General features: G+C 44.9%; 1 protein-coding gene across 1 annotated transcript; it reads left to right on the plus strand.

Moving 5' to 3' along the window:
- The first annotated feature begins 225 nt into the window (after nt 1-225).
- On the plus strand, nt 226-27,235 carry C6H17orf67 (chromosome 6 C17orf67 homolog). The gene is made up of 4 exons (XM_040438060.1): nt 226-279; nt 19,574-19,674; nt 24,804-24,951; nt 27,049-27,235. The coding sequence occupies exons 1-3, from the start codon at nt 246-248 to the stop codon at nt 24,918-24,920; spliced, it is 252 nt and encodes an 83-aa protein (XP_040293994.1). The 5' UTR covers nt 226-245; the 3' UTR covers nt 24,921-24,951; nt 27,049-27,235.
- Nucleotides 27,236-72,089: the final 44,854 nt, after the last annotated feature.

The raw sequence follows: 72,089 nt of genomic DNA on the forward strand, positions 1-72,089 counted from the left end.
TGCTTCTGGGACTGACTGGGAACTTACACGTACTGAACAAATTCCTGGAATCTTTGCATATATATCCCAAACTCCGGCAGACCAGAGAAAGGCTCCAGCCAGGAAGGAGGGGGGGGGGGGGGGGGGGGGGGGGGATTTTAGCTGACGTTGAGTCTTTAAAAGGTCCAATTCTTCATAAGTTGTATTCATTTAGAAGTCTGTGTCCTCCAGAGCGAAGAACCAAAATGAAGCTTTTTATTGTCCTGATGGCCTTGGTGGTACTTCTGGCCGTTTTCACAGGTAAGCAGATTCTGAGAAAGAAGATCTACACAGGTACAGGTATTTATTTTACTTCTATGTTTGTAGGTTGAGTAGAGATGAGTGAATCAGTTCTACACAAATCAAATTCATTACGAACTTCCCCAAAAATTAGAATTTCGGCATTTCCAAACCTTTTTGATTCGTCCTGCACGAATCCTTCGAAATGACAACCACCTTTTTACAGATCAGAAAACAGAGAAGGCATCTGCCACCAAAAAGGGATCTTTTTGGACCATTTTTTAGTTAAAACAAAATCTCACAGTGCAGCATGTTATTATGCAGGTTGGTTGCCACCACCGGCTACCATATGTTTACCCACAGCCAGATATGTCGCTGTCACTCTGACATTACTAAGGCTGTCTTGGCGTTAAATAGCTTGAAAGAGGTTGGATGCAGTCCCTGGAGACCACAGAGTCTCATCTCCTGGAGGAGCAGTGGTGCTAGGGAGGCGTCATGCCACTTTGTCTCAGAGTTTTCCTAGCCCTTCTACATCTTTGTTTTTAGCTATCAGCGAAGGTCACAGTAGTCAGACCCATCAGCCATTGGCAGCATATCCTCTTTTATGCTTGCATTCTACATTGTAATACATGAGACCATCAAATTATATGTGACATGAACATGTATTGCATTGACCAAGAAAGTCTGAGGTTCTCACCTAAAAGGGTATGTACACTTTTGAGTGTTTTTTTTTCTTGCTCCTTTTGTCTTCTCAGCCTCCATGTGTTCTCCTACATTGCAGGTTGCTTGGTCCCATCCAGTGGGAATTCTATCAGATGAGCTCTCTGATGAGCAGTCTATAGCCCCTCTCCTGAACAGACATCTTTACAGCCAAATAAATTCTAACCAAAAGAGATGTCAGCTGTATGAACATTCGGTAGAGCAGAGAAAGGAGCTACGGACTGAACTATCCAAGAACTTGTCTGACAGATTTTACACTGAGCAGCCTGCAATGTATGGGAATACATGCAGGCTGCAGAAGACAAATTTTTTTGTAAAAAAAAAGTTGCAAATATGTTTTTATGACATAGTACAGACTACACAATAATAAAAATGCCCCAAAGGTGGCCATAGCCTTTACATTTTGAATAATGTTTTCTGGGAAAGCGAGCACTAAAAGACAGCTTGATGCCTCCCTGTACTAAAATGACCCTTCTTTCCCTGTTGCACCCTCATACAAATTCATAGCATCTCCCACAGTCCGAACAGATTGAAAATTCTGTTCATGTCACACAAAATCTAATTTCTCAGGAGGGGAGCGCTCTTCTGAAGGAAGACTTTTGTCCATTCATTTCTTAAGTCAACATACTGTAGAAACAAACCTTCCCCTGTTGCATCCTGATTTTGGATTTTTCGAAACTCTGAGAAGGGCCAATACTTTTTAGGGTTAAAACTTGATGGATGTTCAACTGGACTTTATGGAATTTGCAGATTTTTTATAGACGGTTTTGGTAGTGAACGATGCATGCATTATTCATTGATTTACACAAATTACCTTGTATTGTTATTCTATTACACTGCAATATATTGAAAATGTTATTTTTAAAGGCTATGGACACCTTCAGGGTAATTTTTTTAATGACTGCATTTAGCTCATTTGGGGCTAAGAATAATTTTTTTCAGTTGGGCTTTATTAAAAAATTTCAGCAGTTTTCGTGATACATGGGGTGAAAAATCATTTTATTTGCAGACTGTTGCTACTTTCAACCATTTCCATAAATGTTCATCGATACGTTATGTACCCCAAAATTGGACCATTGAACAGTACAAATCCTGGGTTCCTTCAACTGACTCATGTGACTATTGCTAAGAATATGCTAAAAATATGGCTTAAATGAGCGTTTATGAGGTCAGGACATCAGATATAAGACTTCACACGAGTCGTCAGCGGACAGAACTCAGGATGAGTTGTACTGTTCAATGGCCAAATTTTGGGGTACATATCGTATCGATGAACTTTTATGGAAATGGAGAATTCTGAACAATTCTGGCATTTTTTTTGCATTACACATTTTCAGCGTAAATAACTTGTTACCTTTAGTTTATGGGTTAGTGTGATGATGGCGGCACCAAATAGGTGTAGGTTTTTATGTTCTATTTCTTTTATACAATAAAAGCACTCCTCATGCAGAGAGCTATAACTTTATTTTTCCATTTATGGAGCTTTGTGAGGACTTGTTTTTGTGAGATGAGTTGAAGTTTTCATTGGTATGATTTTGGGGTACATATGACTTTTCATAGCTTTTTTCTGTTGTATGGATTGTGGGCTAAGCGCAAAAAGAAATTCTGGCAATTTAAAATTTCTTTTTTACAGCTTTCACCACATATTATCTTAGGCCTTCTTCACACAGTAACGGCTTATGCATACAACCGTTGTTTTGAGGTCGCAAAACAAGGAAACTGGTCGTGTGCATTCTGCATTTTGCGGAACGGAACGGCCGGCCTATAATAGAACAGTCCTATCCTTGTCAGTAATGTGGACAATAGGAAATGTTTTTTTTTTTTTTTGCGGAATGGACATGCGGACATATGGACACAGAATGCGCACAGAGTCATTTCCGTTTTTTTTGCAACCGCGTTCCACATACGAGCCACAAAAAAAAAAAACGGAACGGACACGGGTGAAAAAAATACATTCGTGTGCATGAGCCCTTAGTGTTTTGGTAAGTCATTTCCATCAGTGATCATGAACCAACACCAGGAGTGGAGTCTACACAGACATAAGGTATAATGGAAAGATTTGTACTTGTACCGATTTTGATTAACAATAACAAATCGTTGACCAAACACTGACTGTGTAAATAAGACTTAATAGTTTTTTTTATTTACTTTTATTAATATATATATTTTTTTTACTATTATTTCCACTAGGACTTGAGCATACACCACACTGATCATGCTTTAATACACTGAAATACTTAGCTATTAGGCTTCTGTAGATGGAAGGCTCAAAGGCCATCATTAGGCCCCAAGTTTACACTACAATCCATCTGCACTTCATGATCATGTTATGAAGGTCAATAGGAGTGACAGTACAACTGTCAAACCCCTTAGATGCTTTGGTCACTATTTACTGTGGCATCTAAGAGGTTAATGATCACTATTCCCACTTGCTCTCTACCTGCCAATCTGTCAGTAATTGTAGTGGATAGTGAGAAGGGGAGTCTGGCACCGCAAACCACACAGTGGGCAGCTCCACTGCCTTTTCATGTCCTGATGGAGAGTGGCACATTCATTCATATATGAAATGATCATCCACAATAAAGTCATGCAGGCTCGGGGCTCCTTTAGAAGCGTCCACAGGCTAGTGTTTGCTTCACACGTGCCTTGCAGGGTGTGATCTGCAGCCTCTCACTCAACAGACACACCCTGCCTCATGCTGCTGACTTTTAAACGCAATCGTGGATATGGGCCACGTATAAACCCCAGAGTGGATCGTGGGGAGTAAGCACCCACCAAGCTCTTTGCTTACTCCCAGTAAAAGCCAGGCGCGGATTAGCTGATACCAGATATACTAGGTAACAACAGTGTCCACTATCTATATTAGTGGACACTCTAGCTTCTGGCTTCCACTCGACCAAGGCCGGGTACCTTGGTGGCACGTCTCAGGTGCACCACAGCAAACAACAATATGTATCTCCTAATAGGTTTCCTGCCCATTCTGGGAGATGCAAACCTTTCTTCATATATGAGGCCTGTCACTGTCTCATAGAGGGGGCAGAAGGGTTGGTGTGATCATGTGGCACATTCAGAATCATGGGCAGTCTGTAAACGGAGAAAGGGTCATAAGACTAATAACCCAAAAAAGAAAAAATGCAACAGCACTCTGCAAACTAAATAAAGTACAATAATGCTATAGAAATAGAATATATTGTGGGGCCAATGCTAAGCTTATTTTATAAATTTGAGATTCCTGGCAAATACATTTTGTACAAAATTATTTGGGCCCGTCTGCCACACGTCAAGGTGATCTCTGTAAGACGGGAACCCAACATTCATGCTGAGCCCACTCTATACCTCTCCTGGTGCCAGTCAGCTTCCAATGAATGCAATGAGAGTCCACTCTATATCTCTCCTGGTGCCAAAAGGCTTCCAGTGAGTGCAGGGAGAGCAGGCTACAGCTTTATACTTACACTAATTAAAATCAGCCTATGGGGCAGACAGGCTGGTCAGGGGTGCAAGACTAAATGGAGTCAGCCACAACTCCAGTACAAACTGCAAAGAAAAAGGTGGTTAGTCAGCACATCCGAATGCGCAGGTGCGCGCTGCCATGGCTAGAAACACAAAGCAAAAAACACAATGCAACAGCACTCTCCAAACCAAATAAAGTACAATAATGCCATTGTAATAGAAAATGTTCAGGGGCTCATGCTACGCTTATTTTGTAAATTTGAGATTCTTGGCAAACACATTTTGTACAAAATGATTTGGGCCCATCTGCCACACGTCAAGGCGATCTCTGTAAGACGGGAACCTAACACTAAAAATGGTACGAAGCAGAGTGGAACCAGCATGCATGTGGAACCTGAACTCCCTGAATTTTATGGTGGCCGTTATGGCACATAACAGGTAGCATTTAGTGTTAGGTTCCCGTCTTACAAAGATCGCCTTGACGTGTGGCAGACGGGCCCAAATAATTTTATACAAAATGTATTTGCCAAGAATCTCAAATTTACAAAATAAGCTTAGCATTATCCCCAGAACATTTTCTATTACTATGGCATTATTGTACTTTATTTGGTTTGCAGAGTGCTTTTGCATTGTGTTTTTTTCTTTGTTTTTCTAGCCATGGCAGCGCGCACCTGCGCATTCGGATGTGATGACTAACCCCCTTTTTCTTTGTAATAACCCAATCTCCCTGGCTGCCCAATGTGCCACTGATGAAAAATATCACCTAGTACTCCCCACCTGGCTACAATGTACAGCAGGTGGTATAGCTAGAGGCCGCCTCACATACATCTTTTGATCATCACTTGACCTGGCCACACTATTTGAATCTCTCCCTACCCCGTTATATGTGCTTTTACACCATTGATATTTAATAAAGACTTCTTTGTTTGTTGTTTTAGCATTATCCCTAGGCAGTGATTAGTTAGTTATTTGAAAACGCAGAATACCCTATTTTTGGTCCGTGAGTTAACTATACAGATACATTTTATTGAATAACTCATTGGCGATACAACATTTTTAATTACATGGAATTACAAAAGTGTTCAGATCCAGGTGCTGGTTTGAAAACTGTAGAATATTTTTCGTGGAAAAACCCTTTGAAGTTTGTTGTAGAAATTCGCTTGCGTCAGACGCACATATCCAAGCTGCGCTAAAAGTGCGCCAAACACAAAGAATTTCCCCCGTGCTTAAAAGCACGTGTATCAAGCTCTTTTGTGTAAGGAAAGGTAACACTTATCCAGAGTCAGACAAGGTGATTCTTCGTAGAGTTTCTGTTCAGCACTCCCCTGCCCAGTCTCTTTTCTTTATTCTATAGCCACAAAAGGGGTAACAATAGAAGGGGCAGGCCCGTCACCCGACTACTTCCTTCATGTACAGTAACAAACATACAGGAAGTGATGATATACAGGAAGATGAGAAACCACCATCACTTCTTCAATACATATGAAATAACATAGCCAGCTAACAAAACACATGTATACAATAATCTCCCATTACCACTGGAGTGAACTTTATCCAGCCTTCCTCAGTGATCAATGCCCAATAAAGTTCACTATGATTCTCAGGCGTGCTTATTTACAGGACAAAGTCATTATCTCCAGCGGCTGATCAGGCGCACTAGAGACAACAAACGCACGTTCCTTTCATATATTGTTCTCTTAACAAATGCATTCATGCCAAGCCAATAAATCTGCGCCTTGCGCGGGGGCCCTAGCCGGTGTCCATACATTCGCCAAGAAAACACTGCTCCGCCACACATCAGTCTCCCCCGGCCCACAGCCCAGCACATAGCACATGGACCATTCACCAATGGAGACCTCTGCGCCCGGCGGCTGCGTCTCCACATCCACAGGAAGATATCCACTCCAATGGTTTACCCTGACACTGAGAGACATGATGACAATATATAATATATTAAAAACACATCCTAATAAAATTTCCACAACATGTTGCAGACATCTAGGGTATATACAGTCAGGTCCATAAATATTGGGACATCGACACAATTCTAACATTTTTGGCTCTATACACCACCACAATGGATTTGAAATGAAACTAACAAGATGTGCTTTACCTGCAGACTGTCAGCTTTAATTTGAGGGTATTTACATCCAAATCAGGTGAACGGTGTAAGAATTACAACAGTTTGCATATGTGCCTCCCACTTGTAAAGGGACCAAAAGTAATGGGACAGAATAATAATCATAAATCAAACTTTCGCTTTTTAATACTTGGTTGCAAATCCTTTGCAGTCAATTACAGCCTGAAGTCTGGAACGCATAGACATCACCAGACGTTGGGTTTCATCCCTGGTGATGCTCTGCCAGGTCTCTACTGAAACTGTCTTCAGTTCCTGCTTGTTCTTGGGGCATTTTCCCTTCAGTTTTGTCTTCAGCAAGTGAAATGCATGCTCAATCGGATTCAGGTCAGGTGATTGACTTGGCCATTGCATAACATTCCACTTCTTTCCCTTAAAAAACTCTTAGGTTGCTTTTGCAGTATGCTTTAGGTCATTGTCCATCTGCACTGTGAAGCGCCGTCCAATGAGTTCTGAAGCATTTGGCTGAATATGAGCAGATAATATTGCCAGAAACACTTCAGATTTCATCCTGCTGCTTTTGTCAGCAGTCACATCATCAATAAATACATGAGAACCAGTTCCATTGGCAGCCATACATGCCCACGCCATGACACTACCACCACCATGCTTCACTGATGAGGTGGTATGCTTAGGATCATGAGCAGTTCCTTTCCTTCTCCATACACTTCTCTTCCCATCACTCTGTAAAGTGGATCTTGGTCTCATTTGTCCATAGGATGTTGTTCCAGAACTGTGAAGCTTTTTTAGATGTCGTTTGGCAAACTCTAATCTGGCCTTCCTGTTTTTGAGGCTCACCAATGGTTTACATCTTGTGGTGAACCCTCTGTATTCACTCTGGTGAAGTCTTCTCTTGATTGTTGACTTTGACACACATACACCTACCTCCTGGAGAGTGTTTTTGATCTGGCCAACTGTTGTGAAGGGTGTTTTCTTCACCAGGGAAATAATTCTTTGGTCATTCACCACAGTTGTTTTTCGTGGTCTTCCGGGTATTTCGTTGTTGCTGAGCTCACCGGTGCGTTCCTTCTTTTTTTAAGAATGTTCCAAACAGTTGTTTTGGCCACGCCTAATGTTTTTGGTATCTCTCTGATGGGTTTGTTTTGTTTTTTCAGCCTAATGATTGCTTGCTTCACTCATAGTGACAGCTCTTTGGATCTCATCTTGAGAGTTGACAGCAACAGATTCCAAATGCAAATAGCACACTTGAAATGACCTCTGAACCTTTTATTTGCTCATTGTAATTGGGGTTAATAAGGGAATAACACACACCTGGCCATGGAACAGCTGAGAAGCCAATTGTCCCATTACATTTGGTTCCTTAAAAAGTGGGAGGCACATATGCAAACTGTTGTCATTTCTACACCGTTCACCTGATTTGGATGTAAATACCCTCAATTAAAGCTGACAGTCTGCAGTTAAAGCACATCTTGTTTGTTTCAGTTTAAATCCATTGTGGTGGTGTATAGAGCCAAAAATTTTAGAATTGTGTTGATGTCCCAATATTTATGGACCTGACTGTATTCAATGAGGCTGGTAGAATGTGTCTGCCCCTAGCCTAAACTGTTTCCAGCACCTTCATTGGTGATGTGCTACTAGCCCAGAAACATAACCTCGCCAATAAGGTTTCCACCACTTTCACTTATGGTGGGCAGCACTTTAATTATTCCACTCTTCAACACTGAAATTGCATCACCAAGAAAGGCAAGCTATAAGATTATCCAAATCAAGGTAGTAGCAGGTGTCGCTAAGATCTGCAAATGCTCACATTTTCAAGCACCTAGCTCCAATCTGTGACATGTGGGAGGGGCATAAAAGCCAGATTGAAAGTAAAGTTTTTTAGCCACATGAAACCTTAAAAATCTGATCAAGTCGTGCAAGATGATTGGGCGATGCCTCCTGCTTGTCGATGTGGCAGTTATCGCCACTTGTCACAAACTGAGAGGGACAGAGTCCTTGAACTGAGAGCCCTTGGTTTATCACTTTGGCAGATTTCTCTGCGCCTAGGCCGAGCTGTCAGCACTATTTAACGTTGCGCGTCTTGGTGGTTGAGAGAACAACGACAAACTGGAATGACAACAAGAGGTGCACAGAGGAGAACCTCTGCACGACAGATCATCTGATTAAATAAATGGCGCATTGTGATCCGTTCTGTGCTGTAAATTAAGTTGGATGTTACATCCCAAGCCTAGGGCGGCAAACAGTATCTATACAAAACATCAGGAGACTACATGACATTGGGCTATGAATTAGACATCCAGCTACAGGTGTTCCACTGACCTCACTTCACCACTCTCAAAGTATTTCTGGACTTGGGGCTCATACTCAATAAATAAATGGAGATGTTTTGAAAAATTTGTTTCCATTTTTTTATCACTAGCATATTAATGTGTATCTATCCTGTGATTTCCATAATTCCACAACTTTTTTTCCTTGCTGTTGTAATTTCAGTGTTGAGTTTATAATTACTATCTTTCCTTATTACTATATATTTAAAGGGTTGTCTGAGTATTTAAAGGGGTTTTCCTGGAGTTTTATACTGATGACCTATCCTCTGGATAGGTCATCAGTATCTGATCGGTGGGGGTCCAACACCCGGGACCCCTGATGATCAGCTGCAGTAGTGAAGCGGCATTCTCTCAGCAAACCAAACACAGCGCCATATATTGTCCTAGGGAAAGCTGTGAGAAGGCCTTGACGCTACGCACTGCTGCCTTCTCAAACAGCTGATTGGCCGAGGTCCTGGGTGTTGGACCCCCACTGATCATGTACTGATTATCCAGAGGATAGGTCATCAGCATAACACAAGAAAAACCCTTTAATACTGATCCCGTTCATTGGTCACATGGCGTAGGTTCAGCTCAGTACTCTTCAAGTGAATGGGGCTGAGCTGCAATATCAAGTACAACCAGTAGCCAGTGGATGACGCTATGCTTGATAAACTGCAAGTAGGGCTGCAGCTATCGATTATTTTAGTAATCAAGTATTCTACCAATTAATCCAACGATTAATCAAGTACTGTAATAAGAAAAAAACTAATTAAAAGAATGTTTTTCTTTATTAAACTCATCAGCTCCCCCATGCCATCAGACCTCTGTGCGATCAGTCCTCAGCGCCATCAGCCCCCTTCATGCCATCAGTCCCCCCCAGTGCCATCAGCCCCAGCACCATTGAAATCAAATACTTACTAGTGATGAGCGGCATAGGCAATATTCGTTTTTGTGAATTTTTTGCATAATATTCGCAATAAATTCACAAATTCTAGAATTCGTGATCTCCAGTCATTATTTTTGCGATTGCGTAAATCGGCACTAATGATGCGCATAATTTTTGTGCAATACCTGCAACTTCACATTTTATCAGGTCTGAGTAGATATTACTGATTGGTGCACTAAGTATTGTTGTGACATCACAGCACTATGTCTATAGCATATATGTACACTAATCCCTATCACAGTAATTCCTATCACACTACCTAACACCCTGCATTGGAAGCTACACTATATCACTATCTAACCTCCACTGACTTTCTCCCACTAACTATCTGTATTATATATATCAGCTAACTATCTAAGGCTACTTTCACACTAGCGTTCGGGGCTCCGCTTGTGAGTTCCGTTTGAAGGCTCTCACAAGCGGCCCCGAACGGATCCGTCCAGCCCTAATGCATTCTGAGTGGATGTGGATCCGCTCAGAATGCATCAGTCTGGCACCGTTTGTCCTCCGCTCCGCTCATCAGGCGGACACCCGAACGCAGCTTGCAGCGTTCGGGTGTCCGTCTGGCTGTGCGGAGGCAAACGGATCCGTCCAGACTTACAATGTAAGTCAATGGGGACGGATCCGTTTGAAGTTGACACAATATGGCTCAGATTTCAAACAGTTCCGTCCCCCATTGACTTTCAATGTAAAGTCAAAACGGATCCGTTTGCATTATCATGAACAAAAAAAAATTTTTTTTATTTTTTTGTTCATGGTAATGCAAACGGATCTGTTCTGAACGGATCCCATCGTTTGCATTATAGGTGCGGATCCGTCTGTGCAGATACCAGACGGATCCGCACCTAAACGCAGGTGTGAAAGTAGCCTAATGTAATTGGATAAGGAATAGGATCCAGATGAAAGCACAGAGCACAGCAATGTCACTGCTCTCTCTCTCAGAACTGCAAAAAACTGGCTGCTGGGGAGGTTCTTATACAGGTCCTTTTCAAAAAATTAGCATATTGTGATAAAGTTCATTATTTTCTGTAATGTACTGATAAACATTAGACTTTCATATATTTTAGATTCATTACACACAACTGAAGTAGTTCAAGCATTTTCTTGTTCTAATATTGATGATTTTGGCATACAGCTCATGAAAACCCAAAATTCCTATCTCAAAAAATTAGCATATCATGAAAAGGTTCTCTAAACGAGCTATTGACCTAATCATCTGAATCAACTAATTAACTCTAAACACCTGCAAAAGATTCCTGAGGCTTTTAAAAACTCCCAGCCTGGTTCATTACTCAAAACCGCAATCATGGGTACGACTGCCGACCTGACTGCTGTCCAGAAGGCCATCATTGACACCCTCAAGCAAGAGGGTAAGACACAGAAAGAAATTTCTGAACGAATAGGCTTTCCCAGAGTGCTGTATCAAGGCACCTCAGTGGGAAGTCTGTGGGAAGGAAAAAGTGTGGCAGAAAACGCTGCACAACGAGAAGAGGTGACCGGACCCTGAGGAAGATTGTGGAGAAGGACCGATTCCAGACCTTGGGGGACCTGCGGAAGCAGTGGACTGAGTTTGGAGTAGAAACATCCAGAGCCACCGTGTACAGGCGTGTGCAGGAAATGGGCTACAGGTGCCGCATTCCCCAGGTCAAGCCACTTTTGAACCAGAAACAGCGGCAGAAGCGCCTGACCTGGGCTACAGAGAAGCAGCACTGGACTGTTGCTCGTCATTCGGAAATCAAGGTGCCAGAGTCTGGAGGAAGACTGGGGAGAGGGAAATGCCAAAATGCCTGAAGTCCAGTGTCAAGTACCCACAGTCAGTGATGGTCTGGGGTGCCATGTCAGCTGCTGGTGTTGGTCCACTGTGTTTTATCAAGGGCAGGGTCAATGCAGCTAGCTATCAGGAGATTTTGGAGCACTTCATGCTTCCATCTGCTGAAAAGCTTTATGGAGATGAAGATTTCATTTTTCAGCACGACCTGGCACCTGCTCACAGTGCCAAAACCACTGGTAAATGGTTTACTGACCATGGTATTACTGTGCTCAATTGGCCTGCCAACTCTCGTGACCTGAACCCCATAGAGAATCTGTGGGATATTGGGAAGAGAAAGTTGAGAGACGCAAGACCCAACACTCTGTATGAGCTTAAGGCCACTATCGAAGCATCCTGGGCCTCCATAACACCTCAGCAGTGCCACAGGCTGATTGCCTCCATGCCACGCCGCATTGAAGCAGTCATTTCTGCAAAAGGATTCCCGACCAAGTATTGAGTGCATAACTGAACTTAATTATTTGAAGGTTGACTTTTTTTGTATTAAAAACACTTTTCTTTTATTGGTCGGATGAAATATGCTAATTTTTGGAGATAGGAATTTTGGGTTTTCATGAGCTGTATGCCAAAATCATCCATATTAAAACAAGAAAAGGCTTGAACTACTTCAGTTGTGTGTAATGAATCTAAAATATATGAAAGTCTAATGTTTATCAGTACATTACAGAAAATAATGAACTTTATCACAATATGCTAATTTTTTGAAAAGGACCTGTATAGCAGTGATGGCGAACCTTTTACAGACAGAGTGCCCAAACTGTAACCCAAAACCCACTTATTTATCACAAAGTGCCAACACGGCAATTTACCCTGAATACTACAGTCCAATATAGTATATCTTCCATGTACTTTATCATGTAGCTGTAATAGCCTGCCTACATTCAGTGCGCTGCCTGTGCCGCTCATAGTGCACCCTGTGCTTATGAATGGCAGGAGAAGTCTAAGGCATATTGGTACACCATAGACTTTTCCCAGGGTGTGGGTGCCCACAGAAAGGGCTCTGAGTGCCGCCTCTGGGACCCATGCCATAGGTTCGCCACCACTGTTATATAGTAAGGGGTAGGCAACTTTCTTATTGGTTGCTAGGGATGTTGCTAAGCTCTGACAAGCTCTGACAAAGATATTGCAGCCTTCTCATTGGCCCACAAGCAAGAAGGGAGGTTACTGATGAAAAGAAATCTAGAATATTCGCGATTACGAATATATAGCACTGTATTCTACATCTTCGCGAATTCTCAAAGTGCCAATATTCGGATTAAAAATTAGCGATTAGAATATTCGCGACCAACACTAATACTTACCTTTCCAGCGTCAGGTCATAGTGCGCGCTTACATGCACTATATCCTGACGATGTGTGTACGTTAGGAGCACAGTGCAGCGAGGTGCCGGCTGGCAGGAGACCACGGAGTAGGCTCACGCTCACGCTCCCTGGTCACATGGTACAAACGAATTCTCGATGCAAAAAATTTGAATCAAGGCTTTTTTTTGTGTTGAGTTACTCGATTGATTTGAGTAATCGTTTCAGCCCTAGCTTTAAGAAGACCATGGTACTCTGGTGAGCCTCTTTAAACAGCTGATTGGCGGAGGTGTTTGGTGTCATCACTATGAAACCCTCAGAAGACCCCTTTAACTCAATAAGAGTCAATTTTTGTATACCAGATTACCCCTTTAAGTGCTTTATGCTAGAAGCAATTGTTTCGCTAGTACTAGACACCAGGGGCATAAGCCTCAGAATTATGGGCTGGTGCCTCAGTTCCCTGGCCATCACCACTGTCAACTGTATCTATGTCTTTAGGACATAGATATAGTCCAATCCTATGGTGGATCACTCTGCTATCGGTGGCTTGGTCCAAGTAGGCACTGTGATGCCACCTCATTGTCACGTGCTGCACTTGGGTCCCATTCCACTGGCCTATAGCCGACAAGATGCCAGAGCAGGACGCCAACACAAGCTGGAGAAGTTGTTTTGTACCTAAATTGTCTTGGGCAGGACCAGTGGTGTACCGCGAATATAGGCAGACCACGCCGTTGCTATGGGGCCCGCAGCACAGGGGGGCCCGGGGCGCAGGGTAGGCCCCGCCCCCTCTGTTTATTTTAGCCAGTACTAGTAGTACACTACACACACTGTGGCGCAGGCACAGCGGGCTCGCGGCACTTGCCTTTGACTTTGATCGGTGGCACCCCCCTCCCCCCGCGCGTCTTGTATTAACCTGCCTCACTGCATTCTCCCAGCCAGACTGCGGGCGTGTTCTCTTTTCACACTGGCCAATCAGCACAAGTCAGCAGCACAAAGAGGCAGCTGCTGATTGGCCAGTGTTTGCAGGCAGCAGGAGCGGGCGCCGCTTAAACCCATTCATTCTCTGACCTGAGCGAGTGAAGTAGGCTGCGCACCCTGCACCGAGCCTAGCCCCAGACTGAAGGTCTGCCTGCCTGCCTGCCTGCCCGCCCGACTGCTCCTGACCGGACACGGAGTCCCGGACGGTGGTAACCGTCTATTGATTGGCTGGTGTGCCGTGGTTGGTTTGTTGTGTATGGGAATAGGAAGGGATAGATTAATGCAGCATTGCCTGCAGGGCCGATCCTACACGGGGTGCAGTGGGTGCCCCGCACCCCAGCGCTGTCACCCGAAAGGCGCCGAGCGCAGGGCCGGACTGGCCTGCCGGGATAGCGGGAAATTTCCCGGTGGGCCGGCAAGCCTGAGTGCCGCAAGGCCGCGGCCCTGGTGACAAGTGGGGGCGGCCGCGGCCGGCGGCAGGGCAGAGCAGGAGATGAGCGCCTCCATTGCGGAAGCGCTCATCTCCATAGTCATCTGTATTGCCGTCCTCAGGACGGCAATACAGATGCCTGTGCTGCGGCAGAGGAGGGAGAGGTGTGTCCCCTCCTGTTCCTCTGATAGGCTGCCGGCTTAGTGCTGGCAGCCTATCAGAGGCCGGTGCAGGCGGCGCGATGACGTCATCGCGTCGCCTGAGCCGTATAGCGAGGGACACAGACGGAAGAGGCGGCCTGCATCGCATCGCATTGCTGGAGGTAAGTATAAGTGTATTATTTTTTTTTATTTTTTTATATAGGTACAATACTGGGCTGGCACATGATAAGGGGGGCTACTGGGCTGGCACATAAGGGGGGCTACTGGGCTGGCACATAAGGGGGGACTACTGGGCTGGGCTGGCACATGATAAGGGGGGCTACTGGGCTGGCACATAAGGGGGACTACTGGGCTGGGCTGGCACATGATAAGGGGGGCTACTGGGCTGGCACATGATAAGGGGGGACTACTGGGCTGGCACATGATAAGGGGGGACTACTGGGCTGGCACATGATAAGGGGGGACTACTGGGCTGGCACATGATAAGGGGGGACTACTGGGCTGGCACATGATAAGGGGGGCTACTGGCACATGATATGGGGGGCTACTGGCACATGATATGGGGGCACTCTGGCTACTGGCACATGATATGGGGGCACTCTGGCTACTGGCACATGATAATGGGGGGGATCTGGCTACTGGCACATGATATGGGGGGGGGGCTCTGGCTACTGGCACATGATAAGGGGGGGGGCTCTGGCTACTGGCACATGATATGGGGGGCTACTGGCACATGATAAGGGGGGCTACTGGCACATGATAAGGGGGCTACTGGCACATGATAAGGGGGTCTACTGGCACATGATAAGGGGGGCTACTGGCACATAGGGGGGCTACTGGCACATAAGGGGGGCTACTGGCACATGATATGGGGGGCTCTGGCTACTGGCACATGATATGGGGGGGGCTCTGGCTACTGGCACATGATAAGGGGGGGGGGCTCTGGCTACTGGCACATGATATGGGGGGCTACTGGCACATGATAAGGGGGGCTACTGGCACATGATAAGGGGGCTACTGGCACATGATAAGGGGGTCTACTGGCACATGATAAGGGGGGCTACTGGCACATAGGGGGGCTACTGGCACATAAGGGGGGCTACTGGCACATGATATGGGGGGCTCTGGCTACTGGCACATGATATGGGGGGCTCTGGCTACTGGCACATGATATGGGGGGGCTCTGGCTACTGGCACATGACATTTATTTTGACTTGTCAAAGCCGTTGACTAAGTTATTGTCAAAGCAAATTGGTGGGGCTGAAGTTGGGGGCTGAAGTTGTTGCCATAGAAACATTGTAAAGGGGAGGAGTTAGTAAGATAACCACGCCCATGTGGGGGCGCCAGAAATATTTCTGCACCCAGGCGCCTGTGACCCTAGGATCGGCCCTGATTGCCTGTCACTGCCAGGCAGCAAGAGAACTCATAGGGAGGGGAGGCTCATAGAGGACAGTCTGCTTTCCTCCTACTCTGTCCTGTATGAGCATCCCCCCCTGAGTCCACTACGAGCCCCCCAACCACTAATGCCCCCATTACTCCAAAATGTCCGAGGGGGGGGGGGAGTAGGAGGAAAGCACACTGTCCTCTATGAGCCTCCACCCCCCCTGAGTCCTCTATGAGCCCCCAACCCCTGATGCCCCCCAAAATGCCCAGGGGGGAGAGGAATAGAAAGATAGCACACTGTCCTGAGCATTTTGGGGGGCATTAAGGGTTTGGGGGCTCATAGTGGACAGTGTGCTCCCCTACTCCTTCCCCCCCAGGCATTTTGGGGGGCATTAGGGATTCTTTAATGGGGGTGTGGCATGGGAGGAGCCAGGACAGGAGGTGGGACGGGCCAGGGGTGGGTAGTGGGCGGGGTTAGGGGGCCCAAATCAGATGCTTGCTATGGGGCCCAGTGATTTCTATGTACGCCCCTGGGCAGGACATATCTCTTTGGGCTTGTCCCCCTGATCTTTCAAGACCCTTGTAATGCCCCTGTCTACAAGAGAATCTTTTAGGGAAGATTGTCCTAGAAATGAGAAAAATCATGTGTGTAACATGTAACATACACATGGATGTGCACTTGGAAAGCTTTATTTTGTGCAGGTATTTTATAATCATTTGTAATGGGAATAAATGATTAAATATTTCTTCAAATTTCAATGCAATAGAGCCAGTGACATAGGTCAATACTTTCCAGGTAGAGAAAGAAGATAACGATGCCCTCTGTGATATAATATTCTAAGAAAGTCTGTAAGTAATAACAACCTGCAAAAGTAGGCTGGAAGAAATTCCACTCATGTCCTGAGCAATCTGATTTCCCATGAGTAAGATGCTTCTCTGAAAGAAGACTTTTGTCCATTCATTTCCAACGTAGTCACTACAAAAACAAGACGTCCTCTGTTAATATAGCGGACGGCTTCTCAAGGGTCTGAAAATCTCTTGGTAGCTTAGAGTGGTCTGGAAAATTACATTAGAACAATTAGTGTAAAGTGCATTATAGCAGTTAGCAATTTAAATTTGCAATAGTATATAGTTTATACAAAAAATACCGGTTTACATGTTGTGTTAATTAAATGACAAGATTTGCAACTTTTTTAGATTTCATAATTTTCTAAAAAGTGGATGGGCTGTGGGCAGGAGGAGGCCGTGGTCGAGAACTCTGCAGCTCAGCTCATTCAACAACATATACACTAGGGATGAGCCAATTTGCATAAAACTTTGTACCACTTGGAACCGAAACCAAGTTCGGGAAAAAGTTTTTAACAGTAGAAATTAATTTACTAATAACTTTGGCTCATCTGAGCCAATACATTCTAATACTGTACAGAGAGTTCGCTCCGTACAGTATTCAAACAAAGTTTTATGCAAATAGACTTTGGATGTTTCATCCGAAGTCGATTTGCTCATCCCTAATATACACAATCACACCAGAAATGGACTCCAGCTCCTGGCTTGAGTAGATTTCAGTTCTGGTGCATGGACAGCCAAAGATACAGCAAATTTATTAAAGGTGTTATACTTACCTCGCTCCTGATGCCAGCACTGCCTGTGCAACTCCCCAATGCGCGGATGAAAACAATAGCAGGCCGCGCCGGCGACCAGCCTCCCTAGCGTCCCACGTTCCCGTCGCGGCCTGCTATTTGCTGCCCCCCGTCGCCGGATGTTTTCATCTCCGTGACGGGGAGAAGCAGCGGCGGCCTGTGCGGGCTTCAGGACCGACTCGGGTGCCGGGGAGCGAGGTAAGTATAAACTGTGTGAGGTGCCCAGGCATTTTGGGGGGGCATTATAGGGGTTGGATAACCCTTTTAAGAATCGTGGGACTTACCAGTGATTTTTCTGTGATTTAGTTGTGTTTTTACAACCAAATCACAGGTCTAAAATAGTTGTAGAACAGCAAGTTTGAGAGAAGTTTCACAAATATTATTTGTCGCGCAACGTTTCGTGTGACCAAAGTCCCAGCCTACATTGCATTACTTTTACATTTACTATACTCATACATTTGAGGTTCCTAGAGTACAGTTGATCAGATGGTGTGAGCCCAAAACCAGGCAACCTCCTAGAGATGGACCCCTACACCAAACAGCTTGGGCCTAGACATACCAAATAAACTAGGAACTAGCTTTATTCTATACTAAAACAGCTTTGGACAGGTGGGTGAAGCAGACAACCAATATGGAATGCAAATGATAAAGTTAGGGTCAGTTTACATGGGCCGATACACAGGACAGAGATTGAGAATGAAGTCTTCGTCCTAGATCATTGCCTTCTCGTGTGAGCTGCATTTACACTGAGCATTCATCCCCTCTGTATGGGGATGAATGATTGTTCACTCCATGGTTGCACAAAATTTAACAACGTTTTGGGGGTTTACAGTCCCACTTGTAACTTTTTCAAAAAGTCGGTGGAGTGAGGTAGTGCAGGGGCGTCATCACCGGCCCAGAACATTTATTATAATATAAGCTGTGCTGGTGTAGATTGCACAAATACGCCATAATTGTTAAGATGCGTTTGCCTCTTAATAAGTACGATGCATCTTTGGAGGAAAGATTAAAACCAGCATGAAATAAATACTTAGATACTTAAAGAATTATGGGGTCATTTATTTAGATCGGTGTTTTAGATACCGGTCTTAATAACCCTCTGCTGGTGCACAATGTGTCTGTTATGTGGAGGCGCCGGCCTCCTACTTAACTTAGGCGCTGGCGGTGCGGCTTCCTTAAATCTATGCCAGTTCCCTTGTCTGCATAGATTTAAGTCATTTTCTATGCCAAAAACAGGTGCAAAAAATGATAAATGAGACAGGCCAGCCTATCCGTCCCCTTTCCTGCCCACGCCATGCCCGCTTTTTCTACCACCTTTAAAAAGTGGTGTGAGCGGGAAAAAGCTGCAAATTCAGCCACAAATCTCCTTTGCGACCAAATCTGCAACAAAAGTACGCCAAAACGTGGCGTACTTCAGATCATATATGACCCCATTAGTTTTTGTACCCTGCGTTGGAAGTGTACATCAGTTCCTGTGAAATATACACTGCGTTACTGTGCCAAGGGAAAATATAATTAGCTAAGGCCAGTGGTCCCCAAAATCCAGTGGGTGGGCTGTGAAGTTACTTCTTCTTGTGTGCCTTGTGCAAAAATATGACTCTAAAATGTATTCATTTTCAAATATAAAGCAATTGTGTAACCTCCTTTGGATGTAAAAAAAATTAAGGTTTCTAAAAAAAAGCTATGATAGAAGGAACATTCTATCATGACTTGCGTGGGTCAGTGGACATTAAATGGGTTTTCCAGCGTGGCACTATTTATGACTTATTCACAGGATAGGTAATTGATATCAGATGGGTGGAGGCCCGAGTGAGAGTCCTGCTGGTGTACTGTACCTCTCAAGTGAATGGGAACTGAGCTGCAGTGTATCGGCATGGCCTTCTGTTTCCAGCTGTGTCCTCTGAGCGCTTTCTGGTGGCTGCCGAAGCCTGCTGATCAGTGGGGGTGCCGCGTGTTAGATCTCCACCAATCTGGAAAACCCCTTTAATAATTATGACACTTTTTTTTTTTTATAGACAAAGTCGAAATGTTCTGTGGTATACATTTTAACTAATTCTCCTTCCATTGATTGCAGATGCATCACCAATTGTCACGGAAAAACAGGCCAAACAAGTTTTACGGAGTAAGCGTTCTGACAGACCACGGAAGGCAGGACATGCCGATGAACCGATGAGGGTATATTTGTGTACAGTATTTTTATTGTGTTTTAGAAATCATCTAATATTTAGCATGTGAAAGGAAATCATAACGGGAGGATTTCTGCTGCTTTAGACAGCAGAGACCCGAAGCTTTTGACTGCGATCTGCGATAACGCCAATCACAGACATTTAACCCTCAAGTGCATTGGTCAATTGTGACCACAGCATTTGAGAGGCTTTTCCCCGGGTGTGCTGTGCTACTAGGGCCCGAATGGCTCCCTCTGCACGAGATTGAAGGAGCCGTTCATTCTTTGTGGTAGCCTCTAGCCTCCACAGTGATAGTTCCTAAAGTGGTTATCCAGAATTGACAACGATGACCTACTCTCAGGATAGGTCATCATTATCATATTGGCAGGGGTCCAAGTCCTGGCACCCCCACCGGTCAGCTGTTTCAGGGTGGGTGTATAGTGGCTGTGCTTGGTCCATTGACTTGAAAGGTGTTGAGCAGCAACTAGGGCATGTGGCCAATGGATAGTGACATCACATGACCTAGGAGGAGGCTGTGGAGCTCACGGAGCGCTGGCTTCTTCTAACAGCAGATTGGTGGGGGACCCCGGTGTTGAACCTTCACCAATCTGATATTGATGACCTATCCTGAGAGTAGGTCATCAATATAAATTCTTGGATAACCCCTTTAAAGGCAGGGCTTCATAGGAACATAACGAATCTCCCATAGACTGCAATAATAATTTATTGCAGTGTATGTGAGAAGTGATCTAATAACTTCATGTTCAAGTTCCCTAGGGGTGGGCATTGCTGTTATTCCTAGAGGATCAGCTCTCTCTGCAACTGCTGGGACCTGGCAGTTAAAACATCATCACACCTGGTTCTGTTAATCAAAGTGCAGAGGACGCAGCAGTTGCAGAGAGAGCAGAATCTCTAGGTGTAACGCCCCCATTGCTCCTAGAGGCTCATTTGCATATATTAAAACTTAAATTTTTTTAGCAATGCGGGCACATATGAACATGGGACCAACACAGATGCCTTCAGCTGCCAATAGGTCAGGCAGTTTCATAGGAACAAATCTGCTGACAGATGCCCTTTAATTTACAAAGTTAGAAACAACAAAGAAAAATATGAGTCAGACCAATTGGAGCACTTCTGATTTGGGTTGAATCGCTGCAGGCCCGAACTGAATCTGTTGACTAATTCCAACCCGTTTCGAATTTTGAGGGATTCACTTACTAATGTATTGTAATTGCCCATATTGCTTCCTTTGCTGGCTGGATTAATTTTTCCATCACATTATACACTGCTCGTTTCCATGGTTACGACCACTCTGCAATCCATCAGTAGTGGTCACGCTTGCACACTATAGGAAAAAGCACCAGCCTGTGCTCACTCCCGGCTAGAGATAAGCGAATTTACTGGTAAGAGGTGAATTGCGCTATGGATTCCGTTACCACGGACCATAACGCAATTCTATGACGGAATGCATAACGGAATGCCTTTAGGGGCATTACGTTATTCATTCCGTCATGATAGAAGTCTATGGGCTGCAAAATGGATCCGTCCCGTTTCCATTATGCAGGGGAGTCCTGTTTCATAACTGGAAATTCACTTTTTCCTATAGTGTGCAATCACGACCACAGCTGCTGGATTGCAGGGTGGTCGTAACCATGGAAACGAGCAGTGTATAATGTGATGGGAAAATGAATCCAGCCAGCAAAGGAAACAACATGGACAATCACAATACATTAGTAAGTGCCGTGTATGAACTTTCTCTACATGATAAATGTAATTTGCTGAAGTGACAGAACCCCTGAAAAAATGTCCCTCTTTTCGACCTGGGTAATAAGCACATTAATAAACTTAGTAAATGCTGTAGAAAGAATCGCTCTGGTTCCTCCCTGAACATTACACCTCAGCTTATACAGTATATATATATTTGTCATTACTTGGACCAATTTGGACCTTAAAAATGTCTATATTATGTGATTTTTGTTCTAATATTTAAAGGGCTATTACCGCATAGAGGCTTCACATACTATAAAAAAAAAAGCACTTATACCCATCTTACCGATTCTCCGCTGCTGCCGTGACAGGTCCCAGATGCACACCAATTTTTGCTACTGTCCCGACATGGCAGGAAATGGCCAATGACTGGATCTTTTACACAATGAGCCGGAAGTGTCCCTCTTTGACTGGCCAAAAAGTTGGGTGGTGTGTCAGACCAGAACAAGAATAGTTCTGCATCAGTCTGCGAAATCTCTTTTAGGCCTCATGCACACGGCCGTTGTTCCGCCGTTCCGTGCATTGGGGACGCACCATCCGTGCGGCTGCCGCGACGGATCCGGACCTATTCAACTTGAATGGGTCTGTGATCCGTATGCACCAAAAAAATAAATAGAACATGAGTGTGTCCTTTAGGTCCCTATCGGTCTGGTGTACTTTTTTTTTGACATTTTGTATAGTACAAGAGACTGCTCTAATCCATCCAGCCAAATATATACCGCGTGGTAGGAACCTACGGGCAGCGTGGATACAACCGCGCCATTCGTTGGGAAGTTCTTCTGACCGTGCAAAAGACCATGTAAAATAACAGAATGGTAGCTATAACCGTGATGCCAGTATGTCATCCCCCGTGAGTCAGTGTCCACTAGGTGGCAGTGCATTTTAATAAATGACAATCCAAAAAAGATAATAACTTAATAATAAAAGGAGTAAACACTTTATTCAGGAGACGCTGAAGGAGATACTGAAGACCTGACAATCATTTGGGGCTATGTCTACGTTACATTTTGTGGAACCCAAACATTATGTGCTGAAAATGGGTTATCCGGGAAATCATTAGTAGTATCCTGCAAATTATTTCAGCAGCAGGAGACGCGATGCAGCATACAGGTGTCAGGAAGAAAGAGTTGTCAGAGGTCAGCTACGCAAAGTAAGGCCTCCTGCACACGACCGTTGTGTGCACCCGTGGCCGTTGTCCCGTTTTCCGTTTTTTGGAAGTCAATGGGTCCGCGGAAAAATCGGAAAATGCACCGTTTTGCAGCCGCATCCGTGATCCGTGTTTCCTGGCCGTGAAAAAAATATGACCTGTCCTATTTTTTTCACGGCCAACGGTTCACGGACACATTCAAGTCAATGGGTCCGTGAAAAATCACGGATGCACACAAGATTGTCATCCGCGTCCGTGATCCGTGTCCGTGATCCGTGTCCGTTTTTTCCTATCATTTCAATGGCAAACTTGACTTAGATTTTTTTTTCATCTTTCATGTCCGTGGATCCTCCAAAAATCAAGGAAGACCCACGGACGAAAAAACGGTCACGGATCACGGACCAACGGAACCCCATTTTGCGGACCGTGAAAAAATACTGTCGTGTGCAGGAGGCCTAAAGCGAAAGGGTTATTATTTTGCTGGGTCGTATTGCTATAGGGTTGTCCGGCCTTTTGACTTTTCAGGACGGAGATAATACCGCAGCATGCTGCGGTTTTATCTCCATCCAAAATTCCGGAACACTTGCCGGAATACCGGATCCAGCATTTTTGCCATTGAAATGCATCCGGCCCTGAGTGTTCCGGCAAAACGGATCCGGCATTGCGGTCTGCGCATGCTCAGGGTCGGATTCAGCATTAATGCATTTCAATGGGAAAAAATGCCGGATACGGCATGTGTTCCGGAATTCTGGACGGAGATAAAACCGCAGCATGCTGCGGTATTATCTCCGTCCTAAAAAGTCAAAAAGACGGAACTGAAGACACCCTGATGCATCCTGAACGGATTACTCTCCATTCAGAATGCATTAGGATAAAACTGATCAGTTCTTTTCCAGTATTGAGCCCCTAGGACGGAACTCAATGAGTGAGAATAATGCTAGTGTGAGAGTGCCCTTACACAGCGGTAATGCCGATCATAGAGATTTAACCCCTGAATGTGATCACAGTATCTGGGAGAGCTAAAACCGTAAGCCACAAGCTTCCCAGTCTGGGCCACCTTCGCCTTGCTGAGTTCAGGGAAGGCGGCCCATACTAGTAATAAGGCTATGATATGCCTGTACAAAGTTTACTGCCCGATTACTAGTATATTCCAATGCTGGCCTGTAGGTGGCAGCACTGCATTGGAATATACTGAATTCAGAGTTCTGTAATGCATTAGAGAATAAAAGATGCAATCTAATGACTGCATGTTACCTGGACGTCAGCGGCGCATGCGCAGTTTGTATGTATGCTGCTCAGGTAGCAGTAGAAGATCCTCTGCTCTTGTCCAGACACTAGCGTGAGGTTGACAGGACCAGGCAAGATGTCTGGCCCTGTCAATCAAGAGGGATGGAGGAGTCTCTTGAGCAGCAGGACCATCCCGTTGTTGCTGATTATGAATATGATTTGCCATCATTGATTCGCTCCCCTTTAATTATTAGTACAGATTGTGTTTATCGATAGTTGTAACATAGATAACAATAAGATCACATTTATTCGGAAACCATGCAGAAATCCAGGGAATTCCAGAGGGTTCACTTACTTTTTATTGCGGCTGTAAATCCAAATAGGCTGTGACATAACTGGGCTAGCGAAATAGAGTCACCGAAATCAGATATTAATTGATCCTAATGTCCGTACAGCTTGACATTTCTAAGCAGCGTCTTAAAGACGCGCGTTGCCACATTCGTTTCCACACCATGTCATTAGAAAGACACCAGCATGAAACATTGCATTGGATTATGTTCCATTCATACATGAGACGATGCACGTGAGATTAACAGTTACAAAAGCAATGAGCAACGGCGAAGCAGAACCTAACGCAATGTGACTGCTGAGTACGTGAAACGCAATCCTTTATCTCCCTGAGCTATTAACCGTGCACCACAGCTGTCTCCCGGGATGCGTGCCGGTCCCATTAACAACTCGGTTGCTACTGCAAAATGTGAGAAAATGGACTTGAAATGGCAACATGCTTAAAAATTACATCGGGGCTATCTGATGAGTGGATTTAAAAATGGTAATTACAGCCTGTGATTGAGTTGATCTATGAGTCAATTGTCGTAAAAGGTCTCAAATGAAAAGCTTACACTATGGGGGTGGATTTTGTCATTCCGATGTGACTTTTAGGGCCGTGAAGCTAGAGACATTTATGTACCCCTGTGTCCCTTCTGTATTTCCCCCAGGAGTACATGCTCTACCTGCAGCGTCTGGAGCAGAGGTCAGAAGAACAGTTCTACGAGCACTGGTGGAATCCTCACTGTCAGCCTCACTGTAATCGTAATATCGTCAACCCTGTTTAATGTCTTCAACGTGTCTGTACACCTGAAGAAGGTATAAAGATTATGGCGATATATCAGTTGTCAATGTGAGGCTCCAGGTCTGGTTTAAAGAGGACCTGTCACCTCTCCTGACATGCCTAGTTTAATAGCGTCATGCATTCCCCATGTAATAACAATTCTGGAACATCTATTCTTATGGGTCTATGTTGTGCCATTCCTTTATTATTTCTACTAGAAGTAATGAATGAATTGCTAGCAGTCTGCAGTAAGGGTACAGAGGGGAGGTAACCAGCTGGGGGTGTGTACCTGCACAGTCTGACAATGGCAGCACTGATTGGATAAAGTGAGTCTGTGCAGGTACACCCCCCAACTGGTTACCTCCCCTCTGTACCCTTACTGCAGACTGCTAGCAATTCATTCATAGCTTCTAGTAGAAATAATAACGGAATGGCACAACATGAAGCCATAAGAATAGATGCTCCAGAATTGTTATTACATGGGGAATGCATGAAGCTATTAAAACAGGCAGGTCAGGAGAGGTGACAGGTCCTCTTTAAGGCTTATTTACATTGTTGCAACGTTCCCACAAATCATTCACGCTGTTCTGCACATTTTCAGGAGCAGATCAATGAAAATAATGTCAGATGACGGACAGAAAGGGTGCCCTCAACCTACATGGCTTATAATGGGGTCCACAAATTTGCTAAACGTGTCCATAGACGCCTTGCTTTTATAAAGCTGGCTATAGACAATGGATAACTGTCTCCCAAAATACAAACACGCAGACAAACGCATGACCGACATGTGTTCTCAATTGGGATGGGGAGTAAGTTGCTGATAGACACTTCTGCCAGCGGCTTATTTCCTTTGAAAACAAACGGACTGGGCATGTTGAAATGCAACTGCCCAATCCTTCTTTCTCCCAACATCTGCCATCTGGAAAGAGTCAAGGCCCATCTCCCCTAAAGACATTAGATAGTCAGCCAGACCTGACAAGATCGGTGGATTTGGTCAACATTTATCTAATGTGCATGGCCACCAGAGGTTGTCCATGTTTTTTTTATTTATTTTAAGTCAACCACCCTGCCACACAGTGTGACATGTGGAGCGAATGTATACTTACCTGCTTCCCGCCACTCGGTTCCCGCTTTGTGGCTCCTGGGCTGTCTTCAGTGCACTTCCAGTCCCTGTAAACTTCCTGACCCAGCAGTGATGGACTTCTTGGGGAGACATCACTGCTGATGCCAGCCATTGGTTGTTACGGCACACATGACTTCGCCCATGCAGGAAGTTTACATGCAGTGAAGGAGCTGGGCTGCGGTCCGCATATTTTGCAGCCCCTTTGAAGTGACGGGTCCACATCCGCCCGGAAAAAAATGCGGATCGGATCCAGATGGAAAATACGTTCGTGTGCACAAGCCCTAATTCATATATTTGCAGGAGGAGTAACAGAGGGACAGCACAATACAGTTCTAAGAAAATATGCTCCTTATTGTTATTTTACGGGAATGTAATTGTTTACTGAAACGAGCTTGTCCTGATTGCTGGCAGGTCTACTTTAAAGATCTGAAACCATCTGATATGACAAATAGGCCATTTCCTGAAAAATGTTTTATCGGGCATCTGTCAGCAGTGAAACTGGCTGACCTGTTACGTGTGCACTTGGCAGCTGAAGGCATCTGTGTTGGTCCCATGTACATATGTGTCCGCATCGCTGAGAAAAATGATGTTTTAGTATATGCAAATGAGCCTCTAGGAGCAATGGGGGCATTACCATTACACCTAGAAGCTCAGCTCTCTCTGCAACTGCTGCGCCCTCTGCAGCTTCATTGACTGGTCCAGGGAGTGTACATCTGGCCTTATCAATAAAAATGGAGAGGGCGCGGTAGTTGCAGAGAGAGTAGAGCCTCTAGGTGTAATGGTAACGCCCCCGTTGCTCCTAGATGCTCATTTGCATATATAAAAACATCATGTTTCTCAGCAATGTGGACACATATGAACATGGCACCAACACAGATGCCTTCAGCTGCCAAGCGCACATGTAACAGGTCAGCCAGTGTCATAGGTACAAATCTGGTGACAGATGCCTTTTAACTAGAATGAAAAATACATAGGGTAAAGCAGTAATATTTTTTCATCTGTCTTGCAGATCTGGACCTGATCGGAGAAGACTGTCACAAATAAGAAGAATCTGCTTTATGCTTGTTTGCACTGGTATCCCTAGGGCACCAGGACCACACCAGTAGCATCCTATCAAACTATCCTGTCGAAACTGAGAGTTTTGCTATAGTGGAGGGTGGAGAACAAACGCCATGAGTAATTATAAATTGCTTGTGAACATCAATGAACATACGTAGTTTCAGTTGTATATTTATCCGTATGTTATATACAAATGATATAAAGCATTACGCCTGTAAACATTGTACTCCTTGTATATATGCATGTAGACTGTATAGCCAGATAAAGTCGGAATGTGTCTGCTACAATAAAATTTTTGTAAGTGCAAACTACAACTCGGATGTTATTTTACCAGTTACCATGTAAATTTAGAAAATTCTATTTCTCGTTTAGTCCTTAAAATGCGCGTGATACCAGAAACCAGCAAATTGTAACTATCTAAAAAATGCAAAAAGTCTCTCAAAAAGTGTTTGCCCACATAAGCACAAACAAAAGAAAAATTTAAAGTTATTGAAGCCAGGATTCTGGAGTACAGGTCCTGATAAATTCCCCCCCACTAAGTTTAAAGGGGTTGTCCAAGTTATATTTATTGATGACCTATCCTCAGGATAGGTGATCAATATCAGATCGGCGGGGATCCGACACCCGGCACCCCCGCCGATCAGCTGTTTGAAGAGAAGGCACGTGCCAGCGCTGCCTCCTCTTCATTGTTTACCTGCTCGCCGTTGCATCTGCAGCGGTGAGCAGGTGAAATTACACCCAAGCCGTTGCATTCATTTCAATGGTACGGATCGTATGTGTGATGGCCGGGATGGATCGAGACCCATTCAACTTGAAAAGGTCTGTGATCCGTCCGCACAGCAAAAAAATAGAACAAGTTCTATTTTTTTGCGGTGCGGAGGCACGGACAGAAACACCATGGAAGCGCTCCGTAGTGTGTCCGTCGGGTTCCGTTCCGCATCTCCATGGTTGCACACAAAGTTCGTGTGCAAGAGGCCTTAAAGTCAGTTTTGCTTGAGTCTGCATGGCATACTTTGCGCAAAATATATAAAATTTCCCATGTCGGTTATTAAATGCTTTTGTCTAGTAATGCTTCTCCATTTTTTTACACCACCCACTACTGGAGTGAATTAGCAACTTTTTTTTAAAAAAAAGTTGCAGTCATAGTTCTAGAGTGGAACTAATTAACATGGTTAATCATTCCCACTTTCCCACCCGCTTTTCAAAACTGGAATGAGTGGTGTAAACAAATCTTAACATTTTGCCCATGTAAGCACAAACAAAAATAAAATAAAATCACAAAAGCCCTTTTTGAAGCCAGAATTCTGGAGTACAGGTCCTGATAAATTCCCCCTATTAAGGCTGGGTTCACACGAGCGTGTCCGGATTAGGTCCGGATGCGTCCCGGTGTGTTGCGGCAAACCCGCGCAAGTAGGAATGCAATTGCAGTCAGTTTTGACTGCGATTGCGTTCCGATGTTCAGTTTTTTATCGCGCGGGTGCAATGTGTTTTGCACGCGCGTGATAAAAAACCGACTGTGGTACCCAGACCCGAACTTCTTCACAGAAGTTCGGGCTTGGGATCGGTGTTCTGTAGATTGTATTATTTCCCCTTATAACATGGTTATAAGGGAAAATAATAGCATTCTGAATACAGAATGCATAGTAGGTGATCAATTGAGGGTTAAAAAAATAAATAAAAATTAACTCACCTCCTCCGCGTAGTTCCCGGTCTCTTCTTTACTTCTAATGATGAGCTGTCGGCTAAAGGACCTTTGGTGACGTCAGATCACATGCTCCAATCACATGGTACATCACCACGGTGATGGACCATGTGATTGGAGCATGTGATCTGACGTCACCAAAGGTCCTTTAGCCGACAGCTCATCAGAAGAGACTGGGAATTACACGATCAAGAGGAGAAGGTGAGTTAATTTGTTAATTTTTTTTTAACCTCTCCAGCGCTATTTTACTAAGCATTCTGTATTCAGAATGCTATTATTTTCCCTTATAACCATGTTATAAGGGAAAATAATAATGATCAGGTCTCCATCCCGATCGTCTCCTAGCAACCATGCGTGAAAATCGCACCGCATCCGCACTTGCTTGCGGATGCTTGCGATTTTCACGCAACCCCATTCATTTCTATGGGGCCTGCGTTACGTGAAAAACGCAGAATATAGAGCATGCTGCGATTTTCACGCAACGCACAAGTGATGCGTGAAAATCATCGCTCATCTGAACAGCCCCATTGAAATGAATGGGTCCGGATTCAGTGCGGGTGCAATGCGTTCACCTACCGCATTGCACCCGCGCGGAAATCTCGCCCGTGTGAATGCAGCCTAAGTTTAAGAAACGTTTTTTGTTTTTTTGTGATGGTTGGAGGATCATGATCCAGTTCCAGCTGGCAAACAGTGAGTCTGAGGGGCTGTGTTTTTATGTACTGTCCTACCGACTACATTCTTAACAATATGCACCAAAGATTTTTGGATTTTAAAAACATTACAGTAGAGTGCTGGACATTCTGTTGTTTAGGATACTGACTGTGACTTCTCTGCTCTGAAGTCTACTATGCATAGATCAGGAAGCTGTCACTGGTCCTCACACACTGTTTGGCTACTTCTCTCGGTTCTCTTCAATGCTTTGTTCCAGACTCTCCTCTGCTCTCTCGCAGCAAATAGGACAAGGATCCTGCCTTACATCCCACATTTCCCACTTCCTGTACTTCACAAATCTCTTCTCCTAGGAACCAATTTCTGTCATGTATTGCCCTCTAACATAGGCTACATTTGATCAAGATTGGAATTTCTCTCTATGCAAAAAAGTATCTCTCAAAGAGGTGAACCATCTCCCTAGCACCACCTTGTGGTACTGGCTCCCTATGAGTAAAAAATCCGATTGTCTAAAGGGGTTGTCTCATCATAGACAATGGGGGCATATCGCTAGGATATGCCCCCATTATCTTATAGGTGCGGGTCCCAACGCTGGGACCCGCACCTATATCGAGAATGGAGCCCCGCAAGTGAAGGAGGGCGCACTGCGCGTCCGCAGCCATCCTCCATTCATTTTCTATGGTGCCTGCGAATATAGCCGAGCTCCGTAGAAATGAATGGGAGCGCAGGGGCCTGGCATGCGCGGTACTCTCCCATTCACTTCTATGGGGAGCCGGCTTGGTGGTGGCTGGACTGGAGTCCTCCAGCCACCACCTTGCGGGCTCCGTTCTCGGTATAGGTGAGGGTCCCTGCGGTGGGACCCGCACCTATAAGACAATGGGGGCATATCCTAGCAATATGCCCACATTGTCTATGATGAGACAACCCCTTTAACAAGCCCTGGGATTTGATAAAGTAAAATAGCCAAGCCAAATATCCATCTGTAGACAGTTGTTTCAGAGTGTTTGCCCCTCATAAGTACGAAGTAGAATTCTGGCTGGCTAGGCATAGGATGCTTTGAATGCGGCTTAGCAGAGTGCTAGATCTCTTTAAAGAGACCAGTCCTGTATGGAAACTTACTGGAAGTGTTCCATGGTATGGAGACTTATTGGCAATGCTCCATGGGAATTGAATATGCAGATATCTCAAAAGAAAGAACCATCTCGCTAGCGCCACCTTGTGGAAGTTGCTCCCTATGACTCAAAATCCTGCTTTTTGACTCATTAAAAAGGGCTTGACAAAGGAACATAGCCAGGCCAGATATCCATCTGTTGACAGATGTTTTGGGCTGTTTGCCCCTCATCAGTACGAAATAGGATTCTGACTGGTCCTTGCTTCCCCCCCCCCCCCCCTTCTTCCACCTCGGCAGCCAAAGCCCTATGCTTATCTGGGCCAGCACCAGAAAAATAATCAAATAATCAACATCCTTCTCATTTAAAAAGATAGATCAGAGAGAGCCTCTAGCCATGGCCTCCTACTTATTGAATTTCGTCAACACATTATTTTCCTGTTAATATCATTTTTGTGATATAATAACAATAATAATAATATTCATGACTTTTCCACTTATAAAATGATGAAGCTTTTTCAAGAATGTTTTGACAGAACATTGTTTTCCCAGCAATACAGTTCTTAAACGGGGGGAGTAACGGGGGCGTGGCCTAGCAGTCAATGGGGCAGGACGCGTGAGCGCCGTGCTCCGCCACCAAGCCGCAACATTAAGGGCTCCGAGCTTACCACACCGTTCCCCCCATGGGCAAAAGGCTGCCAAAGAAGCCCCCAGAGGGGGCCCTACCTCCTCCGGACCCTCCTCATCGAGGTACACTCGGGGACTTTGTTCTGCGCTCTGGCCAGAGCGCACTGCCACAGCCGCCATCTTCCCCGCCCTCTCTGGTTCCGGCCGCCCCTGCAGACGTGCTCCTACAACGCTGTAGGGAGGGACAGAAGCACAAGGAGACGGACTCCCTCACAATGCAGGAACCCCCAGTGCCAATTACTGTGGCCACAGAGGCCAGCCAGCCTCCAGCTTCTGCACTGCTGCCCTGGACATGGGCATAGCAGAAAGATCCTGCTTCTAAGATGGCGCCCGCACGTGCTGGACCGCCGACGTCGGGGGAGGCCCCCCCTCAGGTCACTTCCCAGGGGAGACATCCTGACCCCCTCCTGCCATCCTCCCCCCTGGCCCTTTCTCCCAGCAGATGGGGACCCCTAGTTGTGGACATTATAGCGGCAGTGCCCCCTACCCCCTCACCATCTCTGGAACTTGAGGATGACATAAGGGCTACCCCTCCATGCAGCGGTACCCTGGAGACCCTGGAGAAGGAACACGAAGTTACACAGTCCTGTGTCTCTCAATTCACGCATCGGTGTCCTCACAGGCCGTGGGGCTCCGTGATTTGCAGCGTCATTTGGAGGACTTAGACAACTGTGGGAGAAGGAATAACATTAGAATCCGTGGCCTCCCGAAGCCCCCAGGGGAGGAGGACATACAAGGAACTCTGGATGCACTCTGCAACAAAATTATGGGGGACCCCTTGTCTCATACTACTAAGCTGGACAGGGCCCATAGAGCTCTCCAGCCCAAAGGGTCCACCTCGCAACCAAGGGACATTATTTGCTGTGTCCATGACTTCACCTGGAAAGAAGTGATCATGACAAAAGCTAGGGACTCCCGATTTCTGGATTTCCAAGGGGCCCGGATACAGCTCTTCCAGGACTTGTCGTTGATCACGCTGCAGAAATGATGCCATCTCCGTCGACTACTGGAGACCCTGAGGGACCATCACATCCCGTACCGCTGGGGGTTCCCCTTTGCCCTAAATGCCCGGATAAACTGCTGCACAGTGGTCCTACACTCCTACGCTGATCTCGACCTATTCTGTGCCGCGCTGGATGTGTCAGTACCTGACTTCCCACGCCTTCCTAGCTAATCATAGTCACCGAAAGGCAGGTGTTGCAATACTGCTATCGGCCTCCTGTCCCATCTCAGTATCCTCCTCCCACATAGACCCTGATGTCCGCTACGTCATTTTGGAAGGGACCTATCAGGGTCACCCTATTGTACTCTGTAATGTGTATGCCCCCAACACCTCCCAGCTTCTGTTTCTGCGTCGGGTCCTCTTCAGACTCCAGGGTCTGCCTCCGGCCGCGTGGATCCTGGGTGGGGACTTTAACATGATTTTCTCCTAGAATGCAGATAGTTTGTCCCTCCTTTCCACCCCCCCTCCCTCGACCCAGTGCTTTCTATGACCTCTGGAGAGTGGACAGCCCTTCGGGTAGAATGTTTACCTTCTACTCCCCCCTACCCATAAATTACACACCCGGATAGACTACTTCTTCGGCAATGCTCTGACTAGGGATGAAACATCTGAAGTCGATTTGCATAAAATTTCGTTCTAATACTGTATGTAGCAGGAGCTCCGTACAGTATTAGAATGTATTAGCTCCGATGAGCCGAAGTTATTGCTTCATGAAGTCTCGCGAGACTTCGCGCAATAACCATAAATTTATTTGATCTTGAAGATGATGCATGATGTTTCCATTGATCTTATCTCCTGGTCAGATCACGGCTCCGCATCCTCACCCTTTCTTCTCAACTGGTACCACAACGCACCTGTCACTGGCGCCTAAATGATTCTCTACTGAAATCACCGTCCACTCGTGCGTACACAGAGGGATACATCCAAATGTTCTTCAGCGAAAACACTGGCTCGGCCCCATCCCAAGGGCCTCCTGCTCTGGGAAGCTCACAAGGCAGTGGTGCGCGGCCACTGTATTGCACTGGCCTCGCGATTTAAAAAAACATAGAAAGCTCCAGGTTCAGGAACTCACAGAGCAAATGACTTCGCTACAATCCCGACTGAGCATTAAGCTGAGTCTTTCCCTTCTCCGGGAGCTGGTGGAGGCCCGTGCAAAACTAAAGGAGGCCTCTATGCATAACGTGGAATGCATGATGCTCTACTCGAAGCAGAGATACTACGAGAAGGGAAAGAAAAGCCAACACCATTTTAGCTTGCCAATTGCGGGACGCTGACTCCAAGCGTGCTCCCCAGGCGGTGAAAGACATAGCTGGTTGTCCCCAATACCACCCTGACATGATTACTCGATGTTTTAGTGATTACTACTCCAAACTGTATAACCTTACCAATGCACACTCGCACACTCCCCCACTATCCCGCATACGTGATTATCTATCCTCTTGTAAATTGCTTAGGCTCTCACCAGAGGCAGTTGCCTCCCTGAACAGCCCTATATCCGTTGAGGAACTAACGGACGTGATTAAATCCCCCCCCGCCGGCAAATCCCCGGAACCTAATGGGTCCACAGACCTATACTACAAAACATTTCGATCCGAACTCTCCTCCCACCTTCTGACCTTACTCAACTCGTTTCTACTGGGCTCCCCAATCCCATCGTCCATGCTGTCATCCCACATTGTAGTCATCCAAAAAATGGGTAGAGACCCCCAGAACTGTGCTAATTATAGACTGATCGCTCCTTCTTAATGCAGACCTTAAAATTTTCACTCATATCCTCGCTGCTCGCCTTAGTGTGTGCTTCCCACCCTGGTCCATAAGGATCAGGTGGGGTTTATACCCTATAGACAGGGTGGAGATAACACTCGCCGGGTTATTAATTTGATTGATGTGGTGACTCGTACTATGACCCCCACAGTTAATTTTGAGTCTCGACGCAGAGAAGGCCTTTGACCGGATCGACTGGTCTTTCCTATTTGAAACCCTCCGAACCTTCGGTAACCCGGGACCCTTTTTACAAGCCATTCTCAGCCTCTACTCTGCCCCTTCGGCGCTTGTCAAGTTGCCCTTCTGCTCCTCCACTCCGTTTATTATGTCTAATGGTACGCGTCAGGGTTTCCCACTCTCGCCGCTTATTTTTGCACTGTGTATAGAACCCCTTGCGGAATACATTCGACTGAACCCCGACATTTAGGGACTTAAAGTACGGGATAGGGAATTAAAGATCTCCCTCTATGCGGATGACGTCCTTCTCACCCTGACCAAACCCCTCATTACACTACCTAACCTTCACATCTGTGACAGGTCTCAGAAGGTCTGAAAGATTATCTATGCATTAGTGATCTGACAGCCTCTTTTGGTTTCACTTTGTCTGTGTGATGCTGGTATGTCCACACCTCCTGTTCAGGTGTTGATCATGTGACCTTTACCTCGCCCTGTTTAGTCTGACTTTTCCCATCACTTCTTGCTTGGGATAGCTTCATTTGGTCTTGGAAGAGCTGGAGTGTGGTTCGTGTTGAAGTCCTGTTCATCCTTCATCCTCTGAAATTAAGTGTTCCGCTTGTCGTGTTTTGTATCCCCCCCCCTGGTTGTTTACTAGGCCTTAGTGAGACGCTAGTTCCTTCACCAGGGAAGGAACGGGTGGTCTCTGCCCTGTCATTATATTTAGGGCAGAAAAAACACGGGTGGACAGCACTCCTTAGTAATAATGCTGCGGGTGCTCATCTGCAAGGGAGGTGGTAAAAAGCCCCCCAACATAAACAACCTATGGATGTCCGAAAAAAAAAAAAAAAATGGAGAAAGCACGTCCAAAAGGTGGAATTTTATTCCAGATGCAACGTTTCGGCTTAGTGATAGCCTTTGTCAAGCATGCTTGACAAAGGCTATCACTAAGCCAAAACGTTGCATCTGGAATAAAATTCCACCTTTTGGACATGCTGTCTCCATTTTTTTATTTTTTCGGACATCCATTATCTTTAGGGCATCTGAGGGTCACCAGGGTTTTCTAGGTTCTCATGTATGGGTATCTCTACCATCGAGAGGTGCCCATACGGATAGGAGTTAGGGCCAGGAGCAGGGTTTTATAGGTGGTGACCCTTTTCCTTCCCTAGTGGTGAGGCCTAGTGTCTTTCCCCTTCCTTCTTGATTGTCTTTTGGTGTTCTCCCCTACTACATCCGTGACATTATCCCAAGCCGATACTGCCTTTTTTGTTCTGATCTGTGCATCTATGGATACTATGTCTGCACTGGTCGAACAGATGCAGAATCTGACTTTCAAGGTGGCAGACCTCCGCGGCTGCTGGTTCCGGTGGTGGGTCCCAGGCCTGTCCTGAACCGAAGGTGGCTCTCCCGGACAGGTTTTCCGGGGGTAGTGACAATTTCATCCGTTTCAGGGAGTCATGTAAATTATATTTTAAGCTGTGTCCATACTCTTCTGGGGATGAGTGTCAACTTGTGGGTAGGATTATTTCATTGCTTAAAGAGGACGCCCAATCATGGGCTTTTTCTCTGCCGACCGGATCACCGTCCCTCCGGTCGGTAGATGAATTCTTCAGAGCCTTGGGTCTCATCTACGATGAACCGGATCGGATTTCTCAGGCCGAGACCAAGTTACGGAGTTTGCGGCAGGGAGAAAGTTCCTCAGAGACCTTTTGCTCTGAATTTAGGAGATGGGCTACCGATACTGAGTGGAACAATCCTGCTCTCCATAGCCAATTCTGTCAGGGTCTCTCGGAGAGACAGCAGGACGCGTTGGCCTTTCATGAAAATCCTGTGTCATTGGAGGCAGCTATGTCCCTTGCTGTACGTCTAGATAGACGCCTGAGGGAGAGATCTAGGGGTCCTCACCTTCAGGACGTACTGTCCAATAAGGGTACTGCTTCCTTTGACACTTATGGTGGAGAGACACTGGTAGTTGCGCCTTGTGATGAGCCTATGCAGTTAGGAGGAGCTACTCCTGGCAAAAGCTTGGATCATGTGAAAGGAGTCTGCTTTTATTGTGGCAAGGGACATTTTGTGAATATTTGTCTGTACTTGCAGCATCAAGGTGTAAACAAAAAGAAAAAACCTTTTAATCCTCAAATTACTATTGGTGGTGTGGATGGGGAGCAAGAATACCTACTTTTGTCTTTTACTGGTAGTACCCGTTTTCTCCTGTGTGCCGAAGTGGCGCTAGAGTCCAAAACTGTGAAAATCGAAGCATTTATCGACAGTGGGGCAGGAGTTAACTTGATTGATGGACAGTTTGCACGCATTCATGGGTTGACTACTAATGCATTAGAGAAAAGTATTTCTGTCTTTGCAATTGACTCAGCACCTCTCACCCAAAAATGCCTGTCGCAGGTAGGGAATGACATTCATTTAATAATGGGTCATTTGCATCAGGAATCTATCTCCTGTTATGTATTGGAGGGTCTGCCTGCTCTGTTGGTGTTGGGCTTACCATGGTTAAGCAAACATAACACTAACATCGACTGGCAAGCCAGACAGCTTCTCGATTGGAGTGATTTTTGCATGGACAACTGTCTTAATGCATCATTCTCTATGGTGACCACTAAAACTGTACCCTCGTTCATTTCAGAATTTTCTGATGTTTTCTCTGAGAGTGGTAATCAGGAGTTGCCTCCACACCGGGAGTATGACTGTCCCGTCAATCTTATTCCCGGAGCTAAATTGCCTAAATCTCGGATGTATAATCTTTCGGAACCCGAAAGAAAGGCCATGCAAGAGCATATTACCGAGAGTTTGGCAAAGGGACATATTAGAGTCCTCAGTGGCTGCTGGGTTTTTCTTTGTAAAGAAAAAAGATGGTACCCTGAGACCATGCCTGGACTTCTGTGAGCTCAATCGTGTTACCGTCCGTGATCCTTACCCCCTTCCTTTGATTCCGGATTTGCTTAGTCATATTGTCGGTGCCAAGGTGTTCTCTAAATTCGATCTGAGGGGAGCATATAATCTGGTAAGGATCAAGGAGGGCGATGAGTGGAAGACCGCATTTAATACCCCTGAGGGTCATTTTGAAAACCTGGTCATGCCCTTTGGGTTAACCAATGCTGCTGCGGTTTTTCAACACTTTGTCAATGACATCTTTCATCATCTGGTGGGGAAGTTTGTTGTTGTATACCTTGATGACATACTAATTTATTCGCCTAATATGGAGACTCATCAGGATCATGTGAGACAGGTGTTACAGATCCTAAGTGAGAATAAGTTGTATGCTAAGATGGAAAAGTGTGTATTTGCTGTACAGGAAGTGGAATTTCTGGGTTACCTGCTCTCATCCTCAGGTTTTCGTATGGATCCCGAGAAGGTCCGTGCCGTGCTGGACTGGGATCGACCCGAAAATCTGAAAGCACTTATGCGGTTTTTGGGGTTTACCAACTACTACCGTAAATTTATCTTGAACTATTCATCGGTGGTTAAACCTTTAACAGACATGACTAGGAAGGGTGCGGATATTTCTGTCTGGTCTGATGCGACATTACAGGCCTTTTCTGCTGTGAAAGAATGTTTTGCTTTGGCTCCTATTCTGATGCAACCGGACGTGACTCAGCCATTTATTGTTGAGGTTGACGTGTCCGAGGTAGGGGTAGGAGCAATCTTGTTGCAAGGTCCTTCACCTAGTAAATGCCGCCCATGTGCATTTTTCTCTAAAAAACTCTCCACTGCTGAAAGGAATTATGATGTGGGGAATAGGGAATTGCTGGCCATTAAGTTGGCGTTCGAGGCATGGCGGCATTGGTTGGAAGGGGCAATTCATCCTATTACGATAATTACGGATCACAAGAATCTGGCCTACCTGGAGATTTAACTTCATCGTCACTTACCGCCCTGGGAGTTAAAAACGTCAAGGCGGACGCTTTGTCGCGTAGCTTTCCTGGGGGGGGTGGGTTAGTCTAATGACCCTAGTCCCATTTTATCTGAAGGGGTAGTCATACCTGATCTTGAGGCAAGGGTGTTGGAGGCACAGGAGGATGCTCCGGACTCTTGTCCTCCGAGGAAGTTGTTTGTTCCCTCCAAATTACGTCACAAAGTGTTTGAGGAACATCACTGTACGGTGCTTGCTGGGCACCCTGGGAGCAAATCGATCTCATCTCTAGCAGATTTTGGTGGCCGGGGTTGCGTAAGTGTGTTGACGACCAGTGATGGCCAGTTCGAACATATGCGGGCTGCCTTCTTTTTTCACAAGTCCGGCGAGGCACAGGTAAGCCCTTACCCGTGCCTGTGCCGGGAGCCAGTCTGAAAACAAATGCGGTCAACGGGAGCAGGCAGTTCTGAGAACAGCCCGATGAAGGCCCCCGGTGGCTGTTCTCGGAACTGCCTGCTCCCACTGACCGCACTTGTTTTCAGACTGGCTCGCGCACAGGTAAGGGCCTCGCCGGACTTGTGAAAAAAGATGGCAGCCCGCATATGTTCGCGGGCGAACAATGCGAACTGGCCATCACTGTTGAGAACTATATGTCAGCCTCTGGTACCTGTGCACGTGCTAAGGTGACACATACTCGGCCTTCCGGATCTCTGCTTCCATTGCCCATCCCATCCAGACCTTGGACCCATTTGTCCATGGATTTTATCACGGATTTACCGAATTCTTCGGGAAAAACTGTGATTCTGGTGGTTGTAGATCGTTTTAGTAAAATGGCACACTTTATTGCATTACCTAGTCTACCCAATGCTAAAACTCTTGCACAGGCGTTTGTCGACAACATCGTGAAACTACATGGCATTCCCTCTGATGTGGTGTCCGATAGAGGGACTCAGTTTGTTTCCAGATTCTGGAAAACGTTCTGTACTCGTCTAGGTGTACAATTGTCCTGCTCTTCGGCTTTTCATCCTCAGTCGAACGGACAGACGGAGCGCACTAATCAGAATCTGGATACTTATTTGAGATATTTTGTTTCAGAGAATCAGGAAGAGTGGTCTTCATTTTTGTCGTTAGCTGGGTTTGCTATAAATAACCGTAGACAGGAATCCACTGATAAGTCGCCGATTTTTAGGGCATATGGGTTCCATCCACAAAGCCTGTAAACCATTTTGAAGAAACGTTTATTCAAAGTAAAGCTGTCATTGAACTTCGTCTCAAGGTCTGGACTAAAGTTATTCTTTTATCCCTCAATTATTTCCCCTATTTATTGCTTCGGAGCCAAAGCCTGGGGTCCAGCGGTATCCAGGTAGGAGCAATGTGACACATTTTAGGCCGCACTATACCACTTGGCATTCCTACACCTGGGACGCGCGACATAGAGGGCCGTAGGGGGAGGCGCCTGTTGCAGATGCAGATCCCACTTCTGCTTCTTGCACCTATCCTTATTATGAAGTTTCCCAACCTTGTCCCATTCGGTGGCCAGAGGAGGTCGGGTCTACTCTGGACACAGCTGAGTGGGTTGTGCAATGCTGTCCCATACAAGTCAATGGGAGCAACAGAAAAAAGGGTAACACATGAAGCTATGCTGTTTCTATAAGTTGTGAGATTTGGAAACAGAGTAACTCCACCCACATGGCTATTTCCATAGACCTGACCACTTCCAGCCACTACATATAGGCAAGATGGCATTTGGAGGCTCCACTCTATAGACAGGTGTGAGTTCAGAGGTGAGACCTGCATGTATCAGACATTTATGTCATATCCATAGGCAGGGCCAGTGCAAGGATTTTTGCCAACACAAGCAAAGCTACATTTTGCCCCCCCCCCCAAAAGTTGAACTCAGTTGACCCATTGTTGTCCGTTTGTTGCAGCCGTAATACAGACGCTAAAATCCTCCAATAGTTTGGCCATGTGAAAGCAGAGAGGTTTTCATGTTTTATGTAAATATGGCTTAAAAATAAGCAAGATAAAAGGCACAATTAAAAAACAAACAAACCAAAATCAATGTAAAGAACCATAAGAAGGCAAATAGCGCATGCACACAACCGCCATTTTCTGACCCATTCATTTCTATGGGGCTGCATTTTTGCAACTTCTCTGCAAATTACAGAGCAAATCCTATTCTTGTTCATACTTTCAGACGATAACAGCGCTTGCAATTGATGGGTGTAAAAAAATACAGAACGCACGCAGAAGGACCCTCCCCTCGCAGCTCACCTGGCCCTGGTCCTGTCTGCAGCAGCTGGATTCTCCTCTGTGTGGTCCTGGTATCTTCTCTCTGCTTCAGACAATCGCTGGTTTGAGGACTGTATTTTTCGACCTCTAAGGTCAGACCAGCAATCAGACCCGCAATGTTAATCAGACCTCAGATCAGACCCCCACTGTCTCAGATCAGACCCCCATGTCAGACATCAGCCCCCATGTCAGCCATCAGCCCCCCATGTCAGTCATCATGCCCCCATGTCAGCCATTAGCCCCCCATGTCAGCCATCAGCCCCCATCCATCTGTAATGACCGGCGTCACACACAGGGAGGGAAAAGGGAAAGCCCTGCCCAAGGGAGAGGGAAAGGTGGTGACCCCTTACTCACCTTGCGGCTGGCACCTGACTGCCCTAGACGGGTTCCTCACCCGTGCGGCGATCACGTGCCTAAACCCTGGCTTTCCCTAGAATGAGCCCTAGATAGTGAACGGGCCGGTGGGATCGCTAGTCCGCACCACTGTCCCTAAGAGGGAAACACCAGGGAGAGGACAGACAAAACAGACAAACACATACACCCAGGTGGGCGACCACAATAGACCACAAAGGTCCAACAGGGATCCGGAGGGTAGCGTTCTGGACCAACTACCAGAGAACGCAGCAATCACAGCTCCAGAGGGTCAGAATAGATGTCCAGGCAGGAAGCTCTATATCTGGCAACCAGAGAAGTGTGAGAGGGGAATATAAGGAGGTTGGGAGTGCTGGACAAGGAACAGCTGAGGAGAAGGAGCTACGGATCCCTGAGTGAGCCAAAAGGGTTTGCAAAGCAAACCCAGAAAGCTACCACAAGGAAACAGCTCTTACACAGAGCGTGCAGCCAACCGCTGCGACTTCCTGACCCCGGGTATAACGGAGTCAGGCGTGGTTCGTGACACCATCATGCCCCCATGTAAGCCATCATGCCCCCATGTAAGCCATTATGCTCCCATGTCAGCCATCAGCCCCCCATGTCACATTTCTCCCCCTCCATGTCACATTTCTCCCCCTCCTTTTTACATAATCCCCTCTGTCACATCACCCCCATGTCAGATTTCTCCCCCTCCATGTCAACTTTCTCCCCCTCCATGTCACATTTCACCCCCTCAATGTCACATTTCTCCCCCTCAAGGCCTCAATGTCACATTTTTTCCCCCTCCATGTCAAATCACCTATGTTACATCAACCTCCATGTCACATTTCTCCCCTCCTTGTCACATTTCTCCCCCTCAAGGCCTCAATGTCACATTTTTATGCCCTCCATGTCAAATCACCTATGTTACATCAGCCTCCATGTCACATTTCTCCCCCTCCTTGTCACATTTCTCCCCCTCCAAACCATGTCACATCACCCCCTTCGTGTCACATCATGATCACATTATTACTCCCTATTATGTCACATTTCTCCCCCCCCCATGGCACACATTCCCCCCCTCAGCCGGCCCTGGCCCCATCCCCATGTCACAGACTACAGACATTGTCCCCCCTCCCATCATGTCACGGTCACCATCCCCCCCCTCCATTTATGATTGTTGTTTGTGTAATAATTTTTTTTAAACACATTTATGGCGTGCACTCTGGCGCTAGTGCGGGCGGAGGCGCTGCGGCACAAGCCACAAGTAAGTGATTTAAAAAAAAAAAGGTTAGTTTTTTCCACCCTCCCCCAGGGTGCGCCCTAAGGCAGCTGCTTGGTCTGCCTTATGGTAGCACCGGCCCTGTCTATAGGTTATGCCATAAATACATAAGATGGGAATACTCCTTTTACAAGCACAGTAGCCTGTTCGTTCTAAATATTTATGAGGCTCCAGACAATAAATGCCTCCATGACCATGATACCTAACACCCAGCGTTTGTTGTAGAGAGCATTTGAAGGACATTTCATTGGTAGCTTACAGCACGTAGATGTGAAAGTCCCACACAAAGAAATTAGTTTAAATTAAATAAGTGTGTATTAAGTTTTTTTAAGAAGTTATCTGCCATTGAAAGAGTTAAACACAGACGCAAGCTTGGTAATCAAATTAACGACAGCCCTGATTCTCATCATCAGAAAGGTCAATTTAAACTACACGTTCTACCGTCATTCCCTGACCAAACCATGTAAACCGCTCACCAAGTAATGACTGACTCATGATGAATTACTCACCTCACAGTCACAGCTGGACAGTGTGATAAGACATGCACCGCTTCATGAGTAATAAAAATAAAGCATTTATTAAATATTTTGGTAGAAGACTACTTTCTCTCTTAAAGGGGTTGTACGTAGAGTTGAGCGGACACCTGGATGTTCGGGTTCGACGAGTTCGGCCGAACGTGAAAAAAAGTTTGGGTTCGGGACCTGAACTTGAACCTGAACCCCATTGAAGTCAATGGGAACCCGAACTTTTGGGCACTAAAATGGCTCTAAAATAGTCCTGGAAAGGGCTAGAGGGCTGCAAAAGGCAGCAAAATGTGCTTAAGAGCATAGCAACTGCTCTGCAAACAAATGTGGATAGGAAAATGACTTAAAATAACGTCTGTGTCCTCCGTATCCCCCCAGCCACGCTCCAGTGATGGCCACGAGCTGCATTGGGTGCCACCCTGCTGTGAACATGGTTCCTCCTCCTCGTCCTCCAGAACTGTGCCCTGGCTGGCCAAATGTGTATCTGGCCTCTGGCCACCAGGAACCCACCCTCTGAGGCACTTCTAAATGACTGGCCTGAAACCCTTTGAAATGACCCCTCTTCCTCCTCCTCTTCCTCCTGTGCCACATCCTCTTCCATCATCGCCCTAAGGGTTTTCTCAAGGAGACATAGAAGTGGTATTGTAATGCTGATAACGGCGTCATCGCCACTGGCCATGTTGGTGGAGTACTCGAAACAGCGCAACATGGCACACAGGTCTCGCATGGAGGCCCAGTCATTGGTGGTGCAGTGGTAATGTACCGCAGTGCGACTGACCCGTGCGTGCTGCAGCTGAAACTCCACTATGGCCTGCTGCTGCTCGCACAGTCTGGCCAGCATGTGCAAGGTGGAATTCCACCTGGTGGGCACGTCGCATATGGGGCGGTGAGCGGGAAGGCTGAAGTTACGCTGCAGCACAGACAGACAAGCAGCAGCAGGATGAGAAAGCCGAATGCGCGCACAGACGGCCCGCACTTTATACAGCAGCTCTGACATGTCGGGGTAGTTGTTAATGAATTTCTGCACCACCAAATTTAGCACATGCGCCAGGCAAGGGATGTGCGTCAAACTAATCCCAGAGCTGCAACGAGATTTCGCCCATTACCGCACACCACCAGGCCGGGCTTGAGGCTCACCGGCAGCAACCACTCATCGGTCTGTTCTTCTATACCCCTCCACAGCTCCTGCGCGGTGTGCGGTTTGTCCCCCAAACACATCAGTTTTAGAACCGCCTGCTGACATTTACCCCTGGCTGTGCTGAAGTTGGTGGTGAAGGTCTTTCGCTGACCGGATGAGGAGGTGGTAGAAGAGGATGAGGAATCCAAGTAGGAGGAGGCAACAGGAGGCAAAGAATAATGCCCTGCGATCCTTGGTGGTGGAAGGACTTGCGCCAAACCGCTATCCGCCTGGGGCCCAGCCGCCACTACATTTACCCAGTGTGCAGTTAGAGAGGTATAGTGTCCCTGCCCGTGCTTACTAGTCCACGTATCTGTGGTTAGGTGGACCTTGCCACAGATGGCGTTGCGCAGTGCACAGTTGATTTTATCCGCCACTTGGTTGTGCAGGGAAGGGACGGCTCGCCTGGAGAAGTAGTGGCAGCTGGGAACGACGTACTGTGGGACAGCAACCGCCATCAGCTGTCTGAAACAGTCTGTCTCCACCAGATGGAATGACAACATTTCAAAGGCCAGTAGTTTAAAAATGCTGGCATTCAGGGCCAGGGATCAAGGGTGGGTAGGTGGGTACTTCTGCTTTCTCTCTAGGGCTTAAGAGATGGAGAGCTGAACGCTTCCTTGTGACATAGTGGAGATGGTTGGTGACAGAGGTGGTGGTGTTGGTGGCACATCCTCTGTTTGCTGGGCGGCAGGTGACACTGTTACTGCAGAGGTGGAGGAAGAGGCCGAGACGTCAGCAGAAGAGGGAGCAGGAGAGGCCTAAACCCTTTCTTGGTTTTTAAGGTGCTTACTCCACTGCAGTTCGTGTTTCGCATGTAGATGCCTGGTCATGCAGGTTGTGCTCAGGTTCAGAATGTTAATGCCTCGCTTCAGGCTCTCATGGCACAGCGTGCAAACCACTCGGGTCTTGTCATCAGCACATTGTGTGAAGAACTGCCATGCCAGGGAACTCCTTGGAGATGGCTTTGGTGTGCTCGGTCCCTGGGTGCGGTGGGCAGTAGCAGGCGTACTGTCTTTGGGACGGCAGCTTTGCTTTTGCATCCTGCTCCCTCTTTTGCTGTGCTGTTGGCTTGGTGTGACCACTGCCTCTTCCTCCGAACTATGAAAGACACTGGCATGACCTTCATTCCATGAGGGGTCTAGGACCTCTTCGTCCTCCACATCATCTTCCACCCAGTCTTCCCCCCTGCCCTCCTTGTAGGTCTGCACACTGCAGAAAGCCGCAGCAGTTGGCACCTGTGTTTCATCCTCATCAGAGATGTGCTGCGGTGGTATTCCCATGTCCTCATCCTGAAACATAAGTGGTTGGGCATCAGTGCATTCAATGTCTTCCACTTCTGGGGCAGGGCTATGTGGATGGCCCTGGGAAATCCTGCCAGCAGAGTCTTCAAAAAGCATAAGATACTGCTGCATGACTTGGGGCTCAGACTGCTTGGCTGAATTGCAAGGGGGTAAGGTGAAAGACTGATGTGCATGGGCTGCCGGTGCCATCTCTGAGCTTTCTGCAGTGGACTGGGTGGGAGATAACGCGAAGGAACTTGATCCACTGTCAGCCACCCAACCTACTAGCGCCTGTACTTGTTCTGGCCTCACCATTCGTAGAGCGGCATTGGGGCCTACCAAATAACGCTGCAGGTTCTGGCGCCTACTCGCACCTGAGGAAGGTGTTTCACTTGGACGTGTAGCTGGCGCAGAATGGCTGCAACAGAAGCTCCACCAACACCACCACGACCATGTCCACGTCCCTTATTTGATGTTCTCCTCATTATTTGCGTTCACCCACCAAGTGTCAATTAAACTGCCAATAGTCAACAATTAAGTTCACTAACAGTAAGGCAGTGCCCGTGTCATAAACAGAATATATTTCTTTAGATCACACAACAGTGTAACAGAGCAATTGAATACAATTACTTCACTATCAACAAAAGTTTGAATTTTCAAACCAACAATTTAACTGCAGAAGATAACGGTTTAATTTGACTGTCAGAAATGCAGCGTACACCGCAAATGTGTAATCTACCACAAAACCAGTGTTTATTGCAAACAACTGTAGAAATGCAGTATTTCACAGGTAATTTCTAAAATTCCTAAAAAGTGCTCTGGGGCAATAGTACAGTGTTTCTTGGCAACCAACTGTGTAAATACAGAGTTCCACTGGTTACTTTACATGAATGAAATACAGGGTAGGTCTCAGATCAGCTATATAGGCCAAAACCAGTGTTTATTGGCAACCAACTATAGAAATGCAGTATTTCCCTGCTTAATTAATGCTTAATTATCAAATAGGTAATACTGCGTTGTACGCAAAAGTGCTCTTGGGCAGCTACACGTCCAAGTGAAACACCTTCCTCAGGTGCGAGTAGGCGCCAGAACCTGCAGCGTTATTTGGTAGGCCCGAATGCCGCTCTACGAATGGTGAGGCCAGAACAAGTACAGGCGCTAGTAGGTTGGGTGGCTGACAGTGGATCAAGTTCCTTCACGTTATCTCCCACCCAGTCCTCTGCAGAAAGCTCAGAGATGGCACCGGCAGCCCATGCACATCAGTCTTTCACCTTACCCCCTTGCAGTGTTTTTTGGCAACCAACTGTGTAAATGCAGAGTTCCACTGGATACTTCACATGAAAGAAATACAGGGTAGGCCTCAGATCTGCTATGTAGGCCAAAACCAGTGTTTATTGAAAACAACTGTAGAAATGCAGTATTTCACTGCTTAACCCCTTAAGGACACAGCCTTATTTCACCTTAAGGACCAGGCCATTTTTTGAAAATCTGACCAGTGTCACTTTAAGTGCTGATAACTTTAAAACGCTTTGACTTATCCAGGCCATTCTGAGATTGTTTTTTCGTCACATATTGTACTTCATGACACTAGTAAAATGGAGTCAAAAAAAAATAATTTTTTGCATAAAAAAATACCTAATTTACCAAAAATTTGGAAAAATTAGCAAATTTCAAAGTTTCAGTTTCTCTACTTCTGTAATACATAGTAATACTCCCAAAAATTGTGATGACTTTACATTCCCCATATGTCTACTTCATGTTTGAATTATTTTGGGAATGATATTTAATTTTTTGGGGATGTTACAAGGCTTAGAAGTTTAGAAGCAAATCTTGAAATTTTTCAGAAATTTACAAAAACCCAATTTTTAGGGACCAGTTCAGGTCTGAAGTCACTTTGCGAGGCTTACATAATAGAAACCACCCAAAAATGACCCCATCTAAGAAACTACACCCCTCAAGGTATTCAAAACTAATTTTACAAACGTCGTTAACCCTTTAGGTGTTGCACAAGAGTTAGTGGCAAATAGAGATACAATTTCAAAATTTCACTTTTTTGGCAGATTTTCCATTTTAATAATTTTTTCCAGTTAAAAATGAAATTTGAGAATGAAATTTGAGAATTTCATTTTTTTGCCTAATTTTCCATTTTAACCCATTTTTTCCACTAACAAAGCAAGGGTTAACAGACAAACAAGACTGTATCTTTATTGCCCTGACTCTGCCATTTACAGAAACACCCCATATGTGGCCGTAAACTACTGTACGGCCACACAGCGGAGCGTACAGTGAAATGTGCGCCGTTTGGTTTTTGGAAGGCAGATTTTGCTGGACTGGTTTTTTGACACCATGTCCCATTTGAAGCCCCCCTGATGCACCCCTAGAGTAGAAACTCCATAAAAGTGACCCCATCTAGGAAACTACACCCCGCAAGGTATTTAAAACAGATTTTACAAACTTTGTTAACCCTTTAGGTGTTGCACAAGATTTAATGGAAAATAGAGATACAATTTCAAAATTTCACTTTTTTGGCAGATTTTCCATTTTAATATTTTTTTTCCAGTTACAAAGCAAGGGTTAACAGCCAAACAAAACTCATTATTTATGGCCCTGATTCTGTAGTTTACAGAAACACCCCATATGTGGTCGTAAACTGCTGTACGGGCACACGGCAGGGCGCAGAAGGAAAGGAATGCCATACGGTTTTTGGAAGGCAGGTTTTGCTGGACTGGTTTTTTGACACCATGTCCCATTTGAAGCCCCCCTGATGCACCCCTAGAGTAGAAACTCCAAAAAAGTGACCCCATTTTAGAAACTACGGGATAGGGTGGCAGTTTTGTTGGTACTAGTTTAGGGTACATATGATTTTTGGTTGCTCTATATTACACTTTTTGTGCGGCAAGGTAACAAGAAACAGCTTTTTTGGCGCCGTTTTTTTTGGTTGTTATTTACAACATTCATCTGACAGGTTAGATCATGTGGTAATTTTATAGAGCAGGTTGTCACGGACACGGCGATACCTAATATGTATACAATTTTTTTTATTTCTGTAAGTTTTACACAATGATTTCATTTTTGAAACAAAATAAATCATGTTTTAGTGTTTCCATAGTCTAAGAGCCATAGTTTTTTCAGTTTTTGGGCGATTATCTTGGGTAGGGTATGATTTTTGTGGGATGAGATGATGGCTTGATTGTTACAATTTTGGCGTACATGCGACATTTTTGATCACTTTTATTACCTTTTTTGGGAAGTAAGGTGGGCAAAATTTAAATTTCATCATAGTTTTTTTATTTTTATGGTGTTCACCGTTCGGGTAAAGTAACATGACCGTTTTATAGATCAGGTCGTTACGGACGCGGCGATACCAAACATGTGTAGGGAATTTTATTTTTTCATTTTTAATCAGTGATAAATGTGTTTTTTGATTTTTACATTTTTTTTCACTTTTTTTCACTTTTTTTTTTACCCAGACCCACTTGGTTCTTGAAGATCCAGTGGGTCTGATGTCTGTATAATACAGTACAGTACAATATATAGTGTACTGTACTGTATTTTACTTACACTTTGTCTGAACAGATCTATGCCTTTAGCACCATGGACAGCAGGATGCCTGAGACGGCGTCCTGTTGCCATGGGAACCTTCCCCGTCTGCTCAGTAGTGGCCAGAACTGTGCAGACGGGGAAGGGTAAGGAGGGGGGCTCTCTGGGGGCTCTCTCCCTCTCCATCGGGGGGCTGCAAAGGAACAGCAGCCCCCCGATGGAAGAGGGAGGGAGCTCCCTGAGCTGTTAACCTTTTCCATACAGCGGTCCGTACGGACCGCGGTATGGAAAGGGTTAAATGGCTGACATCGCATCACAGATGTCAGCCATTTATACCAGGGTGTCAGCAATGTGCTGACACCCTGGTATACCCACTGTACACCAACGATTTTTCATGGGAGGAGGGCGGGGGATCGCGATCCCGGCTGCCGCACCACCCGCCTCCCGCACCTCCCGCACCGCCCGCAACACCCCCCCCTGCACCTCCCACCGGATTAAAATCATTCAGGGGTGCAGGGGGGGTGAAACATATGTATTTTTGGCACACTAAAGTCTTTGATCCCCGCGGTCAGGGACCGCGGGGATCAGAAACTGCAGAAAGCGCAACAAACCGCACGTCTGTATTGACCTGCGGTTTGTTGCGATCGCCGACATGGGGGGGTCACGGGACCCCCCCGCGGATTTAGCAGAGGTGCCTGCTCAATGATTTGAGCAGGCACCTTGTTCCGATCACAGCCGGCCGGGCGGCAGTGATCGGAACAACACATGACGTACCGGTACGTCATTTGTCCTTAAGGACTCGGGAAACATGCCGTACCGATACGCCATGTGTCCTTAAGGGGTTAATTATAAAATAGGTAATACTGCGTTGTACGCAAAAGTGCTCTGGGGCAATAGTATAGTGTTTTTTGGCAACCAACTGTCTAAATTTGGAGTTCCACTGGTTACTTCACATGAAAGAAATACAGGGTAGGCCTCAGATCTGCTATGTAGGCCGAAACCAGTGTTTATTGCAAACAACTGTAGAAATGCAGTGAGGCCAGAACAAGTAAAGGCGTTAGTAGATTGGGTGGCTGTGAAATAAAGCGTTGTACGCAAAAGTGCTCTGGGGCACTAAAACACTTTTTTGGCAACCAACTATAGAAATGCAGTATTTCACTGCTTAATTATGAAATAGGTAATACTACGCTGTACACAAATGTGCACTGTGGCACTAAAACACTTTTTTTGGCAACCAACAATAGAAATGCAGTATTTCACTGCTTAATTATAAAATAGGTATTAATACTGAGGTGTACGCAAAAGTGCACTGTGGCATTAGAACAGTTTTTTTGGCAACCAACTATAGAAATGCAGTATTTCACTGCTTAATTATAAAATAGGCAATACTGCGCTGTAAGCAAAAGTGCTATCTAGCACAAAAATTGAGCTTTTTTACAGCAGCAAGGTAACGGCACTATTTTACGGTTATATTGGACTGTCAGATATGCAGTGCCTGTGGCAGACAGATAAAAAAAAACTTGCTTTAGGTCACAAAAATGTGTGACAGTCTGACAGACTACAGTAATTAAATAATTTTCAATGCCAGGTATGCACTGCCGGCTGTAGGGGTACTTGACCTGCCAAAAAAGGGAATTTCACCTCCACTGAGCTACCAGAACAGAAGTAGACTAATGTCCCTGGCACACAGGCAGTTAACATGCAGTTTCAAGGTGACTGCATTTAACAAAATGGCCGCCGACGCCGACCTCACTAACAGATGGATTAAAAATTATTTTGGAGTATTACTGGGCTCAGGGCTGGGTACAATATTGTAGCATAGCACCCTCAATTATCGCTGTAGTTTGCAGATTGTACAACACCAGAATTGTGCCCTAATCTGCCCCTCACAACAGCAGCAGCAGCTCTCCCTACACTGACAAGAGCAGAGTGACTGCGGCGCTATGTGACTACAGCTTATATAGAGCCTGGGTCACATGCTACACTTGGCCAATCACAGCCATGCCATTAGTAGGCATGGTTTGTGATGGCCTCTTAGGGCAAAGTAGTTAAACGCTTGTTGATTGGCTGCCCTGCAGCCTTTCAAAAAGCGCCAAGAGATCGCTGAACACCGAAACCAAACCCAAACTTTTACGGAAATGTTCGGGTCTGGGTGTCAAAAATCGTAAAGTTCGGTACGAACCCGAACTTTACGGGTTCGCTCAACTCTAGTTGTACGGTCTACCTGCCGACAACCCCAATGGTGATAACAACTCACCTGTCCACAGTCCCTCTGTTCCTGCACATCTGCCCCGTTTCCAGACGCTTATGGTTCCTGCAGGACGTGAAGTAGCTTGGTCCCATGATTGCTGTGGCAAATCACTGCTCAGCGGTCACATCTGACAGAATGGCACGCCACTAGCGTGTCTCGTGTGCAGTACCCCAGATAGGGTATCTGCATTTGTTTATTATATATTGTAATGTCAAATTATGTTTCATGTATCTGCCGTATGCTTCAGAATGATAAGTTATGGTTGGCATACGGAATGAAACTTACCATTCTAACATGTCATCAGGAGACCACTACCACTCACATCCTCTGCTAAGGCCAGTGTTTGGTTCCCAATGAGCTAATTGCTCCATACGATATACCTGATCGCATTTAACTAGCCATTGTGATGTTGTCCGGGGGTGGTTGTCTTTCAGTTCGCAGCTATCAGTAGTCTCGCCGCTGCTAATAGGTGTTGATATAAGCGGCTCCCATGCCGGGTGGGGCTAGCATGCCCAGTAGGCACATCTGTGGTGCTTTAATGTAAAGTTTGGCCAGTACTTCATACATGGTTGCCCAGAAAGGGACAAGAACTGGACATGTCCACCAAGCGTGCATAAAAGTGCCTACATTTCGAAGACATCTCCAGCAGGTTGAGGGAACATTTTGTGTAATCTCTCAGGTGTGTAATGCCACCTGGTGAGTATTTTATAATAATTCTCCTGGAGACGGGCGCATCTGGAGACTTTGGGAGTTTGTGCCAATAAAGCTCTCACTTCCTCACCTGAGAATTATAATTTTAGGTCCTCTTCCCATCTAACAATGAATGCAGGTTTATTTGACAGGTCATTTGGGAGAAGGGAGGTGTAAAGTTTGGATATTTTCTTGTGGGGTTCTCTAGTACCCATAACCATCTGTTCGAAGCATGTGGGGATGGTGTCACTTGGTATCTGCAACTTTTTGAGAGCGTGCAAGAGATGGGACTTCTGAAAGTGGGTGAAGTCTGGAAAAGGTGATCCTTTAGTGTTAGTGTCTATTATGTTGTGACCCTCTCGCAGTATATCCCATAGTGCTATTGTGTTATTTTTGCAAGCCTCAGTTATTAATGACCTAAACTCTGGGGAAGAGTCCCACATGACATCTTTGACTTGCAGGAGGGGAGTTAGAGGGTTTGTAAGCAGGGTGTCCGCTAGCCAGGTGTACCATAATTTATTGGTGTTACGAGTCATTGGGTTAGAGATTCCTCTTAGAAGGTCTGTCCTAAATATTTTAATCAAAGCTAGGGAGCGTAGAGGTATGTTCGTCATGGATTGTTCTATAGATATGTCCAATCTGCCTGGTGGATTACATTACAGGACTCTGAGGCTCTGGGTGGCCTTATAATATAGGTGGAAATCTGGGATTCCCAAGCCCCCACTTCTGGTTGATTTAACTACCTGGGCGTGGGATAATCTAGGTCTAGCACTATTCCACAGAAAGTGAGTGAGTATTTTTCCCAAATGTGCAAAGAAAGATCTTGAAAGAGGGATTGGCAGTACCTGCAGGTAGTATAGTATTTTCGGGAGTAGAATTGTTTTAATATGGGATCTATGTCCAAACCATGAAGTGAATGATATATCCAATGTTTTAATGAGGGTACTAGTAGTATGTCGGAGATTTTTGTAGTTTTCAAAATAAAGAGCGAAAGGGTGAGGAGTAAGATTGATGCCCAGGAAAGGAATACTACGTGACGACCACGTAAAGGGAGAACACCCCTCAAGTATTCTCTGTGTTTGAGGATCTAAAGTAACATTTAGCACTTGGGATTTGTTAAGGTTTACCTTAAAATTAGAGAGGTTACCAAAATGGTCCAGCAGTGCATGAACTGCTGGAAAGGCCTATAAGGGGTTGGTGATGATTAGGAGTAGGTCGTCTGCAAAGGCGGCTTGGGTATGTGTTTCTCTCTGAATTTTAATTCCCTGTATCCTTTGGTCAAGCCTGAAAGCTTGTAGAAGTGGTTCCATGGATAGGACAAACAAAAGTGGAGAAAGCGTGCATCCTTGCCTGGTTCCGTTACTGATTTTAAAGGCAGGAGAGAATGTGTTATTTAATAGAACTCGAGCACTAAGATCCTTGTACATTGCCATAACCGCCTTGATAAAGCCTTCAGGAATGTGGAAACATTGCATGGCTCTCTTCATACACGTCCAATCTACCCTATCAAATGCCTTCTCGGCATCCATGCAGTGTCTGTGTTTGTTCAGTTTTTAATTTAGGCAGATGGAGAGGTGGCTTGATTCCCTCAATTTGGATAATCCTGTCCTCCTCCTCCTCATGTGTAGATGTTGCGTTTCTCATATTATAGAGCTGAGTATAATATTCAGTTAATCTGCTTGCTATCTGATCAGCAACAGCCTCGAGTTCTGGTCATATGACTATTGGGCCAATCACGTGACCGCATGTGGTTTCGGTCCTTATCGCAAAACAGGAAATGTAACTCACGCATGCCGCTCGATCCATCTGCCTGATTCTCTGTTCGGCTGTGATGTAAGCGTTAACTTATGCACGTATTTTGTCACACATGGAAAGTCTTTTTGTAATGAGGTCACTGTGGGTATTATTGGTGGAATTGTACAAGGGGAGGGGCTGACCACTTTTTTGGGAGAACCCCCCAACCAATCCTGTTTCAATAAGGTGTATATACTGTATATGTATTATGGTTCACTTGTAACATTATCTGTAGCTTGAAAAAGACCTTTGTGTCGAAACGTTGCTATTTTTTTGGGTGCTAATAAATACAAGATTGGATTCAAGATTGGGAGTGCTGCGGTTTCTTCAAATCTTTTCTGATTACTGAAATAAATAAACTTTGCACAATATTCTAATTTTTGAGTTTCATCTATATATTACCAAAGGGTATATATTTGTGACCCTAGCACTCCTTTAATAAAGATATACCTACTCTCGCTATCTGCGAGGGTCGATGCACCTCCAAGGGGAGCTGTCCATGAACTGCTATGCTGAATTCTTTGGAGGCTGAGTCTGAGGTTGTGCTATGAAACCATTTGTTATAAACAAGATGTCCCAATCGTGGCACATGTCTCGTCCGAAAGTGGGTCTCTTGCAGGAGCAAGATATCTGCTTTTTGCTTTTTTAGCATGTTACTTATTTGACTTCTCTTAGCAGGTGCGTTCATACCCCGAACATTATAGGAGCATACCTTATTCATAGCCATTTACATAAGGGTAGGGTGCTTTGAGAGGTGTGTGTGTGCAGGGGCAGGGAGTGAAAGTGAGGGGTCTCCAACCTCCTGTCTGACATATCACATAATCTCCATATACCGCTCTCCATCTCAGTTGTCCCATTTACAATGAAAGAACATGGTGCATTATAGTAACAAACAGAACATGTGCCAGTATCTCGCTTCAAGTGAGAAAAGCTAACATTCTCCAACAAATGGCATGGAAAGAAAAGGTGTACATATAGTAAATAAAAGTAAAGGAACTAAAACCGAACATAGCTCCAGTAAGGAGCTGTAATTTATCCACATACATGTGGGTGAATGTAATGGGCATAGACTGCCACCTAGAGGATCTTGTGGAGGGAGCGGGCAGCTAGTACAACATAGACAAATCGGTCTTAAAGGGGAGACACCCCAACATTGGATAAACAGAGTTAAGACTTAACCCGTAGGATACCAGAGCAGGAGCTGCGCCCGCCCGATCAGCTGCAGGGGACCCCTGCTGTATGCGCCGGCATCAGTGAAAAAACTGATGCTGGCGCATTAACCATTGCACTGCCGTGGTCAGCGCTGACCGCGGTACGTGCGGTATCCTGACGGGTCCGTGTGTCCATCGGGTCTCCGCGCTGCTGTGACGGGGACTCGATGGCTTGGACGGCAACCTGATGCCTTCCTTAGGCATCATTGGTGCCATCCGTGTCAGCCTGTGAGATCCAGCCCCCTGGATCTCACAGGCAGGAAGGCTGTAAGTATATTACTCTGGTAATACACTTACAGCCAATGCATTACAATACACAAGTATTGTAATGCATTGTAAAGGGGATCAGACCCCCAAAAGTTGAAGTCCAAGAGTGGGACAAAAAATTTAAGTTAAAAATATGTAAAAAAAATTAAGTTTTACAAAAAATGTAAAGTTTCAAGTAAAAAGAAAGCGTCCTTTTCCCAAAATAAAGTTAATTTTTTAAAAAAAAAATAGGGAAAAAAAGAAAAGTAGACATATTAGGTATCGCCGCGACCGTATCGACCGGCTCTATAAAAATATCACATGATCCACCCCACCAGGTGAACGCCGTAAAAAAAAACTGTGCCAAAACTGTCATTTTCTGGTCACCTTGCCTAACAAAAAGTGTAACACAAAGTGATCAAAAAGGCATATTTAGCCCAAAATGGTACCAATCAAACCGTCATCTCATCCCGCAAAAAATGAGACCCCACCTAAGACAATCGCCCAAAAAATATAAAAAAATATGGCTCTCAGCAAATAGCAACACAAAAACAAGATTTTATTCTATGCAAAAAGGCTTTCACTGTGTAAAACTTAACAAAAATATAAAGGATAGACACATTAGCTATCGCTACGTCCGTAACAACCTGCTCTATAAAAATATCACATGAGATGGCTCCTCAGGTGAATTCTGTAAAACAAATTTTTAAAAAAATATGCCAAAACAGCCATTTTTTGTCACCTTGCCTCACAAAAAGTATAACACCAAGTGATCAAAAAGTCTTATGTACCCTAAAATGCTACCAGTCATCTTATCCCGCAAAAAATGAGCCCCCACATAAGCCAGTCACTTAAAAAATAAAAACCAATGGCGCCCGTAAACCAATCCATCAAAATTTGCACTGCAAAAGCCATATGGTGCTCCTTCCATTCTGAGTCCTGCCATGTGCCCCCACAACAGTTTACCACCACATATGTGATGTTGCCGTATTCAGGAGAAAATTGGTAACAAATTATGGGATGCTTTTTCTCCTGTTACCCTTTGTGAAAATGAAAAATTTAGGACTAAAGCAACATTTTTTTTGGAAGAACTTTGGAAGAATGAAACTTTTCATTTTCATAGCCAAGTGTTTCCGCTTAGGGGGTCAAAGTGGTCAGTACCCCCCTTAATATATCCTTTAAGGGGTGTAGTTTCCAAAATTAGGTCACTTTCTGAGGGTTTCCACTGTAGGGGTACGTCAGGGTCTCTTCAAATACAAAATGGTGCCTAAAAATCATTCTAGCAAAGTCTGCCTCCAAAATCCATATGGCGCTCCTTTCCTTCTGACCACTGCCATGTGCCCATAGAGCAGTTTACCACCACATATGTGGTATTTCTGTAAATTGCAGAATCAGAGTAATATACTGGAGGTTTATTTTGCTGTTAACCCTTGCTGTGTTGCAAGAAAAAATTGATTGATATAAAAAATCTACCAAAAAAGTTAAATTTTGAAATTTCAACTCCATTTCCTTTAATTCTTGTGGATCACCTCAAGGGTTAACAAAGTTTGTAACATCAGTTTAGAATAATTTGAGGGGTGTCGTTTCTAAAATGGGATCTTTTATGCTTGCTTTCGATTACGTAAGCCCCTCAAAATCACTTTATAACTGAATTGGTGCTAAAAAAATGGTTTTGGAAATTTTGTTTAAAATTAGAAAAATTGCTTCGAAACTTCTAAGCCGTCTAACGTCCTAAAAAATAAAATGACATATACAAAATGATACCAACATAAAGTATACATATGGGGAATGTTAAGTAATAAATATTTTATGAGGTATCACTTTCTGTTTTAAAAGCAGAGAAATAGAAAGTTAGAAAATTGCAAATTTTTCATAGTTTTTGGTAAAATTGGGATTTTTTCATAAATAAAGGTGAAATATATTGACTCAAATTTATGACTGTCATGAAGTACAATGTGTCATGAGAAAACATTCTCAGAATGGCTTGGATAAGTAAAAGTGTTCCAAAGTTATTACCACATATAGTGACACATGTCAGATTTGCAAAAATCGTCTTGGGATTTAAGGTGAAAAGTGGTATTCCTGGAAGTTGGTACATATTGAAAGTCCAAAGAATCTCTCAGTCATTCTTAAGAGTGATCTTCCGTGGCGTGAGTTTCCCAGACTTTTTGTTGTTCTTGGGGTCTTCCTGTTCCCACCGGTGTCCTGGGGGTGATCGTTGGCAAGGCTGGAAGAGCTGTTAATTCTTGGACTGGGTTCCAATTGGCAATCTGTAGGTCTGCAATGTCTAGGTGTTCGTATAACCGCCTTAGGTCAGCATGTGCATGGACCACCATAGAGGATCTTATGGTCCTGTAAAACATCCAAAAGTGGGTTTAGTGCCTTTCTTTGCTTTAAAGTCAGTGGGGATAAATCCTGATAAATAGAAATGGTGGAGCCTGCATAAGTTACAGGAGCAGAGACCCTAGCAGCTTTCAGGATTCTTTCTTTGGTCTGAAAATTTGTTAACTTACAGATTATGTCCCTTGGTTACTCTGTGAAGCTCGTTGGGGGTCTCAGAGCCCAGTGTGCTATCTCCAATGTTAGATCAGTGGCTGTGTCTGTGTCCAAAAGGTCTGTGAAGAAATTAATCGACAGGGGCATAATGGCGTCTGCTTGGATGGTTTCTGGAAAACCTTTTAACCTCAAGTAGTTTCGTCTCCCACGATTGTCCTGGTCTTCCAGTTGATTTTATAAATAGTATAAGTGGGCCTGTGTATAGTCCATATTGTGGGAGATCGCTGTATCAAAGTCCCACCATGGCGGCCTGTGAGGCCTCGACTGTTTACACTCGATCGCTGAGCTCCTTTAAATCATGCTTAAAGTCCTTGAGCTCCTGGACTAATGGGTCTAGGGCTTCAGCAAGTAATTGGCGCATAAAGGCTCTGGAGACTGGTAGGTGTTCTTGGGAAGTAGGAGCCGTCGCTTCACTACCCCCTCCCTCCTCAGAGTCCGTGGCCTCTTGCTGCTGGTAAGTCTCAAGGCTCAGTGCCATCTCGTCCAGTCTTCTCGAGTGCAGCGTGCTTGTCTTCTTCACTAACCAGACCAGATCTCCTTGTCCGGCGACCGTTTTCATAGTCCCAGGTGTGTCCTTAGACATATCTTTGTTAAGTTTGCCCATGTTAGCTGATGATGTGAGGCTGAGAATGCCCGCTCCCTGTCTATCCACAGCAGAGCTCACTCAGTTGCGTGCATGCAGCTCTGCTGCCAGGTTCCGCCCCCCCATAGATTGTTTTTTTTTAAACTTATCACCAATGGTGTGGTCAGCTCCTTGGCTGGGCAATCATTTTACGCTATTTCTGCTGTAAGTGTTGAATTTTCTACCATAATTTTGTGATTCGTCCTTGTCAAACCCACATGATCATAAGGACTTTTGGATCTTGGTAAGACTGTGAACCCTGTCTTTTCAGATTTCTCTTCTATTTTGAGTGCTTTCTTCCAAAGCCAGTGACACCCCTGTCCATTGGGTTGTGTCTGTTATTGCAGCTCAACTCTTTTGAATGAACTTGTATTACCCCAGAGCGGGCACTACCATTCCTACACCCTGCTACTGTTTCTAATGGCTAACAAATAATGCCATCTGTGTACTTGATTCCAGGTCCTTTCATATTGTGACTTAATATTGCTACGCAACTTACAGTATGTATTGTATTTCATGCACTGTGCCTGGTTGTCCAGCAGGTGGCACTGTATCTGGCAGAGAGAGATCTTTGGAATGGAACTTACCATTCCATTCTCCCCCTTTTTGGTCAAAAGTGGGCTTGTACACTTTCTACCAAGGGAGAGGTTGCAGGAAGCTATAGTTGAGAGTTGGAAGGAGACGAGACATGGCGCAGTGAGGGGAGATCCCCCCTCCTGCAGCAGGAGTCCTCCAGGGAAAGCTGCTCATAGAGCACCACAACTCCTTACAGATTAGAGACTGGGTATTACGAGGGGGTCAATGGCCAAAGGCAACCCACTCAAAAAGTACCAGAACTGCTAAAAAGCCCAGATACCAGACTGAAGCCAGAGATTAATACAGTAGAGAATGGCAAAACAAGGTGCCAGAGCACCCCAAAATCAAATATTATCTGGATGCAAGTTTATTCAAGTAAAACTGTGGAACTTTAACAAGTCTGGACTCAGCTTATTCCTCCAACTACAACTCCTTTAAATGCTGCGGAGCCTAACCCTGGGGAGCGACGGTATCCAGGTAGAAGCAATAGTAGAGCTGCATCCCTACTTGGCATTTTCTACACATTGGGACCCTGATCGTACACTGGGGGGAGGGGGAGGGGGGGTAGCACGTTGCAAACTAAGCTGCAATGCCGTAAACAAACTATAAACAGTTGTGGCGCTGTTTTAAAAAAACTCAACCATGTTTTTTCCAGTACTGGACAAGCCCTTTAAAGAAACACTGAAAGAGAATGAAGAACAACAAATAAACAAAACAAAAATAACAACTTCAGCATTTTTTCCTTTGTCTTATTTTGTCTCATACGACAAGTAACATTGAGACAAATAGACAAATATAGGAAATATAAAGAAATCTTATCTCTGTATCCTAGAAGGATAATTTATAGAAGGAATAATAAACTAATGTTACAGCATAGAGTCATAATAATACATTTTCCTGAATTATTACATGGGGAATGCAAGTAGGTACTTTCAACAGACATGTCAGCAGAGGTCACAGCTCGTCTTTAAAGCTCCATATTATGAGCTGTTCTTAAAGGGGTTGTCCCACGAAAAATATTCTACAGTTTTCATACCAGCACCTGGATCTGAATACTTTGGTAATATCATGTAATAAAAAATGTAGCATAGCCACTGATTTATTCAATAAAATGTATCTGTATAGCGCCACCTGGCCGCACATGCTCAGTTTCATTCTTTAACTGCCTCCTCAGTCGTGATAGGGAGAGGGCTGCAGCAGAATGAACACACCCCCTAAGCTGCTTCAGAAAAGACACCCCCCCGAGCTGCCAGCTTGATATAAATCTAGCAGAGCAATGAATCGGGAGATCTCTGGATCCATGTGAGGTACAGGGCTGATTTTAGCTTTGTTAGAAAGAGATTGACATGTACTATATGATGTGTGATTTTCAGTTTTTACATTAAAAATGTAAAAAATAAAAAACACTAAACATATTTGGTATCTCCGCGTCCATAAGGACCTGATCTATAAAAGGATTATGTTACTTTTACCGCACGGTGAACACCATAAAAAAAATTTAAATAAGAAAAACTATGATGGAATTGCAATTTTGCCCACCGCACTTCCCAAAATATGGTATAAAAAAATTATAAAAAATTCATATGTACCCAAAATTAGTAGCAATCAAACCGTGACCTCATCCCGTAAAAAATAAACCGCTACATAAGCCAATCATCCAAAAAATAAAACAAATATGGCTTTCAGAAAATGGAGACACAAAGTTATGATTTTTTTTTCTAAAATGCTTTTTAAATAATAAAATATAATATAATAAAATATAAAAAATGCACATATTAGGTATCGCTGTTTCCGTAACAACCTGCTCTATAAAATATCATGTGATTCAAACTGGTAAACTCTATAAAAAGATAAAATAAGAAATGTGTCAAAAAGCCATTTTTTATCACCTAACATCACAAAAGGTGTAATACCAAGCGATCAAAAAGTCATATGTGCCCCATAATGATACCAATAAAACCATCTTCTCATCCCGCAAAAAAATTAGACCCTACCTAAGACAATCGCCCAAAAAATAAAAAAAGGCTTTCAGAAAATGAAAACACAAAAACATGATTTAAAAAAATATATATTTATTGTGTAAATCCAAAATAAAATTAAAAAAATAGACATATTAGGTATCGCCGCGTTGTTATGACTTCCTCTATGAAAATATCAAATGATCTACTCTGTCAAGTCAACATTGTAAAAAACAATAAATAAAAACTGTGCCAGTACACCCATATTTTGGTTACCTTGCCTCATAAAAAGAGTTATACACCCACACACAATGCACAACTACCTCTAGCAAAAGATTTCTATACTGCAGGAATAACCATATATATATACAGTATATATACACTCACCTAAAGAATTATTAGGAACACCTGTTCTATTTCTCATTAATGCAATTATCTAGTCAACCAATCACATGGCAGTTGCTTCAATGCATTTAGGGGTGTGGCCCTGGTCAAGACAATCTCCTGAACTCCAAACTGAATGTCAGAATGGGAAAGAAAGGTGATTTAAGCAATTTTGAGCGTGGCATGGTTGTTGGTGCCAGACGGGCCGGTCTGAGTATTTCACAATCTGCTCAGTTACTGGGATTTTCACACACAACCATTTCTAGGGTTTACAAAGAATGGTGTGAAAAGGGAAAAACATCCAGTATGCGGCAGTCCTGTGGGCAAAATGCCTTGTGGATGCTAGAGGTCAGAGGAGAATGGGCCGACTGATTCAAGCTGATAGAAGAGCAACCTTGATTGAAATAACCACTCGTTACAACCGAGGTATGCAGCAAAGCATTTGTGAAGCCACAACACGCACAACCTTGAGGCGGATGGGCTACAACAGCAGAAGACCCCACCGGGTACCACTCATCTCCACTACAAATAGGAAAAAGAGGCTACAATTTGCACGAGCTCACCAAAATTGGACTGTTGAAGACTGGAAAAATGTTGCCTGGTCTGATGAGTCTCGATTTCTGTTGAGACATTCAAATGGTAGAGTCTGAATTTGGCGTAAACAGAATGAGAACATGTATCCATCCTCTGATGGCTACTTCCAGCAGGATAATGCACCATGTCACAAAGCTCGAATCATTTCAAATTGGTTTCTTGAACATGACAACGAGTTCACTGTACTAAAATGGCCAGTCACCAGATCTCAACCCAATAGAGCATCTTTGGGATGTGGTGGAACTGGAGCTTCCTGCCCTGGATGTGCATCCCTCAAATCTCCATCAACTGCAAGATGCTATCCTATCAATATGGGCCAACATTTCTAAAGAATGCTATCAGCACCTTGTTGAATCAATGCCACGTAGAATTAAGGCAGTTCTGAAGGCAAAAGGGGGTCCAACACCGTATTAGTATGGTGTTCCTAATAATTCTTTAGGTGAGTGTATATATATATATATACATATATATATATACAGGGTGGGCCATTTATATGGATACCACCGCTATTGGTCTGACACTAACCCACATTGGATAGATCCCTCCAAGACTGTTGGAACAAAATAATTGATGGTATGGTGTGGTATATGGGGTACAAAGATAGTGGGGCCATTCTTCATCAATGGAAACCTCAAGGCCACTGGATATGCGAGATTGCTACATGATGATGTGTTTCCCTCTTTATGCACTGAAGCTGGCACGTTCCCTAAGTTTTTCCAGCAAGATGGTGCACCACCACATTATGGGTGTCAGGTCCGAGCATTCCTAGATGAACAGTTTCCTGGAAAGTGGATTGGTCATCGTGGGCCAGTTGAATGGCCCCCAAGGTCTCCCGATCTGACCCCCTTAGACTTTTATCTTTGGGGTCATCTGAAGGCAATTGTCTATGCTGTGAAGATACGAGATGTGCAGCCCCTGAAACTACGGATACTGGAAGCCTGTGCTAGCATTTCTCCTGCGGTGTTGCTATCAGTGTGTGAAGAGTGGGAGAAGAGGGTTGCACTGACAATCCAACACAATGGGCAGCACATTGAAAGCATTTTATAAGTGGTCAGAAACTTGTAAATAACTCATGAAAGAATAAAGTTACGTTAAAACCAAGCACACCATTGTTTTTCTTTTGAAATTCCCAATAAGTTTGATGTGTCACATGACCCTTTTCCTATTGAAAAAACAAAAGTTGGATTCAAAATGGCCGCCATGGTCACCACCCATCTTGAAAAGTTTCCCCCCTCACATATACTAATGTGCCACAAACAGGAAGTTAATATCACCAAACATTCCCATTTTATTAAGTTGTATCCATATAAATGGCCCACCCTGTAAATATATATATATATATACTGTATATATATAACAATGGCAGCACATCAGGCCAAATATAAATATGGAGGTTCAGGCCAATGGATCCGGAAACAAATCCAGGACAATATAAGAATTAAAAAAAATGGCTGCAGTCTCACATAAAATGACTGAAAAGAAAAACACTTTATTCACCCCTGTGGTCGCAACTAGGGATAAGCGAACGTTTTCAAGTTTGGCGTACAAGGTTATATAAAAATTCGGGTTATGTAAGAATTCCGTTATGGATTCTGCTACCACGGACCATAACTAAGAGTCCATTCACATGTCCACATAATGGGTCCGTATCCGTTCTGCAATTTTTGCTGTCCGCATCCGGACGTTCCCCGCAAAAAAATAGAGCATGTCCTATTCTTGTCCACAGCCACGGACAAGAAAAGGCATTTCTATCATAGTGACGGCTATGTGCGGTTAAGAAAATGCGGAACGCACATGGCCGGTGTCCGCGTTTGGCGGATCCGCAATTTGCGGACTGCATAACAGTTGCGGACGTGTGAATGGACCCCAATGGTCCGTGGTAGCGGAATCCATAACATAATTCTTAGATAACCTGAGCCTTGGACGCCGAACTTGAAACACAAGTTCACTCAACACTAGTCGCAACGTTTTAGCTCATAGGTTGAAAAAAGGCTCTGTGAATGAGCTGAGACATTGCGACCACAGGGGTGAGCGAATTGACTTCGGATGAAACATCCGAAGTCAATTCACAGAAAACTTTGTTCTAATACTGTACGGAGCAGGAGCTCCTTACAGTATTAGAATGTATTGGCTCCGATGAGCCAAAGTTATTGCTTCGCATAATAACTTCATAAATTAATTTGTACTGTAAAAAAACATTTCCCGAACTCGGGTTCGGTTCCAATGGTACAGTGGTAGCATACTGTAAGACTCACCATGTAATGGATTGGAATGAAATCTTACTACCAAGATTTAGTAGTTCCAGCAGCCTATATGTAAGTGGCTGCTAGCTGTGCTTGGTAACAGGATGTGGGGGCGGGGCAGCAGAGCTTGTGCTGGTGCATGTGAAATCCACAGGAAGATGACAGCTCTGAGAAAAATTCATAGAAGAGCATTTCTGAATGCATGTGAAGCAAAGCTGATACCAGTAAACAAACAAGTGCAAATTTTATTATGTGCTGCATTACGGTAAGATATGGGGTTATCTTACTCAAAGGTGTCCATAGCCTTTAAGGGTTCACAACCATAGCACCACACCCCACCTTTGTCGATGCGCCCCTTAATGAATGATACCTGATGGACCTTGTGTTTGAGATTTCTCCAAGGAAGCATGCTAGTTCTGGCCACCTCTACACCCACTTTATTATTTAAAAATAAGTCTATAACTTGAAAGAGAAATACAAATGTGATAGCACTCTACATCCAGCAATTTGCCTCCATGCTGGATGAGGCATTGGTGTACATTTTGGCCAAAGCGTAGTAAGCCACTCACCACGTCAAGGTCGCCTCTATTTGAGTGGTCCCTAACACTAGTTCCTACCTGTTTATGGGCCATGACAGCCACACAAAATCCAGGGAATACAGGTCAGCGTGCACGCCAAGCACACTCTGCTTTTAACCCCGTCCGGTGCCATTACAGCTTTCATCGGATCCAGGGATGCAAGTACCAACATGCACGCTGAGCCCACCATATACTTCTCCTGGAGCGAAATGGCTACTGGTAGGTTCTATATAAGCAGACCCAGCCTCCAGGACAGATTGACTGGTCAGGTGTGCAAGGACTCCAAGGAGATCGCCACGCCTCCAATATATGCTACAAAGAAAAAATGTGGGGAATTGGGTCAGCACAACCTGCCTGTAGGTGCAGATCACTATGGCGAAATACATATCCTGGAGGCTGGTTTTAAAGTCAGTATAAAACTAAGTCTGCTTATATAGAACCTACCAGTAGCCATTTGGCTCCAGGAGAAGTATATGATGGGCTCAGCGTGCATGTTGGTACTTGCATCCCTGGATCCGATGAAAGCTGTAATGGCACCGGACGGGGTTAAAAGCAGAGTGTGCTTGGCGTGCAAGCTGACCTGCATTCCCTGGATTTTGTGTGGCTGTCATGGCCCATAAACAGGTAGGAACTAGTGTTAGGGACCACTCAAATACTGTAGAGGCGACCTTGACGTGGTGAGTGGCTTACTACGCTTTGGCCAAAATGTACACCAATGCCTCATCCAGCATGGAGGCAAATTGCTGGATGTAGAGTGCTATTACATTTGTATTTTGCGTTTGTATATGTATTTTGCCATAGTGATGTGCACCACATACAGGTTGTGCTGACCCAATTCCCCACATTATAACTTGAAAGAGGTTTGCTGAATTATGGGAGCTGTGAAATACTTGAGATTCAGAAGTGTAGAAAGAATTAATCAGGTTCTGCTATCTTCTAATGTGATGACCTTCATTTTCATGATCATGGAGATCGCAGTAGTTAGACCCCTAACAATCAGAGAAAGAGGACATATCCCTGCACTAAGGTTCACATGCTTTTTGGCACTGGTTTCAGCGCTGATTTGGTGCTGAAAACCGTTCAGAAACTGAAAACCGCCTCCCTTTGTTTTCAATGGGAGGCCACAATGTACTTCATGAGGCCGAGCGTTTTCACATGTGGCTTTCCAGAACCCACCAAGAAAGTATAGGTCCATTCACGGCATGATTATTGTGTGGACACCTTGGAAAGCTACAGCAGCATCCTTCTCTAAACCGAGATCTCAAGTGCCGCATCCAAAATGAAAAACCACGGCATAAACCGAAGCTGTTTCTGCTTCAGGATATGAGGCGGGTCATTATGACAGTCAAACTCCGTTGTGGGAACATACCCTTAATCTACCATTTGATTGTTGTTTGCTACCAATTTGTTTTTATAGATGTGTATGCTCCATTTTTTTTAAATTAAAGAGCCCAAATCGTTTGTTTCCATTTACAATAATAAAATTGTGAATTCCAGCAGCCACCACTAGAGCGGGCTCACTGCATACATGATTCAGATGGGAGCACTATAATCACATATGCTACAGGCTGCCATTAGTGGCTAGCAGCAGATTGAGAGCAACGGAGCGGGGCGCAGCTATAGCGCAGTGTAGCCTGACTTAGAGGGAAGTTGAAGGCAGGAAGGGGTTAATTTGGTTCATTAGTTAGCTAGGGCTGCTGGGATAAGGGGTGGTGCGAGTGGATTCGCGGGCTGTATATAATCTGGGGGAGGGCAGGGACCTCCAACCAGTGTCCAGTGGTAGCTAGCCAAGTTTCCCCCCCACCCTCCTTGTTAGGATGTTATGTTAGGGTATTAGCATGGGCATGTTAATGGAGGGTCCTGGAAGGCAATGCAAGGTTTAATAGGTTCATGACAAGTTGGAGTGTGCATCTCATGAGGTTCAGTAAGCTGGTGGATGGGGCTCCTGTTTGGGCAAAAAGGGCCCACAGGGGTAGATGGAACTATAATTTGGAGGATTTGGTGCCCTTGGATCAGTGACCGCGGCCAAGGGTAAGGTGGTATGACAAGTGGAGGTGAAGAGTGAAGAACATAGCTTGCCTGGTTGCCTTCTAGGATCCTATCACTAGGTTCGGAATGCTATTACATTTTGATATGTTATGTGTTTATTATTATTATCGTGGAAAAGTTGGTGAATAATGTACTGTTTTGATAAATTGGGCCGTAAAGGCCTTTTTCTCCAAGAATTGATCTCTGCGTGTTAATTTAGGGAGCGGGCGGGGTAAGTGGAGGTAGGTATGGTGTATGACTGAAGGGATCTTCCATCCTAGTAAGTCATGTGACAGACATGTCTGCTCTTTTTTGGGAGGCCCCCGACAATGTGGGAGCAAACATTCTCAGTTGTACTCACCGGTTCAAACCCCTTCCACTCCAGCACTGCAACAACAATCCTTCCAGTGGGACTTTGTTTACATGACTGCAGCAGTGACCTGCTCATATACTTAACATGACCACTGCAGTCAATCACTGGCCTCAGTGGACTCATGACCAGTGAATAGCTGCTGCGTTTACCTGTGATATTTTGTCACATGACATCATGTAAACCAAGCCCAACTGGGAAGATTGGAATGGCGGTGCTGGAGCGTAGGAGGTTGGAACCAGTAAGTATAACTTTATTTACTATTTTAACATTTTTCCTGTCTTTTTACATTTAAAAAAAAAATATATATATATTTTTTATAATTCAGACAATCCCTTTAAAAAATGAAGTCTTCCAATTAAAATGCAAAACTGTATCTGAGAAATTAGCAAATACTGTATCTTACATCAAAATCAAATTATAATAATCTAATCTAATATACACTGCTCAAAAAAATAAAGGGAACACTTAAACAACACAATGTAACTCCAAGTCAATCACACTTCTGTGAAATCAAACTGTCCACTTAGGAAGCAACACTGAGTGACAATCAATTTCACATGCTGTTGTGCAAATGGGATAGACAACAGGTGGAAATTATAGGCAATTAGCAAGACACCCCCAATAAAGGAGTGGTTCTGCAGGTGGTGACCACATACAACTTCTCAGTTCCTATGCTTCTTGGCTGATGTTTTGGTCACTTTTGAATGCTGGCGGTGCTTTCACTCTAGTGGATGCATGAGACGGAGTCTACAACCTACACAAGTGGCTCAGGTAGTGCAGCTTATCCAGGATGGCACATCAATGCGAGCTATGGCAAGAAGGTTTGCTGTGTATGTCAGCGTAGTGTCCAAAGCATGGAGGCGCTACCAGGAGACAGGCCAGTACATCAGGAGACGTAGAGGAGGCCGTAGGAGGCCAGCAACCCAGCAGCAGGACCGCTACCTCCGCCTTTGTGCAAGGAGGAACAGGAGGAGCACTGCCAGAGCCCAGCAAAATGACCTCCAGCAGGCCACAAATGTGCATGTGTCTGCTCAAACGGTCAGAAACAGACTCCATGAGGGTGATATCAGGGCCCGACGTCCACAGGTGGGGGTTGTGCTTACAGCCCAACACCGTGCAGGACGTTTGGCATTTGCCAGAGAACACCAAGATTGGCAAATTCGCCACTGGTGCTCTGTGCTCTTCACAGATGAAAGCAGGTTCACACTGAGCACATGTGACAGACGTGACAGAGTCTGGAGACGCCGTGGAGAACGTTCTTCTGCCTGCAACATCCTCCAGCATGACTGGTTTGGCATTGGGTCAGTAATGGTGTGGGGTGGCATTTCAGGGCCGCACAGCCCTCCATGTGCTCGCCAGAGGTAGCCTGACTGCCATTAGGTACCGAGATGAGATCCTCAGACCCCTTGTGAGACCATATGCTGGTGCGGTTGGCCCTGGGTTCCTCCTAATGCAAGACAATGCTAGACCTCATGTGGCTGGAGTGTGTCAGCAGTTCCTGCAAGACGAAGGCATTGATGCTATGGACTGGCCCACCCGTTCCCCAGACCTGAATCCAATTGAGCACATCTGGGACATCATGTCTCGCTCTATCCACCAACGTCACGTTGCACCACAGACTGTCCAGGAGTTGGCAGATGCTTTAGTCCAGGTCTGGGAGAAGATCCCTCAGGAGACCGTCCGCCACCTCATCAGGAGCATGCACAGGCGTTGTAGGGAGGTCATACAGGCACGTGGAGGCCACACACACTACTAGCCTCCACGTGCCTCATTTTGACTTGTTTTAAGGACATTACATCAAAGTTGGATCAGCCTGTAGTGTGTTTTTCCACTTTAATTTTGAGTGTGACTCCAAATCCAGACCTCCAGGGGTTGAAAAATTGTATTTCCATTTTTTTATTTTTGTGTGATTTTGTTGTCAGCACATTTAACTATGTAAAGAACAAAGTATTTCAGAAGAATATTTAATTAATTCAGATCTAGGATATGTTATTTTTGTGTTCCCTTTATTTTTTTGAGCAGTGTATAATCATTAATCTTAGGCATCATGCACACGATCGTTGTTTGGGTCCGCATCTGAGCTGCGTTTTTTTTGCGGCTCGGATGCGCTCCAATTCTGTTCAATGGTGCCGCAAAAGATGTGGATAGCACTCCGTGTGCTGCCTACATCTATTGCTCCATGGCCCTGCAATATGAATACAACAGGAAGTATTACTTTACTGAGAGAGTAGTGGATGCATGGAATAGCCTTCCTGCAGAAGTGGTAGCTGCAAATACAGTGAAGGGGTTTAAGCATGCATGGGATAGGCATAAGGCCATCCTTCATATAAGATAGGGCCAGGGGCTATTCATAGTATTTAGTATATTGGGCAGACTGGATGGGCCAAATGGTTCTTATCTGCCGACACATTCTATGTTTCTATGTTTCTATGTTTCTATGTCCTATTCTTGTCCGTTTTGCGGACATGAATAGATATTTTTATAATGGGCCACCCCTTCCGTTCCGCAAATTGCGGAACTAATATTGGCAGTATCCGTGTTTTGCGGATCCACAATGTGCGGACTGCAAAATACAGCATGGTCATGTACTAGCCTTATGCTTTTGAAATCCAAGTCTTGGTAATAGGGGCTAAAGTGCAATAGCCGCACATTTCCACTAGATGTCACTATTTATTTGCTGCAAAATGTCAAAAATGACAACAAATGGCTATTGCAAAATCACAAGTTCACTTCTGTTTTCGAATATTTTGCCAATCACAGAAAAATGATTAATTAATTGGTGTATACTTTTCCGCCCTTACAATATTTACTTGCAGCTCTTGGGCCCAAATGCAAATTTCGTAACAGTGCTCCCACCTATCATATGACATTAAGGGCTCATGCACACTTTTTTGCGGCTCGGATTGGACTCATTCACTTCACCGTGTGCTGTTCGCATCCATTGCTCCGTTCCGTGGACCCTCAAAAAACCAGAACATGTCCTATTCTTATCTGTTTTGCGAACAAGAATAGGCATTTCTATCATGGGCTTCCTGTTCCGTTCCGCACATTGTGGAACACACATGGCCGGCAGACCTCAAAACACAGCGTGGTCGTGTGCATGAGCCCTAAGACTTATTTAACACGAGCGATACGGATTGTGTCAGGATCTGTTCAGGTTAAAACTAATTGCACACAACAATAATCAGTTTAGTCTGCTATTGTGTTGAGTGTTTCTATATTTTTCATATAGATGCAATTAGTTTTGATGCATTTTTTACACATGAAAAAAACTGAAGAATACCGATCTACATCAACAGCATCTATCAGTGAAGAACGCATTGCATCCAGATGTCTTCCAATTTTCATGCAAGCCCCATTCACGTCTATGGAGCCAGGGCTGAAAAATGCACAATATAGAACACGCTGCAATTTTTTCTGTATGCAAATATGATCCGTATTTGCACAGACCCATTGAAATGAAGGGGTCAGGATTCAGTCTGGATACTCTCTGAATCCGGATGGAAAACTCGATCATGTGAAAGAGGCCTAAGGGATTGGCTTAGCTTGGACAGAGCATTTTGCTTACATCTCCACATTCCATAAGCCACAAGTCATGTGAGGGGTTGTCTTTTTAAAGGGCATCTGTCAGCAGGTTTGTACCTATGACACTGGCTGACCTGTTGGCAGCTGAAGGCATCTGTGTTGGTTCCATGTTCATATGTGCCCGCATTGCTTAGAAAAATATTGTTTTAATATATGCAAATGACTTTCACTTTTTAATACTTGGTTGCAAATCCTTTGCTGTCAATTACAGCCTGAAGTCTGGAACGCATAGACATCACCAGACATTGGGTTTCATCCCTGGTGATGCTCTGCCAGGCCTCTACTACAATTGTCTTCAGTTCCTGCTTGTTATTGGGGCATTTTCCCTTCAGTTTTGTCTTCAGCAAGTGAAATGCATGCTCAATCGGATTCAGGTCAGGTGATTGACTTGGCCATTGCATAACATTCCACTTCTTTCCCTTAAAAAACTCTTTGGTTGCTTTTGCAGTATGCTTTGGGTCATTGTCCATCTGCACTGTGAAGCGCCGTTCAATGAGTTCTGAAGCATTTGGCTAAATATAAGCAGATAATATTGCCCGAAACACTTCAGAATTCATCCTGCTGCTTTAGTCAGCAGTCGCATCATCAAAAAATACAAGAGAACCAGTTCCATTGGCAGCCATACATGCCCACGCCATGACACTACCACCACCATGCTTCACTGATGAGGTGGTATGCTTAGGATCATGAGCAGTTCCTTTCCTTCTCCATACTCTTCTCTTCCCATCCCTCTGGTACAAGTTGATCTTGGTCTCATCTGTCCATAGGATGTTGTTTCAGAACTGTGAAGGCTTTTTTAGATGTGGTTTGGCAAACTGTAATCTGGCCTTCCTGTTTTTGAGGCTCACCAATGGTTTACATCTTGTGGTGAACCCTCTGTATTCACTCTGGTGAAGTCTTCTCTTGATTGTTGACTTTGACACACATACACCTACGTCCTGGAGAGTGTTCTTGATCTGGCCAACTGTTGTGAAGGGTGTTTTCTTCACCAGGGAAATAATTATTCGGTCATCCACCACAGTTGTTTTCTGTCGTCTTCCAGGTCTTTTGGTGTTGCTGAGCTTACTGGTGCGTTCCTTCTTTTTAAGAATGTTCCAAACAGTTGTTTTGGCCACGTCTTATGTTTTTGCTATCTCTCTGATGGGTTTGTTTTGTTTTTTCAGCCTAATGATGGCTTGCTTCACTGATAGTGACAGCTCTTTGGATCTCATCTTGAGAGTTGACAGCAACAGATTCCAAATGCAAATAGCAGACTTGGAATGAACTCTGGACCTTTTATCTGCTTATTGTAATTGGGATAATGAGGGAATAACACACACCTGGCCATGGAACAGCTGAGAAGCCAATTGTCCCATTACTTTTGGTTCCTTAACAAGTGGGAGGCACATATGCAAACTGTTGTAATTCCTACACCGTTCACCTGATTTGGATGTAAATACCCTCAAATTAAAGCTGACAGTCAGCAGTTAAAGCACATCTTGTTCGTTTCGTTTCAAATCCATTGTGGTGGTGTATAGAGAAAAAAATGCTAGAATTGTGTCGATGTCCCAATATTTGTGGACCTGACTGTATCTCAGTTTTGCAGAAAATCATGGCAATTGCACTGTTTTCTGTGACATTTGGGCAATTGGTGTTCCTCTTGACTTATCAAAGTGGTCAAAGTGAGATTAGACCTGGATTATAGCTCATTTACTACGTGCGACTTTTACAAAAGTTGCAACCCACGTCAGGCAACCCTCGGTATACTTTTACACCTAAAGGTGTAAACCACATTGCACTCAAGCCAAATATATTATTAAGGTGCACCTGTTCATAAATTTGGAAAAACAAATCCAGACCTAAAACAAACATAAAAAAAACTTCAAATAATAAATGTATACCTAA

Source organism: Bufo bufo, chromosome 6, assembly GCF_905171765.1.
Source record: "Bufo bufo chromosome 6, aBufBuf1.1, whole genome shotgun sequence".
Lineage (NCBI taxonomy): Eukaryota > Metazoa > Chordata > Amphibia > Anura > Bufonidae > Bufo > Bufo bufo.

Coding starts and splice junctions, on each gene's coding strand:
- C6H17orf67 (XM_040438060.1), top strand. CDS start 246: ATGGCCTTGGTGGTACTTCTGGCCGTTTTCACAG. Junction 280..19,573: donor ACTTCTGGCCGTTTTCACAG/GTAAGCAGATTC, acceptor CATTGATTGCAG/ATGCATCACCAATTGTCACG. Junction 19,675..24,803: donor ATGCCGATGAACCGATGAGG/GTATATTTGTGT, acceptor TATTTCCCCCAG/GAGTACATGCTCTACCTGCA.